Source organism: Triticum dicoccoides, chromosome 4A (genome assembly GCF_002162155.2).
Source record: "Triticum dicoccoides isolate Atlit2015 ecotype Zavitan chromosome 4A, WEW_v2.0, whole genome shotgun sequence".
Classification (NCBI taxonomy): Eukaryota; Viridiplantae; Streptophyta; class Magnoliopsida; order Poales; family Poaceae; genus Triticum; species Triticum dicoccoides.
The window spans coordinates 640,236,307-640,308,395 of record NC_041386.1 but is presented as its reverse complement, the minus strand read 5'-3'; the positions used below and the strand labels follow the sequence as shown (position 1 = coordinate 640,308,395).

General features: G+C 47.3%; 1 protein-coding gene across 1 annotated transcript; it reads left to right on the top strand.

Annotated features, from left to right (window-relative positions):
- The first annotated feature begins 32,580 nt into the window (after positions 1–32,580).
- Positions 32,581–35,385, top strand: LOC119289513 (protein N-terminal and lysine N-methyltransferase efm7-like). The gene is made up of 7 exons (XM_037568818.1): positions 32,581–32,699; positions 32,807–32,889; positions 33,795–33,928; positions 34,412–34,554; positions 34,668–34,739; positions 34,822–34,926; positions 35,017–35,385. Exons 1-7 carry the CDS (start codon positions 32,621–32,623, stop codon positions 35,169–35,171), a joined length of 771 nt encoding a protein of 256 aa, XP_037424715.1. The 5' UTR covers positions 32,581–32,620; the 3' UTR covers positions 35,172–35,385.
- The last annotated feature ends 36,704 nt before the right edge of the window (positions 35,386–72,089 follow it).

Here is a 72,089-nt window from a genome sequence, read left to right as displayed (position 1 = left end):
GGAAGCTGAGAGAAACAAGCGGGAGACCAACCGTTTGTTGGAGCGTATTGAACAGAATACAGCACACCATCAGAGGACTAACGTGGTGTCACTCAGTGATTTCATCAAATTACATCCACCCACGTTCCACCACTCCGTCGAGCCTCTCGACGCTGATGACTGGCTTTGCAGTATTGCTCACAAACTGCGTTCCGCGCTGGTAGCGGAGGCTGACAAGGTCACCTTTGCTGCATATCATCTTGAAGGCCCCGCCAGTCTATGGTGGGAGAATTTTGGAGCTATGCGCCCAGCGGGCCATGTCACTACTTGGGCTGAATTCAGCAAGGCTTTCCGTGAACATCACATTCCGGAGGGTCTCATGGACCGTAAACGTGAAGAATTTTGCAGTTTCACCCAAGGCCGACTTTCTGTGGATGTTTACAGCAGGGAGTTTGGTAATCTCGCACGATATGCAACTAAGGAAGTGTCTACCGATGCCAAGAAGCAAGCAAGGTTCCGTAAGGGCCTTAGTCTTGAGCTTCGCCGCGACCTCCGTCTGCATGAGTGCACATCTTTTCAGAAACTTGTCAACAAAGCCATCAGTGCTGAAACTGGTCAGACTGACTATGACGCAACACGCAAGCATGGCCGTGACATGGGTTCCTCATCCGGTGCTGGTCCTCAGAAGCGCCGTGTGTGGGTGCCCAACACCGCCCTGCCACCCAGGTTCACACCGAGGCCATCTTTCCAGGCGCCTCGCCCTGTTCAACAGTCTGCACCGGCCAAGCCCTATGGGGGTCCAACTAACAATGCTCCTCCACGTACCAGTTCCGTGACTTGTTTCAAGTGTGGGGAATCTGGTCACTATATGCGTGAGTGTCCCCAGGCCAACCCCAATCAATCTGCTAAAGCTGTTGGCCGTGGCAAGCCGACATGAAAAATATTCCACGCCAAGCCGGTCACCGCTTCACGTGGCCATGTCAACTGTATCTCTGCCGAAGAAGCTCAAGAGGATCCCAACGTCGTTCTCGGTACGCTTCTTGTTAATTGCCATCCGGCATCTGTTCTTTTCGATACAGGAGCCTCTCATTCTTTTATATCTGAAAACTATGCTCGCTTGCATAACGTCGCATTCGGTGACATGCCAACCTCTATGGTAATTCAAACTCCGGGATCCAAGTGGCAAACTTCTAGAGTAAGCCATGGGAATGAAATCCAAGTCGACAGACTTGTTTTCCTCGCGTCTTTGATAGCCCTTAAATCTTCAGATATTAATATCATTCTGGGTATGGACTGGATGTCAGCTCATCAAGCCAAAATTGATTGCTTCTCTAGGACTGTTCAACTCACCCATCCTTCGGGGAAGATAGTCAATGTCTTGACCCGAATAGCCAAGCGACAATTATATTCTCTTAACGCCAGCCCTTTGCCAGACCTTGAGGACGTGCCGGTAGTCCGTGACTTCCCGGATGTCTTTCCAGAGGAATTGCCAGGTGTTCCACCTGACAGGGATGTTGAGTTCGTAATAGACCTCATTCCAGGAACTGTTCCGATTGCTAGAAGACCTTATAAGATGGCACCCCTAGAACTAGCCGAGCTTAAGAAACAACTCGATGAGTCCTTGAAAAAGGGTTTCATCCGACCTAGTTCATCCCCGTGGGCTTGCCCCGTTCTCTTCGTCAAGAAGAAGGATGGTACGGACCGGATGGTTGTAGATTACCGACCTGTCAATTTGGTCACAATCAAGAACAAATATCCGCTTCCCAGGATCAACGACCTGTACGATCAGCTCGCTGGATCCTCAGTCTTCTCCAAGATGGATTTGAGGTTGGGCTACCATCAAATCAAAATCAGAAATGGGGACATTCCTAAAACGACCTTTGTTACTCGTTATGGCCAATACGAGTACACCGTCATGTCCTTCAGATTAACCAACGCTCCAGCCACCTTTTCTCGGTTAATGAACTCAATCTTCATGGAGTATTTGGATAAATTCGTCGTGGTTTACCTCGATGATATACTCATCTACTCCAAGAACGAGGAAAAACATGCCGAACATCTAAGGCTAGTGTTGAAGAAACTTCGAGAGCATCGCCTTTATGCCAAATTTTCTAAATGTGAATTCTGGTTGTCAGAAGTGACCTATCTGGGTCATGTAATATCTGGTAAAGGTATTGCTGTTAACCCTGAGCGAGTTCAAGCCGTCCTTAATTGGACTCCACCTGAATCGGTCAAGCAAGTTCGGAGTTTTCTGGGCTTAGCGAGCTATTGTCGTCGCTTTGTCGAGAACTTCTCCAAAGTTGCCAAACCTCTAACCGAACTCCTCAAGAAAGATAAGAAGTTCGAGTGGACTCCACAATGTGAGCACAGCTTTCAGGAACTGAAAAGACGCCTGACTTCTGCTCCCGTACTGGTACCGCCAGACTTCTCCAAGGACTTTGTTATCTACTGCGACGCCTCGCGACAAGGACTAGGTTGCATTCTCATGCAAGATCGACACGTAATTGCCTACGCTTCACGACAATTGCACCCACATGAGGAGAATTATCCTACCCATGATCTAGAGCTTGCAGCCGTAGTCTATGCACTTAAGACCTGGCGACATTACCTCCTCGGTAATCGTTGCGAAATATTCACTGATCACCAAAGTCTGAAGTACATCTTCACCCAACCGGATTTGAATCTCAGGCAAAGACGTTGGGTCGAGTTGATCACAGATTTCGACTTAGGAATAACCTACACCCCAGGGAAAGCCAACGTCATGGCTGATGCGCTAAGTCGTAAATCCTATTGTAACAATCTGATGTTACAACAAAATCAACCGCTTCTCCATGAGGAATTTCGGAAGCTTAACCTTCACATTGTTCCTCAAGGATTTCTTTCCACCTTGGTGGCGAAACCTACTCTTACGGATCAAATCATTGCTGCCTAGAAGCGAGATAAGGGAATAGCTAAGATCAAGGAGAACATTGCTAGCGGAGGTGCTAGTTGTTTCTCCACAAATGATCATGGTGTTGTGTACTTTGAGAACCGTCTAGTGGTTCCCAAGAACCAGCATCTACGGCAGTTGATCCTTAAGGAGGCTCATGAATCTCCTCTCACCATTCATCCCGGTAGTACTAAGATGTATCAGGACCTACGCCAGAGGTTCTGGTGGACTAGGATGAAGAGAGAAATTGCTCAGTATATTGCTAATTGCGACGTCTGTCGTCGTGTAAAAGCAGAGCATCAACGGCCTGCTGGCACCCTTCAACCCCTAGCTATTCCTGAATGGAAATGGGATAAAATTGGTATGGATTTCATTACCGGTTTTCCCAGGACCAAGAGAGGGAATAATGCTATTTTCGTCGTGGTCGATCGTCTTTCCAAAGTAGCCCATTTCCTACCTGTTCGAGAGAGTATAACCGCTAGTTAGCTGGCAGACTTATACATCTCCCGAATAGTGTCCCTCCATGGTGTTCCTTTGGAAATTAACTCGGATCGAGGAAGTCTTTTCACCTCTCGATTTTGGGAAAGTTTTCAAAATGCTATGGGAACCCGTCTCTCCTTTAGCACCGCCTTCCACCCTCAGTCGAGTGGTCAAGTGGAACGCGTCAACCAGATTCTAGAAGACATGCTTCGAGCCTCTGTTATCTCATTCGGAATGGACTGGGAGAAGTGCCTTCCATTTGCCGAATTCGCTTACAATAACAGCTATCAATCTAGCTTGGGTAAAGCCCCTTTTGAAGTTCTCTATGGACGACGGTGTCGAACACCCCTTAACTGGTCAGAGACCGGGGAAAGACAATTCTTTGGCCCGGATATGATTCAGGAAGCAGAAGAACAAGTTCGCATCGTTCGTGAAAAGTTGAAAACAGCCCAATCTCGTCAAAAGAGTCAATATGACCGAAAACATAAGGCTATGACTTTCGAGGTTGACGAGAAGGCTTATCTTCGGGTCACCCCTCTGAAGGGAACCCATCGTTTCGGTATCAAAGGCAAATTGGCTCCTCGTTACATTGGACCTTTTCGCATTCTCGCCAAACGAGGGGAAGTTGCCTACCAGTTGGAACTACCTCCGCATCTCTCCAGAGTCCACGATGTCTTCCACGTTTCTCAACTCAGGCGTTGCTTCTCGGATCCTATCCGTGGAGTGGACCACGAAACGCTTGATCTCCAAGATAATCTTACATATCGAGAGTACCCCATTCGTATCCTCGATCAGGCCGAGCGTATCACCCGACGTCAGAACATCAAGTTCCTCAAAGTACAATGGTCGCACCATTCTGAGGATGAAGCAACCTGGGAAAGGGAGGATCGTCTTCGACTTGAGTATCCCGCCTTCTTCCCGGAGGAACCCAAATCTCGGGACGAGATTCTTTTGAGTGGGGGTGAGTTGTCACACCCTAGCTAGTCATGCATTAGAGTGTTGCATCATGTTTACTCTTTCATCAGAAACTTGAAATGGGGATCTGTGAAACCCTCAGAATCATTTTGAAAATGATCCAAATAAAAATTTCTCCAAAAGGGTCCAAGAAAATGCTCATGTGGCTCTCTGAAAATATTGGACAGAGATAAAAATCAAACCAATATTTTTAAGAGCTCATAGGTATTTATTTTGGGCTTTTGGAATTAATGCATAAATATTTGCATTGGAAATATATTAATTATATATATTAATATATGTCCAAATATTATGCCATTTATAAAGGAGCTCTGGAATAATATATCTAGCTCCTGCAAAAATTGGCATAAGGTTATAAAATGATCTAATATTTTATTTAAATCAAAACAAATGTCAGAAATTAGAAAACAGAAATAAATAAAGGAGGGAAACCTTACCTGGGCTCCTCCCTGTCCGGCCCAGCCAGCTGGCCGGCCCAGCCAGCAGGCGGCCCAGCCCGTCTCCCTCCTCTGTCGTCTTCGTCCTCGACAGAGGGAGGGGAGTGTGCCCGGCGCGCGCGCGCGCCACCGTGCCACGCCACCTCCCTCCCTGCCTGCCTGCCCTCCCCTCCTCGCTCGATGCCCCGGACGACGCCACGCCTCCCCCCCTGCTCTCTCTCACTCTCCCCCGGCTCTCCCCTCCTCTCCCTCGCTCCCTCTCTCACACGGCCGAACACCACCATCGCCGCCGTTCGCCATAGCAGCCGTCTCCGGCCACCCCTCGCTCCCCCGACTAGCTCAGCGGCTCCGCCTCGACCTCCTCTTCCTCCCCACCGCTCCACGGGTCTCCAGAAGCCCTGCATCGCCGCCACGTCGCTGTTCCCCTCCTCGGGCTCCGACCACCGTCGCCGTCGATTCGCCGTCTCCAGCGCGTCCCCGAGCCCGCTTCGACGCCCACTGCAACCGCGGTGAGCTACGCCACCGTTTCCCCCTCTTCTCCCCCTCGTTCCCTCACCGCAGCCTCCTCCCCACCACGGCCGAACCTCCGCCGTCGCCGAGCTCGCCGTCGACGCAGCTCCGGTGACCATTTGGTCACCCCGGCGAGTCCAACGAGTTCGTAAGGCTCCATAGAGCATCCCTAGCGCCTCGCTTCGCTCGCCTTCGAGCTCCAACCCCGTTTTCGTGCACGACCGAACCCCGGCGGCCGCAGCCGAGCTCGCCGCCGTCGACTCCGGCCACCTCAGGCTCGGCCACCACCACCGTTCGACGCACGGGAGCAAGGGCTCTCCAACGAGCCCAAGCAGCCTCGCCCGTGCCCTGTAGCGCGATCCCGCATCACGCCGCCGTCTCGGACCTCGCCGGCGTCATGTCGCCGGTGGGGTTTGACTTGTCCGACCTGGGGTTTGACCCCCCAGGGTCACTGACGCGTGGGCCCCGTCGGCCAGGTGGACATCATTAGCGCTAACCACTGTTAGTTAACCCCCTGACACTGACCAGTGGGCCCCAGCGCCACTAACCCCTAATTAGGATTAAACTAACCCTGTTTAACCCCCCTGTCACTGACGTGTGGGCCCCACACGTCAGGTTTGACCTCAGCCAGCCGCAGTTGACCACTGACGTCATGCTGACGTCATGCTGGCGCAATATTTATATTTCTGGATTTAAATTAAATCAGGAAATTCCAGAATATTATTTAAACTTCAAAAATTCATAACTTTTATTCTGTAACTCCAAATTGGACAAATTATATATGAAAAATGATCAGAAAAATCCAATCTATCCATCTGTACTATTTTCATGCATGATCAAACAAGTTAAATTGATGTTTTAAGCAGAACAAGGAAAAGCACTTTAAAAGGCCATGTTTGAGTTTGAAATTTGAATCTTTGATTCAAATTTGTTCAAACCCTTCTGGTTTTAGTTGCATTAGCCCAACACACTCATATTGCCATGTTTCATGCATGCATCATTTTGTTGCACATTGTTTGGTGATGGTTGTGTATCGATGTCCTTGCGACAGGTTCTGCCTCCGAGGAGTACCGTGATTACCCTAACGAAGAACCGTATCAGTGCATCGAACCATCAGGCAAGCAACCAACCATTTGATCATATCGATACAATCCCATGTTCTCGCTCCTGCTCTCTTTACTGCATTAAGACAACGCGTTTCAAACTGCTGTGTGCTATGGTAGTTGAACCCATTTCCTCTGCATGACCTGTCATTGCCACAGTAACTAGATGAAACCCACTAGCATGTGTAGGAGTTGATTGAGCCATATGTATGTGTTGTTCCTACCTTGCTATGCCTGCTATGCTTAGAGTTGTGTCAGGTCTGGTTCATCTGGGTGATGGCTAGAGTGAAATGATTATGTCGGAAATGAGAGTGGTGTGGTGAACACGATTTGGTAAAGGTACCGATGAGAGGCCATGTAGGAGTACATGGTGGGTTGTTTCATTGAAGCCGACCTTAAGCACTGAGATCTGTATGTGTGATTTAAGATACAGCTACTACCATGCATTGGGCCCTGAAATATGACCCCGCTCGACTTCTTATTCACCCTAGCTCTCTGTCCAGGAGTTGCAAGTAGTTTCTGGTGTTTGTAGCCTACTGGAGGCCGTGGACAGCGCTGACCGTAGGGGTGGGCTGTGATGCGGTAGGTACGTGGCACGGTGTACCGAATACCCGTTAGGTATCTCGGGAACCCTGTTCACATCGTTCGGGGCCGTATGGGAAACCTCGGCCGGACTCCCTGCAGATGGAACCTGAATAGGCGATAAACCTGGACTAGAGGCTTAACTGTTTAGGTAGGTCGTGGTCTACACCCACGTCGGCTTTCGCTTGAAGTCTGCCGAGCACATGTCGTGTGCAGACGCTAAGTGGTGGAAACATGTATGAAGAAGTACACCCCTGCAGGGTTATCATGATCTATTCGAATAGCCGCGTCCGCGGTAAAGGACTACTTGGTTGCCTATACAGTTCATAGACAAGTAAATGGAAACTGCTAAAAGCCTCAAGATAAGTGTGAGTGCCGAGGATGGCTCTTCCGTAGGAAGACGGAGGTGGATCCTCGGTAGTGTATTGAAGTGGTGAGTAGTGGACTCGTGTGCGCAAAACCATTTCAAGTTGGAGTATCGTAGGATAGTCTAGCCAAGAGTCAAAGCTGGCTTGCTGTAATAACTCCACCAACCCTTCTTGATAATATGCATGTATATAGGATCTGATGTAAGTCTTGCTGAGTACCTTTGTACTCATGTTGCTATAATCTACATTTTACAGAAGACGCTGCAACCCCTTCTGATGGGTTCTATGTAGAGGTTGACATCAACGAGTAGGCTAAAGACCCAGGTGGTGACCCTGAGCTTGTGAAGGACCTTGTAGTATAGCTAGGCTTCCCAAGCCTCTTTTATTTTACTAGTTGTCTGTACTCAGACAAGATACTTCCGCTGCTGGTTTGTATGACTGTATGACTTGTATGTTGGGTCGTGAGACCCGTACCTTGGTGTATGTTATGTATGGCTCCCTGAGCCTTAAATAAAGTACTTATGTCGTAGAGTCATGTTGTGATGCTTCGTTGTATTTGCACATATCAAGCATATTGTGTGCATGATTGAAATGCTTGGTATGTGTGGGATCTGACTATCTAGTTGTTTATCTTTAGTAGCCTCTCTTACCGGGAAATGTCTCCTAGTGTTACCGCTGAGCCATGGTAGCTTGCTACTGCTCTGGAACACTTAGGCTGGCCGGCATGTGTCCTTCTTCGTTCCTGTGTCTGTCCCTTCGGGGAAATGTCACGCTTTGAGTACCGGAGTCCTGTTAGCCCGCTACAGCCCGGTTTACCGGAGTCCTGCTAGCCCAGTGCTACAGCCCGGACCCACTTGCTGATGACCGACACGTTCGAAGCTGGGTCATGGATGCCTGTCCCTGTAAGTCTGTGCCACTTTGGGTTTACGACTAGTCATGTCAGCCCGGGCTCCTTATCATATGGATGCTAGCGACACTATCATATACGTGAGCCAAAAGGCGCAAACGGTCCCGGGCAAAGGTAAGGCGACACCCGTGAGGATACCGTGCGTGAGGCCGCAAAGTGATATGAGGTGTTACCGGCTAGATCGATGTGACATCGAGTCGGGGTCCTGACATCATGCCGGTCGTCCCCCTAAGATTGTGAAAAATGAGGATTTTGATTCTTGGGTTTACTGCTTTAAACGTCATTTAAATCATGTGAACACTAACCTTTGGAGAATTATTGAAGAAGGTTTCTATCCACATGATCCAAGCAACTTCACTCCTCGAGAAGCCGCGGATAATCAATTCAATGAGAATGCTCTCTTCATCATTCAAGATGCAATTCCACCCGAAGACCTACCTCATCTTTGTCCCTTCGCCTTGGCCAAAGATGCATGGCATTGTGTCGTGTCTCTCTACCGGGGAAGCACAAGCATTCAATGCTCTAACTATGAAGTGGTACAAGATGAGGCCGATGAGTTTGCAATGAAGGAAGATGAAGAACCTCGTGAGCTTTATCGGAGAGTAACCAAACTCGCGGTCTCACTACGGGATCACGGGAGCAAGGACACGGATGACAATTGGATCAAGCGCAAATTCCTCAAGGCAATGATGCCCTACCACAAGGCCATGTCCTCCGTCATTCGTCAAAGACCGGACTTCCACACTTTGACCTCAAGCGAAGTGTTGGATGAGTTTGTGGCCATGAACATTTTGGACAAGACCGCCGACAATGCGGTGCTCCGTTCTCAACAGGCAAAGAAGCCTAACCTTGCATTGAAGGCCAAGATCACCGTGGAAGAAGAAGAAGAGGAAGAAGAGGAGAGCAACCCCGAAGATACGAAGTATGCATATCATGAACACATGGCACTTGCTTCAAGGCAATTTTGGAGCAAGAAAAACTCGAGGCCCAACTTTAGCAAAAACAACTCGAGTGGCACAAGGGGCAAGCAACGTGTAAGGACTTGCTACAATTGCGGCAACGTGAGTCATTTCGTTGCGGAATGCCCGTATGAGAAGAGGGAAGACAATGGTGGCAAACTCATTCGAAAGGACAAGGCCAAGTCGTTCCCCAACAAGAACAACTTCACCAAGAAGACTCCTCCCAAGGCTTTGGTTGTGCAAGAAGAGTACAATGAGGATGATGACGATGATGAAGATGATGAGTCGGTTGCCATGGCCTCCGTTGCCATTGCAACAACGTCATGGGTGTCTCTCTTTGACTCACCCAACGAGAGCATCACCGCCAAGTGCCTTATGGCTAAAGCCACCAACAAGGTAACCTCCAACATCAAAACTACCATCATTAATCATCCTTCCCCAACGGATAGCATTAATGAACTTGAGAGAGCTAATGTGGAGGCTAACGAGTTTGAGGCCTTTATGGGCAAACTCAAGGGAAAATCCAAGAAGCACTTTGTTGCTCTCTTGGAACAACTTGGTGAGGCCAATGACATGATCGAGGCTCACGAAGACACCATCTCTAAGATGGAAGGGCATAGTCATGACTATGCCGATGAGATTTCGGATCTTTCCAATGATCTTGAGGAAGAGCGTGGTCTTCGTTTGGCTCTTGAGGAGTCACACAACGTTGATCATGCTAAGTTAAAGAAAGATTATGATCATGTCCTCATTGTTTCTTGTGTGCTAAATTCCGAGAAGGCCAAACTCGGGGTTGATCTTGCTAGACTCAAAGAGGAGTTTGATATACTTGACAAGGCCCACAAGGCCTTGAAGGGTATTCATGCTAGTCTCAAGGAGTCTCATGATCAACTCCAAGTGAAGCTAACTAAGGAGAAAGCAACTTTTCCTCATATGGTTTTAATTGATAATGCAAATGCTACTAACCCGTGTTGTAAGCATATACATCTTGTTGAGGAAAATGCTAAGTTGAAGGAGAAACTTGAGAGAGGTCTTGCGACTTGCATACAAGGCAAGAAGAACCTCAACGATCTCTTGATCAACCAAAAGGGAAGTGTGGTCAAGGAAGGGGTTGGGTACGTGCCCGACTCCAAGAACAAGAAGAAGAATGACAAGACCAAACGACCTCCTCCCCTCATGCAAACCTTTGTGAGGGAGGGAGAGAGTGCCCCCGAGGAGAAGAATAAGAACAATGTCAAGAAGGGCAATGTCACCCCTCCCAACAAAGCTGGGGATTTTAATCCTTCTTATGTGTTATGCCGTGCTAGTGATGGGCATGTTTATGCCAAATTTGTTGGTTCTCTTCATGAGTATATTGAATGGTCTATTTGGGTTCCTAAGACCCTTGTTACTAACATTAAAGGACCCATTACTAAATGGGTACCTAAAACTAAGCATTGATCTCTTGTAGGTGTTTGCTTCCGGTGGTGGATCATGGTTGCTCGATAGCAGAGCTACAAATCATATGACCGGAAGCAAGGACTTGGTGGTGGACGTGCACAAGGTTCCATCTATGCCCACCAATGTCGAGTGGGGTGACGCCTCATATTCTAAGGTATTGGGACTTGGCAAGGTGGTCATCTCTCATGATCTCACGATCGAGAAGGTCATGCTTGTTGAGTCCCTTGCATACAATTTACTTTCCGTTCGTCAACTTGCAATCATGGGCTTTGCCACTTTCTTTGATATTGATACCGTGGCCCTCTTGTGGAGCAAGACTCTTAAAGTAGCCTTTGTTGGGCATGTCGAGAACGGTCTATATGTGATTAACTTTTCGGAGCGACCCACTAAGACCGCGACATGCCTAATGTCTAAAGTTGATGTGGGATGGCTTTGGCATCACCGTTTAGCCCATGTCAATATGAGATCTTTGCAAAGTCTCCTCAAGGGGGACCATGTCCGTGGACTAACGAATGTTAGTTTTGCTAAAGATCGTGCTTGCAGTGCCTGTATCGAAGGAAAGCTACATGAGAAGGCTCACCCTCCCACGACTATCATTTATTCAAAGAGGCCTTTGGAGCTCCTTCACATGGATCTCTTTGGGCCTCCATCCTTCGATAGTCTCGGAGGTAGGAAGTATTGCTTGGTGATTGTGGATGACTACTCAAGGTACACGTGGGTGTATTTCTTCAAGAGGAAGAGCGAGACCCAACAAACTGTCATTGACTTTGCAAATGAAGCACAACGTCAACACAATGCAAAGATCTTGACAATAAGAAGTGACAATGGCACCGAGTTCAAAAACTACACCTTGGATGAGTTTCTTAGTGATGAGGGAATCAAACATCAATATTCCGCACCCTACACCCCTCAACAAAACGGTGTTGCGGAGAGGAAGAACCGAACATTAATGGATGCGGCAAGGACCATGATGGCGGAGTTCAAGTCTCCGTACAACTTTTGGGCCGAAGCCATCAACACCGCGTGTCATGCATCCAATTGGCTCTACCTCCGCAAGGGCTTGAACAAGACTCCATATGAGATACTCACCGGTAACAAGCCCAACCTCAAGTACTTCCGGGTATTTGGGTGTAAGTGTTTCATTCTCAAGAAAGGTGTTCGGTTGTCTAAATTTGAGGCTAGAGCTTATGAGGGCATATTTGTTGGTTATGCTACTAACTCTCATGCTTACCGTGTCCTCAATAAATCCACGGGACTTATTGAAGAGACGTGTAACATGGAGTTTGATGAGAATAACGGCTCCCAAGTGGAGCAAAGTGGCACTTGTGATGTAGGTGATGAAATTCCTCCTCAAGCCATAAGAAGAATGGGTGTTGGTTTTATCCTACCCATTGAGGAACCCCTTGTGGCCGAAGGAGAAGGACAATGCTCCACTCAAGTGGATCCATCATCAACCCAAGGCCCACACGCTTCCGAAGAACAAAGTGAAGGCCCTCAACCCCATGAACAAGACCAAGGGCAAGATCATACTCAAGACGGTGTTGACACACCAAGTGATGCCCAAGGTCAAGTTCTCTCCCCCGAGCAAGTTCAAGATCAAGGACAAGTTCATGACGGCGCTCAAGATGATCAAGTAACTGCTCCTCAACTCACCACCGAGGATGAATTAGAGCGTCGTGCCGCCAAGATTGCATCCAAGCTCTCCATCAAGGATCATCTCATGACAAATGTGCTTGGAAGCTTAAGAAAGGGGGTAAGAACTCGTAGACAATTAGCAAATTATTGTGAGCATCACGCGTTTGTCTCTTGTGTGGAACCCCACAAGGTCTATGAGGCGCTAGAAGATCCGTATTGGCTCAATGCCATGAACGAAGAACTCAACAACTTCGAGCGCAACAAAGTGTGGAGATTGGTGCCAAGGCCAACGGGGAACCACAATGTCATTGTAACCAAGTGGATATTCAAGAACAAGCAAGATGCCCATGGGATTATCATTCGCAACAAGGCTCGTTTGGTAGCACAAGGCTACTCCCAAGTCGAGGGTATCGACTACGGTGAAACCTTTGCTCCCATTGCTCGTCTTGAATCCATTCGTATGTTGATTGCATATGCTTCTCATCATAACTTTAAGTTACAACAAATGGATGTGAAGAGTGCTTTTCTTAATGGTCCCATTAATGAATTGGTTTACGTCAAGCAACCCCCCAGGTTCGAGGATCCCTACTTTCCCGATCTTGTGTATCAACTCGATAAGGCACTCTATGGCCTTAAACAAGCCCCACGTGCATGGTATGACCACCTTACCAAGTTGTTACAAGACCGTGGTTTTGAAGTTGGGCTAATCGACCCCACTCTTTTTACTAAGAAGGTCAAAGGGGAGTTGTTTGTGTGCCAATTATATGTTGATGATATTATCTTTGGTTCTCCTAACAAAGCTTTCAATGAGGAATTTGCCACTCTCATGACCTCAAAGTTCGAGATGTCCTCCATGGGGGAGTTGAAGTTCTTTTTAGGGTTCGAAGTGAAGCAAAGAAGAGAAGGAACCTTCATCAATCAATCCAAATACACTCAAGACATGCTCAAGAGATTCAAGCTAAGTGATGTCAAGCCGGCTTCCACTCCAATGCCCACCAAGTGCCAACTTGACTTAGATCCCAATGGTAAAGTGGTGGATCAAAAGGTATATCATTCCATGATTGGTTCCTTGCTTTACCTTTGTGCATCTAGACCGAACATCATGTTGAGTGTGGGAATTTGTGCACGGTTTCAAGGCGCACCTAAGGAAAGTCACTATGTGGCGGTCAAATGAATCTTTCGACATTTGGCTCATACCCCAAACTTTGGCTTATGGTACCCAAGAGGATCAAACTTCAAGCTTGTATGGTACTCGGATTCCTATTGGGCGGGAGACAAAGTGGATAGGAAGTCCACTTCCGGAGGGTGCCAATTCCTTGGCTGCTCTTTGGTAAGTTGGTCTTCCAAAAAGCAAAGTTGTGTGTCTCTCTCATCCACTGAGGCGGAGTATGTTGCCGCCGGAAGTTGTTGTGCTCAGCTCCTATGGATGAGGCAAACTTTAAAGGATTACGGTGTCACTTGTGACAAAGTGCCTCTTTGGTGTGACAATGAAAGTGCCATCAAGATCTCTCTCAACCCGGTGCAACACTTCAAGACGAAGCATATTGAGATCTGGTATCACTTCATCCGGGATCACATTAGGCGAGGAGAGATCGAGCTCAACTATGTCAACACTCATGACAACCTTGCAGATATTTTCACGAAGCCCTTGGATGAAATAAGATTTCACGAGTTAAGGCATGAGCTAAATATCATTGATTCAAGCAATGTGGCTTGAACCCTTGCACACCCTACCTCGCTCAACTTGTTGTCTAGTTTACGTGTAGGCATGGACATAGGGGGAGTGATGTTCTCTCAATGAACTCTCCCTCCCCCCATTATGCATAAATTGATCTAGTCCTTCACATTAGCCATGTTTGATGGTTCTTGTGCTTCAAAGACAAGTTTTGGTCATGGACCCAAGGATAATTCTTCGCGGTGCCATACCAATTGACTCAAACATAGGTGGCCTCAGCCACCGTCCTCTCTTCGGGAGGTTGTAGTTAGCCTTGTTGCTCTCGTGTTGTTTTCTCTTGTTCCATTTTTGCTCTTTGTGTTAGGTTCTCCCCTTCTTCCTCCCTTCGGATTGCACTCATTTGATCTTGGTTTGGGCATAGGTGGTCGGGCGGTACAACCGGTATCTCGAGCGCTGGTACCGGGTTATGCCATCCCAATGGGTCTCCGTTCGGTGCTTGGGCGGTTCCACCGCTCAAACCCATGGTTACCCACGTCCGGTACTACCGATTGATGCTGTGCGGTACTACCGCTACCTCCCAGGCACCGGAAGTACTGCCTCCAACCACCGGTCTGTACCAGACAAGCGGTACAACTGCTCCCCTAAGCGGTTCTACCGGGGCGTGTCTACGGGCCTATATATACTTGATGAGGCTGAAGGGTTGTCCTTTTTCCCTTCGTCCTCATTCCTCTTTGCCCTAGCCGCCGGCCATCTCTACCCCTGCCCCGGAATGCGTCTCGCGCTTCGGATCCTTGGCTCTCCGTGGATTCTCTCCGTGGAGGCCTCACGATCTCTTCCAATGGATGGTGGTAATGCCTCGGGTTCTTTGCTTCTAGATCTTTCTAGGGTTCTTCCTACTCTAGGGCTTTACTTAACGTTCCGCGTTTAGTGTTCGATCTCTGGTTTAGAAGAGATCTTTGTTAGCCTCCCGTCTTGTTTGCAGCACTTAGAATTCGGAATATTACTTGTGTGATTCGTATGCCTCGGTTAGATCTATCTTCCCTGGTAGTGCCACTATCAGCGGTTCTACCGCCCCTACAGGCGGTACAACCGCTGGAGCGGTACTACCGCCCCTACGGGCGGTACAACCGCTGGAGCGGTACTACCGGCGGAAGATCCGGTACAACCGGAGTATATCAACCACAAAGCACTGTTCTATCTTCTCTGTTGCTGCAACTTGTTCCTTTTCTGCTAGTGGGTGCAATCCTCTCATCCTCATTGGGTTTTTGTGTGTTCTTTTCGTGTGTGTGTTCAGGTGGCTCTAGTTCTCGCTCTGCTCCTTGCAAGACCAAGAAGAGGGCACGAAGGACCTTGCGCCCGGTTGTGTCTGATGATGAAGAAGAAGTTGTGATTCCCACCAAGCCCACTCGCCGTGAAAAGTCTGCAGCTACTAAGCAACGTGTGGTTATGTCGTTGCATCGTTGGAAAGCCAAGGATTGGGAAGCCTTCCGTTCAAAGAATCTGTATGAGGTTCCCATTGCTCCCCATTGGACCACTGTTCAGTTCCGGAATGAGATGCAAGTGCGGATTGTTCATGAACTCTTTGAGCACAACAAGAACAGATATGCCAAGCAGTGGACAATTGATTTTGACCATTGGAGAAACAACATGGAGTATTTTGGTGAGGCACTGGCTCTCTGCGAGGAGTTTGATCTTGTCAAGATCATGTCAGTCAACTGCGACTTTGATGTTCAACTTATCCATCAGTTCTATGCCACAGTTCATTTTGGGGAAGATGATGCGCGCACTCTCACCTTCATGTGTCGCGATGAATTGTTTCATGTTCCCTGGAGGGCTTTTTGCAATGCTATTGGGTACGAGGATACCAGTCTGGAAGGAAGGGGTGGCATTCGTCCTCATGATTTTCCTGAGTCCATGCCTAAGGAGAAGCTTGCCCCTCTGTACATTCGGGGCCGTGGGATTATTGGAGAATTCAAGGATTTGGAGAAGGTCTATGACAGCATGTACCGAGTGTTCCGCAATGTGCTCTTGCCCAAGGTGGGCAATCAAGATGAGATTCATGGCTATCTGGTTGATTTGATGGTTGCTATGAAGACCATGGTGGGGACAGGGGCAACGTTTGATGTGTCAGATTGGCTGTGGCATGAGATGGACAACATGGTCATCTATCGTAAAGTCCCAATCTATGCTCCATTTGTCATGTGCTTTCTGAACTCTATGTGGGCTGTTCGTCGTCCTGGAGAGCTCCTCACTTCTCCAGACAACCTCACTGTTCATGAGGTCAAGCTCCTTAAGAAGAAGAAGCATGCCGAGCCTCGCTTCCCTGCAAATGCTCCTGAGGATGTCTATGCTACTTCTGACGATGAGGACTTTTGAGCTGGAGCCAGGGGCCAAGCCTTCGTGGGTGGCCAAGCTTACTGCCAAGGTGAAGAAGACCTTTTGTCTCCAGGCTGACATCCAGAAGAAGATGTATGAGGCACATGTCAATGAGAAGCTTGCACGGCGTCGCCAAATTGCAATGATGAAGCACCTCAACATGCAGGTTCAGAGTGGCTCTGAGAAGAGCATCACCCCAGAGGAGCGTTGTATTTCTACCCATAGCACCTGGACTGATGATGAAGCCCCTCCCCAGCCATCCTCCTCGTTTGCAGCAGCTGACAATGCCATGGAAGAATCTGATCACGACGACGGTGATGACTCTGATGATGAGGATCCAGATGCGACCGATGAGTCAGAGGAGGACGCCTGAGCTTTGGGACGCTAGTTTTGCTCTTTTCTTTTTTGGTGTCTTGATGCCAAAGGGGGAGAGGGTTCTATAGGTCTCGGGGATTTGCTTGGGTTTTTCTCCTTTTCTCGTGTTTAGTGTTGGTCTCTATTCGTGGACTTGTTTTGTTCCTTGCTGTGTGTGAGACTTCTGTTCTCCGTTTACCTTTCCGTTCGTAGGTCTTTATCATTAGTATTGCCTCTCAGTATTATATTGTCTCTCCTTTTGTGCTTAGAGTGGTGAGTCTATAAAATCTAGGGGGAGTCTAGTCCTGAAAGTGTGCCCATGCTTTCTAACAGCTAGTTCTTGTTGGGGCACACATTCAGGGGGAGTTCCGTCTAGATTTCATTGACTTATCTCTTGCAAATCGTGTTGTTGTCATCATCCACCAAAAAGGGGGAGATTGAAAGGGCATTTCCCTTCTTTATGTTTTGGATGATGATGACAACCCTTTGTGGTCTAACCGTGTGCTATATATTTCAGGTTCTCGATGCTTAGGCTTACATCGGATTGCTATTGCCTCTCGAAGGAAAAGATCGAAGACGTGTCCTCTACACTTTCATTTTCTTTGGTCGTAGAGTACCCGTACTATCAAGAGGGAATCCTCATTAGGAAGCTCTGGGGGAATCAGGTCACGTACACTTTCATCACCCTCTTTTTGCCTTCCTCAGGTGTGTGTGAGAGAGAGAGCTTTCCTTCCCTCTTCCCCTTTCTTTCCTGCTCACTGTTTCTGCCCAGCGGTTGTACCGCTCTCTGGACCGGTTGTACCGCTGGGTCTTGTCGCTCACCAGTTTTGCTCGAGCGGTTGTTCCGCTGCTATTGGAAATATGCCCTAGAGGCAATAATAAAATGATTATTATATTTCCTTATTCATGATAATTGTCTATTATTCATGCTTTAATTGTATTATCCGGAAATCGTAATACATGTGTGAATACATAGACCACAATATGTCCCTAGTGAGCCTCTAGTTGACTAGCTCGTTAATCAACAGATAGTCATGGTTTCCTGGCTATGGACATGGGGATGTCATTGATAACGGGATCACATCATTAGGAGAATGATGTGATGGACAAGACCCAATCCTAAACATAGCACAAGATCGTATAGTTCATTTGCTAGAGTTTTTCCAATGTCAAGTATCTTTTCCTTAGACCATGAGATCGTGTAACTCCCGGATACCGTAGGAGTGCTCTGGGTGTACCAAACGTCACAACGTAACTGGGTGACTATAAAGGTATACTACGGGTATCTCCGAAAGTGTCTGTTGGGTTGACACGGATCAAGACTGGGATTTGTCACTCCGTATGACGGAGAGGTATCTCTGGGCCCACTCGGTAATGCATCATCATAATGAGCTCAAAGTGACCAAGTGTCTGGTCACATGATCATGCATTACGGTACGAGTAAAGTGACTTGCCGGTAATGAGATTGAACGAGGTATTGGGATACCGACGATCGAATCTCGGGCAAGTAACGTACCGATTGACAAAGGGAATTGTATACGGGGTTGCTTGAATCCTAGACATCGTGGTTCATCCGATGAGATCATCGAGGAGCATGTGGGAGCCAACATGGGTATCCAGATCCCGCTGTTGGTTATTGATCGGAGAGCCGTCTCGGTCATGTCTACATGTCTCCCGAACCCGTAGGGTCTACACACTTAAGGTTCGGTGACGCTAGGGTTGTAGAGATATGAATATGTAGTAACCCGAAAGTTGTTCGGAGTCCCGGATGAGATCCTGGACGTCACGAGGAGTTCCAGAATGGTCCGGAGGTGAAGAATTATATATAGGAAGTGCAGTTTCGGCCATCGGGAGAGTTTCGGGGGTCACCGGTATTGTACCGGGACCACCGGAAGGGTCCCGGGGGTCCACCGGGTGGGGCCACCCATCCCGGAGGGCCCCATGGGCCAAAGTGGGGAGGGGAACCAGCCCATAGTAGGCTGGTGCCCCCCCTTGGCCCACCCCATGCGCCTAGGGTTGGGAACCCTAGGGTGGGGGGGCGCCCCACCTGGCATGGGGGGCACTCCACCCCTTGGCCGCCACCCCCCCTAGGAGTTCCCATCTCCTAGGGCCGGCGCACCCCCTAGGGGGCCTATATAAAGGGGGGGGAGGGAGGGGCAGCCGCACCCTTGAGTCTTGGCGCCTCCCTCTCCCCTGCTACACCTCTCCCTCTCGCAGTATAACGGCGAAGCCCTGCTGCGGTGACGCCCTGCATCCACCACCATGCCGTCGTGCTGCTGGATCTTCATCAACCTCTCCTCCCCCCCTTGCTGGATCAAGAAGGAGGAGACGTCACGCTGACCGTACGTGTGTTGAACACGGAGGTGCCGTCCGTTCGGCGCTAGGATCTCCGGTGATTTGGATCACGCCGAGTACGACTTCCTCATCCCCGTTCTTTGAACGCTTCCGCGCGTGATCTACAAAGGTATGTAGATGCAATCCGATCGCTCGTTGCTAGATGAACTCCTAGATGGATCTTGGTGAAACCGTAGGAAATTTTTTGTTTTCTGCAACGTTCCCTAACAGTGGCATCATGAGCTAGGTCTATGCGTAGTTCTCCTTGCACGAGTAGAACACAATTTGTTGTGGGCTTAGATGTTGTCAACTTTCTTGCCGCTACTAGTCTTATCTTGCTTCAGCGGTATTGTGGGATGGAGCGGCCCAGACCGACCTTACACGTACGCCTACGTGAGACTGGTTCCACCGACTGACATGCACTAGTTGCATAAGGTGGCTAGCGGGTGTCTGTCTCTCCCACTTTAGTTGGAGCGCATTCGATTAAAAGGGTCCTTATGAAGGGTAAATAGAAGTTGACAAATCACTTTGTGGCTATTACGTAGGTAAGAAAACGTTCTTGCTAGAACCCTTTTGCAGCCACGTAAAACTTGCAACAACAATTAGAGGACGTCTAACTTGTTTTTGCAGCAAGTGCTTTGTGATGTGATATGGCCAAAGTTGTGATGAATGATGAATGATATATATGTGATGTATGATATCATGTTCTTGTAATAGGAATCACGACTTGCATGTCGATGAGTATGACAACCGGCAGGAGCCATAGGAGTTGTCTTTATTTTTTGTATGACCTGCGTGTCATTAAGAAACGCCATGTAAATTACTTTACTTTATTGCTAAACGTGTTAGCCATAGTAGTAGAAGTAATAGTTGGCGAGCAACTTCATGGAGACACGATGATGGAGATCATGATGATGGAGATCATGGTGTCATGCCGGTGACAAGATGATCATGGAGCCCCAAGATGGAGATCAAAGGAGCTATGTGATATTGGCCATATCATGTCACTATTATTATTTGATTGCATGTGATGTTTATCATGTTTTTGCATCTTGTTTACTTAGAACGACGGTAGTAAATAAGATGATCCCTCATAATAATTTCAAGAAAGTGTTCCCCCTAACTGTGCACCGTTGCGACAGTTCGTTTTTTCGAAGCACCACGTGATGATCGGGTGTGATAGATTCCAACGTTCACATACAACGGGTGTAAGACAGATTTACACATGCAAACACTTAGGTTGACTTGACGAGCCTAGCATGTACAGACATGGCCTCGGAACACAGAAGACCGAAAGGTCGAGCATGAGTCGTATAGAAGATACGATCAACATGAAGATGTTCACCGATGTTGACTAGTCCGTCTCACGTGATGATCGGGCACGGCCTAGTTAACTCAGATCATGTTATACTTAGATGACTGGAGGGATCTCTGTCTAAGTGGGAGTTCATTATATAATTTGATTAGATGAACTTAATTATCATGAACTTAGTCTAAAATCTTTACAATATGTCTTGTAGATCAAATGGCCAATGTTGTCCTCAACTTCAACGCGTTCCTAGAGAAAACCAAGATGAAAGACGATGGCAGCAACTATACGGACTGGGTCCGGAACCTGAGGATCATCCTCATAGCTGCCAAGAAAGATTATGTCCTACTAGCACCACTAGGTGACGCACCCGTCCCACAGAACCAAGACGTTATGAACGCTTGGCAGACACGTGCTGATGATTACTCCCTCGTTCAGTGCGGAATGCTTTACAGCTTAGAATCGGGGCTCCAAAAGCGTTTTGAGCGACACGGAGCATATGAGATGTTCGAAGAGCTGAAAATGGTTTTCCAAGCTCATGCCCGGGTCGAGAGATATGAAGTCTCCGACAAGTTCTTCAGCTGTAAGATGGAGGAAAATAGTTCTGTCAGTGAGCACATACTCACTATATATGGATTACATAACCGTTAACTCAGCTGGGAGTTAATCTCCCGGATGACGCGGTCATTGACAGAATCCTTCAGTCGCTTCCACCGAGCTACAAGAGCTTTGTGATGAACTTCAATATGCAGGGGATGGAAAAGACCATTCCTGAAGTATTTGCAATGCTGAAATCAGCAGAGGTAGAAGTCAAAAAGGACCATCAAGTGTTGATGGTGAATAAAACCACTAAGTTCAAGAAAGGCAAGGGTAAGAAGAACTTCAAGAAGGACGGCAAGGGAGTTGCCGCGCCCGGTAAGCAAGCTGCCGGGAAGAAGCCAAAGAATGGACCCAAGCCTGAGACTGAGTGTTTTTATTGCAAGGGAAGTGGTCACTGGAAGCGGAACTGCCCAAATACTTAGCGGGCAAGAAGGCCGGCAAAACGAAAGGTATATGTGATATACATGTAATTGATGTGTACCTTACCAGTACTCGTAGTAGCTCCTAGGTATTTGATACTGGTGCAGTTGCTCACATTTGTAACTCAAAGCAGGAGCTGCGGAATAAACGGAGACTGGCGAAGGACGAGGTGACGATGCGCGTCGGGAATGGTTCCAAGGTCGATGTGATCGCCGTCGGCACGCTGCCTCTACATTTACCTACGGGATTAGTTTTGAACCTCAATAATTGTTATTTAGTGCCAGCTTTGAGCATGAACATTGTATCAGGATCTCGTTTAATATGACATGGCTACTCGTTTAAATCCGAGAATAATGGTTGTTCTATTTATATGAGAGATATGTTTTATGGTCATGCTCCTATGGTGAATGGTTTATTCATAATGAATCTCGAGCGTAATGCTACACATATTCATAGTGTGAATACCAAAAGATGTAAGGTTGATAATGATAGTCCCACATACTTGTGGCACTATCGCCTTGGTCACATAGGTGTCAAACGCATGAAGAAGCTCCATGCAGATGGACTTTTAGAGTCTCTTGATTACGAATCATTTGACACGTGCAAACCATGCCTCATGGGTAAGATGACCAAGACTCCGTTCTCAGGAACAATGGAGCGAGCAACCAACCTATTGGAAATCATACATACTGATGTGTGCGGTCCAATGAGTGTTGAGGCTCGTGGTGGCTATCGTTATGTTCTCATCCTCACTGATGACTTGAGTAGATATGGGTATATCTACTTAATGAAACACAAATCTGAAACCTTTGAAAAGTTCAAGGAATTTCAGAGTGAGGTTGAGAATCAACGTGACAGAAAAATCAAGTTTTTGCGATCAGATCGTGGAGGAGAATACTTGAGTCACGAATTTGGCACACACTTAAGAAAATGTGGAAGAGTTTCACAACTCACGCCGCCTGGAACACCTCAGCGTAATGGTGTGTCCGAACGTCGTAATCGCACTCTATTGGATATGGTGCGATCTATGATGTCTCTTACCGATTTACCGCTGTCATTTTGGGGCTATTCTTTAGAGACCGCCGCATTCACTTTAAATAGGGCTCCGTCAAAATCCGTTGAGACGACACCGTATGAATTATGGTTTGGGAAGAAGCCTAAGCTGTCGTTTCTAAAAGTTTGGGGATGCGATGCTTATGTCAAGAAACTTCAACCTGAAAAGCTCGAACCCAAGTCGGAAAAATGCGTCTTCATAGGATACCCTAAAGAAACTATTAGGTATACCTTCTACCTCAGATCCGAAGGCAAGATCTTTGTTGCCAAGAATGGATCCTTTCTAGAGAAGGAGTTTCTCTCGAAAGAAGTAAGTGGGAGGAAAGTAGAACTTGATGAAGTATTACCTCTTGAACCAGAAAGTGGCGCAACTCAGGAAAATGTTCCTGTGGTGCCTGCACCAATTAGAGAGGAAGTTAATGATGATGATCAAGATACTTCTGATCAAGCTCCTACTGAACTTCGAAGGTCCACAAGGACACGTTCCGCACCAGAGTGGTACGGCAACCCTGTCTTGGAAATCATGTTGTTAGACAACGGTAAACCTTCGAACTATGAAGAAGCGATGGCGGGCCCGGATTCCAACCAATGGCTGGAAGCCATGAAATCCGAGATAGGATCCATGTATGAAAATGAAGTATGGACTTTGACTGACTTGCCCGATGATCGGCGAGCCATAGAAAATAAATGGATCCTTAAGAAGAAGACAGACGCGGATGGTAATGTGACCATCTATAAAGCTAGGCTTGTCGCTAAGGTTTATCGACAAGTTCAAGGGGTTGACTACGATGAGACATTCTCTCCCGTAGCAAAGCTAAAGTCCGTCCGAATCATGTTAGCAATTGCCGCATACTATGATTATGAGATATGGCAAATGGACGTCAAAACGGCATTCCTTAACGGTTATCTTAAGGAAGAACTGTATATGATGCAGCCGGAAGGTTTTGTCGATCCTAAGAATGCTAACAAGGTGTGCAAGCTCCAACGCTCGATTTATGGGCTGGTGCAAGCATCTCGGAGTTGGAACAATCGCTTTGATGAGATGATCAAAGCGTTTGGGTTTATGCAGACTTATGAGAAGCCTGCGTTTACAAGAAAGTGAGTGGGAGCTCTGTGGCATTTCTCATATTATATGTAGATGATATACTTTTGATGGGAAATGATATAGAGCTTTTGGACAGCATTAAGGCCTACTTGAATAAGAGTTTTTCAATGAAGGACCTTGGAGAAGCTGCTTATATATTAGGCATCAAGATCTATAGAGATAGATCAAGACACCTCATAGGTCTTTCACAAAGCACATACCTTGATAAAATATTGAAGAAGTTCAATATGGATCAGTCTAAGAAGGGGTTCTTGCCTGTGTTGCAAGGTGTGAAATTGAGCTCAACTCAATGTCCAACCACGGCGGAAGATATAGAAGAGATGAGTGTCATCCCCTATGCCTCAGCCATAGGTTCTATTATGTACGCCATGCTGTGTACCAGACCTGATGTAAACCTTGCCGTAAGTTTGGTAGGTAGGTACCAAAGTAATCCCGGCATGGAACACTGGACAGCGGTCAAGAATATCCTGAAGTACCTGAAAAGGACTAAGGAAATGTTTCTCGTTTATGGAGGTGACGGAGAGCTCGTCGTAAAGGGTTACGTCGACGCTAGCTTCGACACAGATCTGGATGACCCTAAGTCACAAACCGGATACGTGTATATTTTGAATGGTGGGGCAGTAAGCTGGTGCAGTTGCAAGCAAAGCATTGTGGCGGGATCTACATGTGAAGCGGAGTACATGGCAGCCTCGGAGGCAGCACACGAAGCAGTCTGGGTGAAGGAGTTCATTACCGACCTAGGAGTCATACCCAATGCGTCGGGCCCGATGACTCTCGTCTATGACAACCCTGGAGCTATTGCCCTTGTCAAGGAGCCCAGGTTTCACAGGAAGACCAGGCATATCAAGCGTCGCTTCAATTCCATTCGTGAAAGTGTTCAAAATGGATACATAGAGATTTGTAAAGTACATACGGACCTAAATGTAGCAGATCCGTTGACTAAACCTCTCCCTAGAGCAAAACATGATCAACACCAGAATTCCATGGGTGTTCGATTCATCACAATGTAACTAGATGATTGACTCTAGTCCAAGTGGGAGACTGTTGGAAATATGCCCTAGAGGCAATAATAAAATGATTATTATATTTCCTTGTTCATGATAATTGTCTATTATTCATGCTTTAATTGTATTATCCGGAAATCGTAATACATGTGTGAATACATAGACCACAATATGTCCCTAGTGAGCCTCTAGTTGACTAGCTCATTAATCAACAGATAGTCATGGTTTCCTGGCTATGGACATGGGGATGTCATTGATAACGGGATCACATCATTAGGAGAATGATGTGATGGACAAGACCCAATCCTAAACATAGCACAAGATCGTATAGTTCGTTTGCTAGAGTTTTTCCAATGGCAAGTATCTTTTCCTTAGACCATGAGATCGTGTAACTCCCGGATACCGTAGGAGTGCTCTGGGTGTACCAAACGTCACAACGTAACTGGGTGACTATAAATGTATACTACGGGTATCTCCAAAAGTGTCTGTTGGGTTGACACGGATCAAGACTGGGATTTGTCACTCCGTATGACGGAGAGGTATCTCTGGGCCCACTCGGTAATGCATCATCATAATGAGCTCAAAGTGACCAAGTGTCTGGTCACGGGATCATGCATTACGGTACGAGTAAAGTGACTTGCCGGTAACGAGATTGAACAAGGTATTGGAATACCGACGATCGAATCTCGGGCAAGTAACGTACCGATTAACAAAGGGAATTGTATACGGGGTTGCTTGAATCCTCGACATCGTGGTTCATCCGATGAGATCATCGAGGAGCATGTGGGAGCCAACATGGGTATCCAGATCCCGCTGTTGGTTATTGATCGGAGAGCCGTCTCGGTCATGTCTACATGTCTCCCGAACCCGTAGGGTCTACACACTTAAGGTTCGGTGACGCTAGGGTTGTAGAGATATGAATATGCAGTAACATGAAAGTTGTTCGGAGTCCCGGATGAGATCCTGGACGTCACAAGGAGTTCCGGAATGGTCCGGAGGTGAAGAATTATATATAGGAAGTGCAGTTTCGGCCATCGGGAGAGTTTCGGGGGTCACCGGTATTGTACCGGGACCACCGGAAGGGTCCCGGGGGTCCACCGGGTGGGGCCACCCATCCCGGAGGGCCCCATGGGCCAAAGTGGGGAGGGGAACCAGCCCATAGTGGGCTGGTGCACCCCCCTTGGCCCATCCCATGCGCCTAGGGTTGGGAACCCTAGGGTGGGGGGGGGGGCGCCCCACCTGGCTTGGGGGACACTCCACCCTTTGGCCGCCGCCCCCCTAGGAGTTCCCATCTCCTAGGGCCGGCGCACCCCCTAGGGGGCCTATATAAAGGGGGAGAGGGAGGGGCAACCGCACCCTTGAGTCTTGGCGCCTCCCTCTCCCCTGCTACACCTCTCCCTCTCGCAGTATAACGGCGAAGCCCTGCTGCGGTGACGCCCTGCATCCACCACCACGCCGTCGTGCTGCTGGATCTTCATCAACCTCTCCTCCCCCCTTGCTGGATCAAGAAGGAGGATACGTCATGCTGACCGTACGTGTGTTGAACACGGAGGTGCCGTCCGTTCGGCGCTAGGATCTCCGGTGATTTGGATCACGTCGAGTACGACTTCCTCATCCCCGTTCTTTGAACGCTTCCGCGCGTGATCTACAAAGGTATGTAGATGCAATCCGATCGCTCGTTGCTAGATGAACTCCTAGATGGATCTTGGTGAAACCGTAGGAAATTTTTTGTTTTCTGCAACGTTCCCCAACAGCTGCCTCCGGGCGGTGGTACCGCCACCATGCTCTGCAAAAGCTGGGGCGGTGGTTCCGTCCATGCACCGCTCAAGTACCGCTCGCGCTTCTGTGTTGATGCGGTTCTTGGGCGGTAGTGGCCCGGTTGGTCCGGTCGTTCCACGATGACCGGTACCACCGGTGGTCCGAGCGGTTCTTCCGCTCAGGACTTAGCCGCCCAAGAGCTCAAGGCCATGCGGTTGTTCCGGCCAGGAACCGCCCAAGTACCGGTCAAGCTCCTGTTTTGATGCGGTGGTTGTGCGGTGGCCAGGCGGTTAGTCTAGTTATTTTTCTTAGCCGGTACTACCGCCCCCTGGTCCGGTTGTACCGCTTGGTAGGGTTCTGCAGATACACCGTGAGTCCCGGTTGTACTGGGACGAGGACCGGTTGTACCGCTGCAGTGCAAAAATCGCAGTAACGGTTGGAAATCGAGGGTGACTATATAAGGGAGCTTCTCGCACCTACCACTCTCACCTTTGACCTCTCTCACTCCACCATTAATGCTCTTCAAGCTCTCTTGCCCGATCTCTCTCTCTAGCCACTCAAACTTGTTGATTTGCTAGGGATTGAAGGAGGAGACTTAGATCTACAGTTCCACCAAAGGATATTTGCTTCCTCCATACTTTCTTGTGTGGATTTTGTTACTCTTGGGTGTTTGAGCACCCTAGACGGTTGAGGTCACCTCGGAGCCATATTCCATTGTGGTGAAGCTTCGTGGTTTTGTTGGGAGCCTCCAATTAAGTTGTGGAGAGAGCCCCAACCTTGTTTGTAAAGGTTCGGTCGCCGCCTTCAAGGGCACCAATAGTGGAATCACGGCATCTCGCATTGTGTGAGGGCGTGAGGAGAATACGGTGGCCCTAGTGGCTTCTTGGGGAGCATTGTGCCTCCACACCGCTCCAACGGAGACGTACTTCCTCTCAAAGGGAAGGAACTTCGGCAACACATCCTCGTCTCCACCGTCTCCACTCTTGGTTATCTTGTGCCTTTATTTGAGCAAGCTTATTTGTTTCATATCTCTTGCTTGCTTGTGTTCCTATCCTTGTTGCATCATATAGGTTGCTCACCTAGTTGCATATCTAGACAATCTACTTTGATGCAAAGTTTAAATTGTTAAAGAAAAGCAAAAATTGTTAGTTGCCTATTCACCCCCCCCCTTAGTCAACCATATCGATCCTTTCAAACTCCCCATTTGCAATCTTACTTATCAGTGGTGACCGGTTGACAACATTGATGTCATTCAAAGATCCAGGCATTCCAAAGAATGCATGCCAAATCCAAGTCTCTTGATCAGCCACCGCTTCAAGGATTATAGTGGAACCCTTTTTTTGGCCGTGGAATTGCCCATGCCATGCCTTTGGACAATTCTTCCAAGTCCAATGCATGCAATCTATTGAGCCAAGCATGCCAGGAAAGCCGCGAGCTTTGTTCATCGCTAAAAGCCTTGCGACGTCTTCAGCGTTGGGAGATCTCAAATACTCCTCGCCAAACACTTGCACAATTCCGACTGCGAAGCGCTTGACACACATGATGGTTTGGCTCTCACCCATAGCCAAGTGATCATCAACTAGATCAGCCGGTATACTGTATGCCAACATACGCAAAGCGGCTGTCACCTTCTAAAAGGTGCTATGCCCGAGCTCTCCGGCGGCATTCCTCCTTTGCTGAAAAAAGCGATCATGGCTCACTAGTTTCTCTGCAATGCGCCTGAACAACTCGGTGCTCATCCTAAACCGGCGACGAAAATACGACTCGGGGTATGTGGGATTCTCCGCAAAATAATGCCTGATCAACCTGTTGTGGGCATCGATCCTATCCCTCCAAAAATTTTGCCGACCCATAACCGAACCACCATGCTTCGGTTTTTTATTTATATGCATAGCTAGGATCATTGCAAGATCCTCCTCCTCTTCCATATCAAATTCTTCTTCGGAAGAATCATACGACGAACTCATCTACAATGTTGAATACTATGCTATAAATAAAAAACTACAATCAACATGCACGGAATTTATGGCTTTTGAGTAATACATACCTTCTAGGCGTTTTGTCGAACACCTTGCGGGCGCCGAGCGGCAGCGAGCGCGCGGGCGCTGTTCGTCGAAGGACCAGCACGCGCGCGGGGCGGCGGGACTAGAGGGGGGCCGGAGAAAGCACGCGCGGGGCGGGGATAGGCCGGAGAAGCGCCGGAACGGTCGCCGGGTGGCGCAGTCGGCGGCGGCGGCGCGGCTGGATGGGGGGTGGGAGGTGCGAGCGAGCGCGCGGGAGCGGGCGCAGCAAATAAGCGGCGCACGATTGCGTTTCGACCCGCGCGCTGGACTACGTATGCCGCGCGCGCTGTTTTCGCGCGCCCGCTGGAGCAACTATTTCGGTTGCGCGCGCGCTAAAACGGAGGATTTTGCGGCGCGGCGCTAATTTGGCGCGCCTGTTGGAGATGCTCTGAGGGTGATATGGCATGCTTACATGATGGTCAGGTGGGTGTGCCCCCCACTCATTAGTGACTCATCCACTTCCTTGTATTGTACACTATCATGTGCACACCATGGTTGTTGCTCGTCCCAACATAAAAGAATTATTCATTACATGTTACATGTAGCTAGTTGAACTCATTGGTGATGTGACACCTTTGTATTGCTTGACGTTGCGGCTCTAGAAGAAGACCTTGACAAGAAATGTGTGTGAACTGGGAGCGAGGGTTGACAATGCCAACATTGACGTCGCTGTCCATTGAGGAATGATGTTTCAAAGATGAAGCAGGGGAGGTCGAACACGAGGTTGTAGTTGGGGATGACGTGATGAACATGGTGGGCTGGAGGGAGCGAAGCGTGAAAAGAGGGTGTGCAAGCGTCCAGTAGGTTATTGGTTGTGGGCATCTAGGAGGCATGACAACATGAGGATGCGAGAAAGGGCTATGCGCCTCAATGACATGAGATGCTAGGAGAAACACAACCATAGGGGAATGGGTATTGTGGTGGAAGGCGACGCACATGGAGGCAGATGCGGAGCTCCATTATGACGATGGTAGGATACAAGTACATAGCATGCACCATATTGCCAACATATCACTGAACCAAACTTGCAACACATCTTCAAAACGATCTGGTTTATACTCAAAAAGTTTCAATAGACAGGCTTACCAAATACACTAGAAAGCACCATTAAGTTATTAGCTAGACAATGCGGTTTAGATCTCTCTCTCTCTCTCTCTCTCTCTCTCTCTCTCTCTCTCCACACACACACACACACACACACACATTCTACTTTCTTATTCAACCATTCACTATACCACTTAGAAAACAATTTGGAAAATGTCTACTTTCTTTAATGAAACACAGTTCGTTACATTTAAAAAAAATCATGAATTTAAAAAAAGTTCATCGATTTTGAAAAAAACTTCATCAATCTTTGAAAAGTTCATTGAATTTGAAAGAAATTCATCGGATTTGAATAAGTTCACCAATTTTGAAGACAAGTTCATCGAATTTGAAAAAAGTTCACCAATTTTGAAAAAAGTTCATTCAATTTGAAAAAGTTCATTGATTTTGACAAAAAAGTTCATTGGATTTGAAAAAAGTTCACCGATTTTTGAGAAAAGTTCATCAAATTTGAAAAAAGTTCATCGAATTTGAAAAAAGTTCATTCAATTTGAAAAAGTTTAGCGGATCTGAAAAAGTTCATTGTATTTGTTTAAAAAAGTGCATCGGGTTGGAAGAAAAGTTCACGAACTGGAAAACCGCGCATTTGAGGGAAAAATAAAAGAAAAAGGAAAAGAAGTAGAAAAAAGAATAAAACAAAACTGGAGAACAAATAAATAGAGGAACGAAGAAATAATGCACAAGTGGGTTAGTGGTTTGGTGGTTTGTCGCGTGTCCTTTGGATCGTTCGGGTCGCGAGTTTGATACCCAAGCGGGCAACATTTTTTGGAATTTATCGGTACACCAACAATGCAGGTCGCTAACAATTAATGGGCCGAGCCCAGCTAACGCGCTGCAGGCGCCGGTTTGCAGAAACAGTTGTAACCGGCGCCTGCAGCGCCAAATAGGAAATGCCGCTGGGAGCGGCTGAAGGGTAGTGCACGTGATATTTTTTTTGCAGAAACACCCTCAGTTGTTTTTAAGTTCGTACAAGTCAGTGTATGGTTTAAACAAATTGGGCTGCAAGAAATGGGTCGGTGTGGGATCGAACATGCGCATGCCACGCTAGCCCTCCTAACCAACCCACTTTATCTGCTTGTGTTAAATACAGGCTACTAATTTGCTCAAAAAAATACAGGCTACTAATGTGTATATTCTTTCGAATAAAAGTGCACATTCTGAACTATATTCTCTTTTCTCTAGATTTTAAAATTTAATTTTTTTTGGGTTCAAACAAAATTTCCGCTGATTTTTTCGAAAGAAATTACGTACATTCATTCTGCACTAGATTTTCTTTTATCAAGATTATTTAGTATAAAATTATTTGAATTCACACAAAAATTTAGTAGATTTTTTCAAAAAAATTATGTACATTCGTTCTGACCTATATTTTCTTTTATCTAGATTTTCGAATTGGAAATTTTGAATTAAAAGAAAAAAATGTTTATTTGTCCAAAAAAATACGTACATTTATTGTGCACTATATTTCCTTTTATCTAGATTTTGAAATTTGAAATTATTCAAATTCAAACAAAAATTTAGTTGATTTGCCCAAAAAAAACTTATGTAGATTCATTCTGACCTATATTTTATTTATCCAGATTTTCAAACTTAGAATTATTTGAATTAAAAAATCCATTGATTTGTCAAAAAGAAATTTATGTACATTTATTATGCACTATTTTTTATTTTATGTAGATGATTCAACTTTGAACAAAATTTAGTTGATTTGTCCGAAAAATGTATGTACATTCATTCTGCACTATATTTCCTCTTATCCATATTTCGAACAAAAAATCTTTGCATGCACATGGTTATGTTTAGTTATTACAAAAAATCTAGTTGATTTCTCCAAAAAGTTTACTTAGAATATAAGTTATTTTGTTACATAGAAAAAAAGAAAGAAGTATACATAAGACAAATTGTGTTTATCTCTTTACATCTATATAATTGTGGCCGAATGGTTGGGGCTCGCACACACTGCGAGCTTATGCGATCGTAGGTTCGAACCGGGGCTTTCCCTTTTTCACACCTTTTTCCGATTTTGATTTGTACTTTAATTTGTATGCTTCATCTTATATAAAAGAATTGTGCTCGTTAAATCATTGTGTGCGAAACCCAGCAGGTAGTGAGTTCAAATCCTAGGCACCGCACCTGCATTTTTTTCATTTTATTATTTAAGGATTTTCATTGTTAAAAAGATAAAATGCAAGGTGGCTTTCTAAAAAAAGTGTGTGCGGATTATACACATATAGTGGCACCCCGCTACGTTGGCATGCCATGCGTGCACGGGTAGTGTAGAAAGCACCGTATACGAACGGGGGACAAGTTAGATGACCGAAAATACATATTTTGCAAGTTTATGTACCAAATTAATCGTCACACGCAAGTTCTATGACTCCATGTGTATTTACCTCGGGCAGCAACACGTGTCTTCCCCAACATCGCAACAGCCTCACATTACTACCACCAACTCACAAGAAACACCGACTGAGGCTCGTAGGTTGCAGCAACTCGGGACTTGCAACACACCTCCATCGCTTGCCATCACTCACCCTTGTAGTAGGTATGCAAAAGCCAACGACAATAGCCCGACACTCGTCATCGGGTCACCGATGATGGTCGCAACATCGTCCCAACTGGTCGCAACATCTCCGGTAGATTGGCCGCCCCATAAAGAATCTAACTATGTGAGCTACACCGAATGTAGCTCACTTGTAGGGTATTTTTCTCTTTTTGCAGCACATGGTTATGTTTATTTTTAGAGCTACCACATGGTTATGTTTCTGTATACTGTTTTTTTTAGATTTTTCTGAACCCTGATAAGTGTCACGCGTTAGATACGAGCACATGGCAACTTTGAACGTTTTTTATGTCAATGTTAATTATGCGAGGAGACAACTTTGTGCTTCAGTTTATTTTTTAACAAAATTTGCCATGTGTCACTGGAATTTGCTATGCTTGCGTGATTGAAATTGTCATCGAAAAACGTCAGGGCCGGAGTGACACGCACATGTAACACCTATCATTATTTATATATATATACTCGCAATCCAGCCCAGCGCGAACCATCGAAAGCCCATGCAAACATGCGGTGTTATCCAGCCCAGCCCAGCCCAGCCTTCATCCGACCAAAGCAGGACCGGCCGACCGAAGTGAGCTGCCCAAACACAGAGTCCACCATGGAGACGGCCTTCTTCTCCGCCGCCTCCCTCTTCCACGCCGACGACGACAGCGACGACGACGGCGGCGGCACACGAGGTAAATTAAACCCAGCCCCCGTTCGCGTTCCCGTCCATTCCGCCGCCCACCTTGTGCTCCTAGCTGACGAACCCCTTTCCTGCTCCCCCCCTTTCCGGCGATTGAAGACGAGGCGCAGGTGGGCGCCGAGGGGGAGAGCCAGCAGCCGGCGCTGGAGTACGAGGAGAGGATCCACAAGTTCCCCGGAGTGGTAAAATTACCGACATAACTCTGAATCCTAGTTAATTTCGCTACTGTCCTAATCACTCTGCGAACAAGCAGATCGGCCAGAAACCTTATGTTTGCTGTCCAGTGTCCATCGTGGAGCTCGAAACCCTGGAAGCACGCTGAACCTCATGAATAGACCTGAATTTGTTTTAGGTAGATGCTTCACCATTATGCTTTGGGAGAGTGCACGCGAGTCTACCATCTGAAACTGTAGCTGACCAATCTAATTTGGCATGACCAGTTGTAGCGTCTCGGTGATAAAAGGGTTAGCAATATCGAGGGATTTTGTTTATTCTTCTTCTAAAGATGATTGTCAACCTTTGCATTTTCCGCAGGTTGCAATTCGTGTAGCGCAAAGTAGTATATTTATTGCTCCATATGTTTGTACATAATAATGGATCTGAATGTCTGAATGTCACATTATGTCACTATAAATGTCGTTTTGGACTTTGATATGGTCTTCCAGTGTACAGTTTGACATCATTTTTCTTGAAAATATGCTTCGTCGAATAAAACAGGCACATATAAGCAGAGTACATTTCATTAGGCTTGTTTTATCGGTTTGGTGTTATAGATGCTTGAAAATTTGTCTATACTAATGGCCTTAGGAATCCAGTCTCCAAACTATGTATTGTGAGAGGGGGTATTAGTCTACCTTGTTTTATAATGTACAAAAACATTTCGCATGAGCATCAGTGATTGTGTTAATGATGCATAAATATTTGTTGTTGATTGGAAGCAAACTATGCTTGTCCAACCAAAGATTGTAGAATTTTGTAATTCTTGCAAGCAAAGTTATCTAAGTGAAGTCAGAAGCTCAGACCAAACGATGCCTCTCATATTACTAATTGATCATTTGCTCACTTTTATGATATTTTTTATGTGTAGGACTTGAGCATCAGAGAATTCTCATCTCATCAGCTAAATGCCAATTTGCTATGGCCTGGGACATTTTTCTTTGCTGACTGGCTGGTTAAGAATCCATCAATTCTGGATGGTCAACGGATCCTGGAACTAGGAAGGTATGAAAGCTATGTTTCACTCTATAAAAATGTACCCTTTTCCTTTATTTAGAATAAATGAAGTTTATGTAGTGCTTGCTATATGTATAATCGATGACCAAAAGGCTATTTTGCTATGCTTATATTGTTTGACTCTGAAGAGTAATTACTAAATTGATATATTGGAAATTATATCTCAACTTGTTTTTGTGGGTGTGTGGCTCCTACTGGGTTTCATCACTGGTCTATCTCAACTTGTTTGGAAGTAAAGGCTTTCCCATTGTATGGTCTGAAATTGTTTGCTGTTCTTATATCACAATGCTGAGACTTAGCAGTATGAAGCAAGCTGTCTATTGGTCTATCTACTTCTGGTCAAGAATAATGTGCTTTACCATTTAAGACATGAATGATTATATCTGTAGTTCATTGTTCAAGTGTGTATACCATCTCTTCTGAAGACTCATTGTTTTTATTTACTATAATAAATGATTTAGTGTGTCTTAGTGGAACAGGAGCTTTAGCCATTTTCCTGCAAAAAACATTTGGAGTGGATATCACGACTTCTGATTATGATGACAAGGATATTGAAGAAAACATAGCTCACAACTGCAGAGTCAATAAGTTGGATGTGTTACCTCATATCCGACGTAAGAAAAACCATGTACTTATACAATGTATAGTAAATGTATACACTTTAGGTGCATGGGATATGCACCACCCAGACGGGAGAACTAACTATTTGATATTTTTCATAATCCAGACACGTGGGGAGATCCATTTCCGATTCTCCAACCTGCTTGGAACATTGTCATCGCCAGTGACATTCTATTATGTAAATCCACATCTTATTTTCTGCCAATCATATCTCACTGCGGTTGCAATTCTCTGATATGTTATACCATGTGGCTTTGTAGATGTGAAACAGTACCCGAACCTGATAATGACGCTGTCCTTTCTTCTGGAAGAATCCGATCTTAACAGCCAAAAAGGTGTATGCACAAACATCACGACCAAAGCAGGTACTTCTCGAATATTCCATTCTGTAACCGTAATACAAGAACAATGCAAGAATGTGCGCTGAGTGAGTGCTCCCATGATCCCACTGGCAGGAACACAAGTGGCTGCCAGGTGCCCCATGTTCCTGATGAGCTGGCGTAGAAGGATTGGGAAAGACCAGTCGATTTTCTTCGATGGATGCGAGAAGGCAGGCCTGGAAGTGCAGCACCTGGGTGATCTCGTGTACCTCATCAACAAGAAACGCTGAACGTTAAGGAGCTCTAGGGCATGCTGCTGCAAACTGTGAGAGCCGAATCGGGCTCCATCTTCAGTTATCTAGGAGGACAAGAAACAAAATCGTATTAACTTGGAGCATGTTTTGTAGTATGGTCTTTTGTTTTCCCTGAACACAATTTTCGTGGAGAATGTACTGCACTACCGTAAGATTATTAGAATGCAAAAGATTACTTTTGTTGAGAGTGTTTTGTTTTTGTGCTACTGCTCTGGTTTTGCTGTTGAGGTGAAGTTTTTCTGAAACCTGCATCACATCCTCCTGAACATTTGCAACTGGGCTCACCGGCTCAGCCACGTGGGAAGCGGAACGGTCCACGCGGGCTGGCTTTGGGCTGGGCCGGGCCAGCGTGACACGGTGGAAGGAAGGAAGGCGGGCCTGCTGCACTACACGGCTACACCCAGCCGCGCATGCAGGCCACTGACGGACGCGGCCTCTCTCACTACACGGCTACACCCACCCGCGCATGCAGGCCACTGACGGACGCGGCCTCTCTCACCTCTGCCTGTCTCCTCCCCCCTCCCCTCCCCTCCCATGTCTGGGGATGGCCCGCGGCGCGGCTCCCCCGCAGGTTGGGTGGGAGTTGGGCCATGGGTAGCTGGACTTCGCATCCTTTCCCTTGCCAAAAATGTCACACCCCATCCCTCGCGGCTTCGCGAGCTGTTGCGGCCGCGGCGGCCATCGTCATCTCGACCGCGGTCGGGGTCGTCGTCACGGTCCCTCCTGTGGCGATCGACAGGGCGGGAGATGCGCTCGCGGGGATCACGCGCATGTTGCTCGCCGTCGATGACGCCCTTCTGGAAGGTGAACCCCTTGGACACGATCTTGCGACCTTGCGTGGGATCTTCATGGATGGACAGGTGAATGATCACCCGCTGCTCCAAGCCACGATGCCCGACGATAGGCTGACGCCCCGCACGCGCCGGCAGGGTCACCCAGTTCACACGCGGCACGTTTGCCGGCGACGCCGTCCAGGCCCACACCCCCAACACCTCAGTATCCGTCTTGAGCTTGGAGGCGGTCTCGATGTAGTCGATGGAGCAGCCCGGCCCGATGGCCTGCGCGATGGCGTAGTCGTCCCACGCCTGCAGCGGGAGCCCGTACAGGCAGAGATGGACGTGGTGGACGAGGTCCACGTTCTCGGAGTGAGCCTCAAGCCTCCAAGGATGCATCTGCAGCCTGGTGTTGGGGAACGTAGTAATTTCAAAAATTTCCTACGCACACGCAAGATCATGGTGATGCATAGCAACGAGAGGGGAGAGTGTGATCTACGTACCCTTGTAGACTGACAGCGGAAGCGTTAGCACAACATGGTTGATGTAGTCGTACGTCTTCACGGCCCGACCGATCAAGCACCGAAACTACGGCACCTCCGAGTTTTAGCACACGTTCAGCTCGATGACGAACCCCGGACTCCGATCCAGCAAAGTGTCGGGGTAGAGTTCCGTCAACACGACGGCGTGGTGACGATCTTGATGTACTACCGTCGCAGGGCTTCGCCTAAGCACCGCTACAATATTATCGAGGATTATGGTGGAAGAGGGCACCGCACACGGCTAAGAATATGATCACGTGGATCAACTTGTGTGTCTAGGGTGCCCCTGCCCCCGTATATAAAGGAGCAAGGGGAGGAGGCCGGCCGGCCCCTATTGACACGCCAGGAGTCCTCCTCCTAGTAGGAGTAGGACTCCTACTAGGAGGGGGAAGGAAGTGGGGAGGGAGAAGGAAAGGGGGGCGCCGCCCCCCTTCTCCTAGTCCAATTCGGACCAGGGGGAAGGAGGCGCGCGGCCCACCCTAGCTGCCCCTCTCTCTCTCCACTAAGGCCCATATGGCCCATTACTTCTCCCGGTAGGGTTCCGGTAACCCTCCGGCTCTCCGGTTTTCTCCGAAATCACCCGGAACACTTCCGGTGTCCGAATATAGCCGTCTAATATATCAATCTTTATTTCTCGACCATTTCGAGACTCCTCCTTATGTCCATGATCATATCCGGGACTCCGAACTAACTTTGGTACATCAAAATTCATAAACTCATAATATAACTGTCATCGAAACCTTAAGCGTGCGGACCCTACGGGTTCGAGAACAATGTAGACATGACCGAGACATGTCTCCGGTCAATAACCAATAGCGGAACCTGGATGCTCATATTGGCTCCTACATATTCTACGAAGATCTTTATCGGTCAGACCGCATAACAACATACGTTGTTCCCTTTGTCATCGGTATTTTACTTGCCCGAGATTCGATCGTCGGTATCTCAATACCTAGTTCAATCTCGATGCCGGCAAGTCTCTTTACTCGTTTCGTAATACATCATCTCACAACTAACTCATTAGTTGAAATGCTTGCAAGGCTTACGTGATGTGCATTACCGAGAGGGCCCAGAGATACCTCTCCGACAATCAGAGTGACAAATCCTAATCTCGAAATACGCCAACCCAACATGTACCTTTGGAGACACCTGTAGAGCTCCTTTATAATCACCCAGTTACGTTGTGACGTTTGGTAGCACACAAAGTGTTCCTCCGGCAAACGGGAGTTGCATAATCTCATAGTCATAGGAACATGTATAAGTCATGAAGAAAGCAATAGCAACATACTAAACGATCGGGTGCTAGGCTAATGGAATGGGTCATGTCAATCACATCATTCTCCTAATAATGTGATCCCGTTAATCAAATGACAACACATGTCTATGGTTAGGAAACACAACCATCTTTGATTAATGAGCTATTCAAGTAGAGGCATACTAGTGACGTTTGGTTTGTCTATGTATTCACACAAGTATTATGTTTCCGGATAATACAATTCTAGCATGAATAATAAACATTTATCATGATATAAGGAAATAAAATAATAACATTATTATTGCCTCTAGGGCATATTTCCTTCAGTCTCCCACTTGCACTAGAGTCAATGATCTAGATTACATAGTAATGATTCTAACACCCATGGAGCTTTGGTGATGATCATTGTTTGCTCGTGGAAGAGGCTTAGTCAACGGGTCTGCTACATTCAGATCCGTATGTATCTTGCAAATCTCTATGTCTCCCACCTGGACTAGGTCCCGGATGGAATTGAAGCATCTCTTGATGTGCTTGGTTCCCTTGTGAAATCTGGATTCCTTTGCCAAGGCAATTGCACCAGTATTGTCACAAAAGATTTTCATTGGACCCGATGCACTAGGTATGACTCCTAGATCGGATATGAACTCCTTCATCCAGACTCCTTCGTTTGCTGCTTCCGAAGCAGCTATGTACTCCGCTTCACATGTAGATCCCGCCACAACACTTTGTTTAGAACTGCACCAACTGACAGCTCCACCGTTTAATGTAAACACGTATCCGGTTTGCGATTTAGAATCATCCGGATCAGTGTCAAAGCTTGCATCAACGTAACCATTTACGATGAGCTCTTTGTCACCTCCATATATGAGAAACATGTCCTTAGTCCTTTTCAGGTATTTCAGGATGTTCTTGACCGTTGTCCAGTGATCCACTCCTGGATTACTTTGGTACCTGCCTGCTAGACTTATAGCAAGACACACATCAGGTCTGGTACACAGCATTGCATACATGATAGAGCCTATGGCTGAAGCATAGGGAACATCTTTCATTTTCTCTCTATCTTCTGCATTGGTCGGGCATTGAATCTTACTCAATTTCACACCTTGTAACACAGGCAAGAATCCTTTCTTTGCTTGATCCATTTTGAACTTTTTCAAAACTTTGTCAAGGTATGTGCTTTGTGAAAGTCCAATTAAGCGTCTTGATCTGTCTCTATAGATCTTAATGCCCAATATGTAAGTAGCTTCACCGAGGTCTTTCATTGAAAAACTCTTATTCAAGTATCCCTTTATGCTATCCAGAAATTCTATATCATTTCCGATTAGTAATATGTCATCTACATATAATATCAGAAATGCTACAGAGCTCCCACTCACTTTCTTGTAAATACAAGCTTCTCCAAAAGTCTGTACAAAACCAAATGCTTTGATCACACTATCAAAGCGTTTATTCCAACTCCGAGAGGCTTGCACCAGTCCATAAATGGATCGCTGGAGCTTGCATACTTTGTTAGCTCCCTTTGGATCGACAAAACCTTCCGGTTGCATCATATACAACTCTTCTTGCAGAAATCCATTCAGGAATGCAGTTTTGACATCCATCTGCCAAATTTCATAATCATAAAATGCGGCAATTGCTAACATGATTCGGACAGACTTAAGCATCGCTACGGGTGAGAAGGTCTCATGGTAGTCAATCCCTTGAACTTGTCGAAAACCTTTTGCGACAAGTCGAGCTTTGTAGACAGTAACATTACCGTCAGCGTTAGTCTTCTTCTTAAAGATCCATTTATTCTCAATTGCTTGCCGATCATTGGGCAAGTCAACCAAAGTCCATACTTTGTTCTCATACATGGATCCCATCTCAGATTTCATGGCTTCAAGCCATTTTGCGGAATCTGGGCTCACCATCGCTTCTCCATAGTTCGTAGGTTCATCATGATCTAGTAGCATGACTTCCAGAACAGGATTACCATACCACTCTGGTGCGGATCTTACTCTGGTTGATCTACGAGGTTCAGTAGTATCTTGTTCTGAAGCTTCATGATCATCATCATTAGCTTCCTCACTAATTGGTGTAGGTGTCACAGAAACTGGTTTCTGTGATGTACTACTTTCCAATAATGGAGCAGGTACAGTTACCTCATCAAGTTCTACTTTCCTCCCACTCACTTCTTTCGAGAGAAACTCCTTCTCTAGAAAGTTTCCGAATTTAGCAACAAAAGTTTTGCCTTCGGATCTGTGATAGAAGGTGTATCCAATAGTTTCCTTTGGATATCCTATGGAGACACATTTCTCCGATTTGGGTTCGAGCTTATCAGGTTGAAGCTTTTTCACATAAGCATCGCAACCCCAAACTTTCAGAAACGACAACTTTGGTTTCTTGCCAAACCATAGTTCATAAGGCGCCGTCTCAACGGATTTTGATGGTGCCCTATTTAACGTGAATGCGGCCGTCTCTAGAGCATAACCCCAAAACGATAGCGGTAAATCAGTAAGAGACATCATAGATCGCACCATATCTAGTAAAGTACGATTACGACGTTCGGACACACCATTACACTGTGGTGTTCCGGGTGGCGTGAGTTGCGAAACTATTCCGCATTGTTTCAAATGTACACCAAACTCGTAACTCAAATATTCTCCTCCACGATCAGATCGCAGGAATTTGATTTTCTTGTTACGATGATTTTCAACTTCACTCTGAAATTCTTTGAACTTTTCAAATGTTTCAGACTTATGTTTCATTAAGTAGATATACCCATATCTGCTTAAGTCATCTGTGAAGGTGAGAAAATAACGCTATCCGCCACGAGCCTCAACATTCATTGGACTACATACATCTGTATGTATGATTTCCAACAAATCTGTTGCTCTCTCCATAGTACCGGAGAACGGTGTTTTTGTCATCTTACCCATAAGGCATGGTTCGCAAGTACCAAGTGATTCATAATCAAGTGGTTCCAAAAGCCCATCAGTATGGAGTTTCTTCATGCGCTTTACACCGATATGACCCAAACGGCAATGCCACAAATAAGTTGCACTATCATTATCAACTCTGCATCTTTTGGTTTCAACATTATGAATATGTGTGTCACTACTATCGAGATTTAATAAGAATAGACCACTCTTTAAGGGTGGATGACCATAAAAGATATTACTCATATAAATAGAACAACCATTATTCTCTGATTTAAATGAATAACCTCTCGCATCAAACAAGATCCATGTTGGAAATATGCCCTAGAGGCAATAATAAAAGCATTATTATTATATTTCCTTGTTCATGATAATTGTCTTTATTCATGCTATAATTGTGTTATCCGGAAATCATAATGCATGTGTGAATAATAGACACCAACATGTCCCTAGTAAGCCTCTAGTTGACTAGCTCGTTGATCAACAGATAGTCATGGTTTCCTGACTATGAACATTGGATGTCATTGATAACGAGATCACATCATTAGGAGAATGATGTGATGGACAAGACCCAATCCTAAACATAGCACAAGATCGTATAGTTCGTTTGCTAGAGTTTTTCAATGTCAAGTATCTTTTCCTTAGACCATGAGATCGTGTAACTCCCGGATACCGTAGGAGTGCTTTGGGTATACCAAACGTCACAACGTAACTGGGTGACTATAAAGGTATACTACGGGTATCTCCGAAAGTATCTGTTGGGTTGACACAGATCAAGACTGGGATTTGTCACTCTGTATGACGGAGAGGTATCACTGGGCCCACTCGGTAATGCATCATCATAATGAGCTCAAAGTGACCAAGTGTTTGATCACGGGATCATGCATTACGGTACGAGTAAAGTGACTTGCCGGTAACGAGATTGAACGAGGTATTGGGATACCGACGATCGGATCTCGGGCAAGTAACATACCGATTGACAAAGGGAATTGTATACGGGGTTGTTTGAATCCTCGACATCGTGGTTCATCCGATGAGATCATCGAGGAGCATGTGGGAGCCAACATGGGTATCCAGATCCCGCTGTTGGTTATTGACCAGAGAGCGATCTCGGTCATGTCTGCATGTCTCCCGAACTCGTAGGGTCTACACACTTAAGGTTCGGTGACGCTAGGGTTGTAGGGATATGTATATGTAGTAACCCGGATGTTGTTCGGAGTCCAGGATGAGATCCCGGATGTCACGAGGAGTTCCAGAATGGTCCGGAGGTAAAGATTTATATATGGGAAGTCCTATTTCGGCCATCGGGACAAGTTTCGGGGTCATCGGTATTGTACCGGGACCACCGGAAGGGTCCCGGGGGTCCACCGGGTGGGGACACCTGTCCCGGGGGGGCCACATGGGCTGTAGGGGGTGCGCCTTGGCCTACATGGGCCAAGGGCACCAGCCCCAAGAGGCCCATGCGCCTAGGGTTTCAAGGAGGAAGAGTCCTAGGAGGGGAAGGCACCTCCTAGGTGCCTTGGGGAGGAGGGATTCCTCCCCCTTGGCCGCACCCCCCTAGGAGATTAGATCTCCTAGGGCCGGCGCCCCCCCCTTGGCCCTCCTATATATAGTGGGGAGATGTAGGACTTCTTACCTATGCCTTTGGTGCCTCCCTCTCGCTCTCCAACTCCTCCTCCTCCTCCATAGTGCTTGGCGAAGCCCTGCCGGAGTACTGCAGCTTCATCTACACCACGCCGTCGTGCTGCTGCTGGTGCCATCTCCCTCAACCTCTCCTCCCCCTTGCTGGATCAAGAAGGAGGAGACGTGGCTGTTCCGTACGTGTGTTGAACGCGGAGGTGCCGTCCGTTCGGTGCTAGGATCTCCGGTGATTTGGATCACGTCGTGTACGACTACCTCATCCCCGTTCTTTGAATGCTTCCGCTCGCGATCTACAAGGTACTTAGATGCATCTAATCACTCGTTGCTTGATGAACTCATAGATGGATCTTGGTGAAACCGTAGGGAAATTTTTGTTTTCTGCAACGTTCCCCAACAGTGGCATCATGAGCTAGGTCTATGCGTAGTTCTTCTTGCGCGAATAGAACACAATTTGTTGTGGGCGTAGATGTTGTCAACTTTCTTGCCGCTACTAGTCTTATCTTGCTTCAACGGTATTGTGGGATGAAGCGGCCCGGACCAACCTTACACGTACGCTTACGTGAGACCGGTTCCACCAACTAACATGCACAAGTTGCATAAGGTGGCTGGCGGGTGTCTGTCTCTCCTACTTTAGTTGGAGCGGATTCGATGAAAAGGGTCCTTATGAAGGGTAAATAGAAGTTGACAAATCACGTTGTGGCTTTCACGTAGGTAAGAAAACGTTCTTGCTAGAACCCTACTTCAGCCACGTAAAACTTGCAACAACAATTAGAGGACGTCTAACTTGTTTTTTGCAGCAAGTGCTTTGTGATATGATATGGCCAAAGTTGTGATGAATGATGAATGATCTATATGTGATGTATGAGATGTTCATGCTATTGTACAAGGAATCACAACTTGCATGTCGATGAGTATGATGGTGTCATGTCGGTGACAAGATGATCATGGAGCCCCAAGATGGAGATCAAAGGAGCTATGTGATATTGGCCATATCATGTCACTATTATTAATTGATTGCATGTGATGTTTATCATGTTTTGCATCTTGTTTACTTAGAACGACGGTAGTAAATAAGATGATCCCTCATAATAATTTCAAGAAGTGTTTCCCCTAACTGTGCACCGTTACGACAGTTCGTTCGTTTCTAAGCATCACGTGATGATCGGGTGTGATAGATTCCAACGTTCACATACAACGGGTGTAAGACAGATTTACACATGCAAACACTTAGGTTGACTTGACGAGCCTAGCATGTGCATAGACATGGCCTCGGAACACAGAAGACCGAAAGGTCGAGCATGAGTCGTATAGAAGATACGATCAACATGAAGATGTTCACCGAAGTTGACTAGTCCGTCTCACGTGATGATCGGACACGGCCTAGCTAACTCGGATCATGTTATGCTTAGATGACTAGAAGAGGGATGTCTATCTAAGTGGGAGTTCATTATAATTTGATTAGATGAACTTAATTATCATGAACTTAGTCTAAAATCTTTACAATATGTCTTGTAGATCAAATGGCCAACGTAGTCCTCAACTTCAACGCGTTCCTAGAGAAAACCAAGCTGAAAGACGATGGCAGCAACTACACGGACTGGGTCCGGAACCTGAGGATCATCCTCATAGCTGCCAAGAAAGATTATGTCCTACAAGCACCGCTAGGTGATGCACCTGTTCTCCCTGCAGAACAAGACGTTATGAACGCTTGGCAGGCACGTACCGATGACTACTCCCTCATTCAGTGCGGCATGCTTTACAGCTTAGAGCCGGGGCTCCAAAAGCGTTTTGAGAGACATGGAGCATATGAGATGTTCGAAGAGCTGAAAATGGTTTTTCAAGCTCATGCCCGGGTCTAGAGATATGAAGTCTCCGACAAATTCTTCAGCTGTAAGATGGAGGAAAATAGTTCTGTCAGTGAGCACATACTCACTATGTCTGGGTTACATAACCGCTTGACTCAGCTGGGAGTTAAACTCCCAGATGACGCGGTCATTGACAGGATCCTCCAGTCGCTTCCACCGAGCTACAAGAGCTTTGTGATGAACTTCAATATGCAGGGGATGGAAAAGACCATTCCTGAAGTATTTGCTATGCTAAAATCAGCAGAGGTAGAAGTCAAGAAGGAACATCAAGTGTTGATGGTCAATAAAACCACTAAGTTCAAAAAGGGCAAGGGTAAAAAGAACTTCAAGAAGGACGGCAAGGGAGTTGCCGCGCCCGGCAAGCAAGCTGCCGGGAAGAAGCCAAAGAATGGACCCAAGCCCGAGACTGAGTGCTTTTATTGCAAGGAAAGTGGTCACTGGAAGCGGAACTGCCCCAAATACTTAGCGGACAAGAAGGCCGACAAAACAAAAGGTATATGTGATATACATGTAATTGATGTGTACCTTACCAGTACTCGTAGTAGCTCCTGGGTATTTGATACTGGTGCAGTTGCTCACATTTGTAACTCAAAGCAGGAGCTACGGAATAAGCGGAGACTGGCAAAGGACGAGGTGACGATGCGCGTCGGGAATGGTTCCAAGGTCAATGTGATCGCCGTCGGCACGCTACCTCTACATTTACCTACGGGATTAGTTTTAAACCTCAATAATTGTTATTTAGTGCCAGCTTTGAGCATGAACATTGTATCGGGATCTCGTTTAATTCGAGATGGCTACTCATTTAAATCCGAGAATAATGGTTGTTCTATTTATATGAGAGATATGTTTTATGGTCATGCTCCGATGGTAAATGGTTTATTCTTCCTCGAACGTAATACTACACATGTTCATAGTGTGAAAACCAAAAGATGTAAGGTTGATGACGATAGTCCCACATACTTGTGGCACTGCCGCCTTGGTCACATAGGTGTCAAACGCATGAAGAAGCTCCATGCAGATGTACTTTTAGAGTCTCTTGATTATGAATCATTTGACACGTGCGAACCATGCCTCATGGGTAAAATGACCAAGACTCCGTTCTCAGGAACAATGGAGCGAGCAACCAACTTATTGGAAATCATACATACTGATGTGTGCGGTCCAATGAGTGTTGAGGCTCGTGGTGGCTATCGTTATGTTCTCACCCTCACCGATGACTTAAGTAGATATGGGTATGTCTACTTAATGAAACACAAGTCTGAAACCTTTGAAAAGTTCAAGGAATTTCAGAGTGAGGTTGAGAATCAACGTGACAGGAAAATCAAGTTCCTACGATCAGATCGTGGAGGAGAATACTTGAGTCATGAGTTTGGCACACACTTAAGAAAATGTGGAATAGTTTCACAACTCACGCCGCCTGGAACACCTCAGCGTAATGGTGTGTCTGAACGTCGTAATCGCACTCTATTAGATATGGTGCGATCTATGATGTCTCTTGCCGATTTACCGCTATCTTTTTGGGGCTATGCTTTAGAGACTGCTGCATTCACTTTAAATAGGGCTCCATCGAAATCCTTTGAGACGACACCGTTCGAACTATGGTTTGGGAAGAAACCTAAGCTGTTGTTTCTAAAAGTTTGGGGATGCGATGCTTATGTCAGGAAACTTCAACCTGAAAAGCTCGAACCCAAGTCGGAAAAATGCGTCTTCATAGGATACCCTAAAGAAACTATTGGGTATACCTTCTACCTCAGATCCGAAGGCAAGATCTTTGTTGCCAAGAATGGGTCCTTTCTGGAGAAGGAGTTTCTCTCGAAAGAAGTAAGTGGGAGGAAAGTAGAACTTGATGAAGTATTACCTCTTGAACCGGAAAATGGCGCAACTCAAGAAAATGTTTCTGAGGTGCCTGCACCGACTAGAGAGGAAGTTAATGATGACGATCAAGATACTTCTGATCAAGCTCCTACTGAAATTCGAAGGTCCACAAGGACACGTTCCGCACCAGAGTGGTACGGCAACCCTGTCTTAGAAATCATGTTGTTAGACAACGATGAACCTTTGAACTATGAAGAAGCGATGGCGGGCCCGGATTCCGACAAATGGCTAGAAGCCATGAAATCCGAGATAGGATCCATGTATGAAAACGAAGTATGGACTTTGACTGACTTGCCCGTTGAGCGGCGAGCCATAGAAAATAAATGGATCTTTAAGAAGAAGACAGACGCGGATGGTAATGTGACCATCTATAAAGCTCGGCTTTTCACTAAGGGTTATCGACAAGTTCAAGGGGTTGACTACGATGAGACTTTCTCACCGGTAGCGAAGCTAAAGTCTGTCCGAATCATGTTAGCAATTGCCGCATTCTATGATTATGAAATATGGGAAATGGACGTCAAAACGGCATTCCTTAATGGTTTCCTTAAGGAAGAATTGTATATGATGCAACCGGAAGGTTTTGTCGATCCTAAGAATGCCGACAAGGTGTGCAAGCTCCAACGCTCGATTTATGGGCTGGTGCAAGCATCTCGGAGTTGGAACATTCGCTTTGATGAAATGATCAAAGCATTTGGGTTTACGCAGACTTATGGAGAAGCCTGTGTTTACAAGAAAGTGAGTGGGAGCTCTGTAGCATTTCTCATATTATATTTAGATGACATACTTTTGATGGGAAATGATATAGAACTCTTGGACAGCATTAATGCCTACTTGAATAAAAGTTTTTCAATGAAGGACCTTGGAGAAGCTGCTTATATATTAGGCATCAAGATCTACAGAGATAGATCAAGACGCCTCATAGGTCTTTCACAAAGCACATACCTTGATAAGATATTGAAGAAATTCAATATGGATCATTCTAAGAAGGGGTTCTTGCCTGTGTTACAAGGTGTGAAATTGAGCTCAGCTCAATGTCCGACCACGGCAGAAGATATAGAAGAGATGAGTGTCATCCCCTATGCCTCAGCCATAGGTTCTATTATGTATGCCATGCCGTGTACCAGACCTGATGTAAACCTTGCCGTAAGTTTGGTAGGAAGGTACCAAAGTAATCCCGACAAGGAACACTGGACAGCGGTCAAGAATATCCTGAAGTACCTGAAAAGGACTAAGGAAATGTTTCTCGTTTATGGAGGTGACGAAGAGCTCGTCATAAAGGGTTACATCGACGCTAGCTTCGACACAGATCTGGATGACTCAAAGTCACAAACCGGATACGTGTATATTTTGAATGGTGGGGCAGTAAGCTGGTGCAGTTGCAAGCAGAGCGTCGTGGCGGGATCTACATGTGAAGCGGAGTACATGGCAGCCTCGGAGGCAGCGCATGAAGCAATTTGGGTGAAGGAGTTCATCCCCGACCTAGGAGTCATACCCAATGCGTCGGGGCCGATCAAGCTCTTCTGTGACAACACTGGAGCTATTGCTCTTGCCAAGGAGCCCAGGTTTCACAAGAAGACAAGGCACATCAAGCGTCGCTTCAACTCCATTCGTGAAAATGTTCAAGATGGAGACATAGAGATTTGTAAAGTACATACGGACCTGAATGTAGCAGATCCGTTGACTAAACCTCTCCCTAGAGCAAAACATGATCAACACCAACATTCCATGGGTGTTCGATTCATCACAATGTAACTATATTATTGACTCTAGTGCAAGTGGGAGACTGTTGGAAATATGCCCTAGAGGCAATAATAAAAGCATTATTATTATATTTCCTTGTTCATGATAATTGTCTTTATTCATGCTATAATTGTGTTATCCGGAAATCGTAATACATGTGTGAATAATAGACGCCAACATGTCCCTAGTAAGCCTCTAGTTGACTAGCTCGTTGATCAACAGATAGTCATGGTTTCCTGACTATGGACATTGGATGTCATTGATAACGAGATCACATCATTAGGAGAATGATGTGATGGACAAGACCCAATCCTAAACATAGCACAAGATCGTATAGTTCATTTGCTAGAGTTTTTCAATGTCAAGTATCTTTTCCTTAGACCATGAGATCGTGTAACTCCCAGATACCGTAGGAGTGCTTTGGGTATACCAAACGTCACAATGTAACTGGGTGACTATAAAGGTATACTACGGGTATCTCCGAAAGTATCTGTTGGGTTGACACGGATCAAGACTGGGATTTGTCACTCCGTATGACGGAGAGGTATCACTGGGCCCACTCGGTAATGCATCATCATAATGAGCTCAAAGTGACCAAGTGTTTGATCACGGGATCATGCATTACGGTACGAGTAAAGTGACTTGCCAGTAACGAGATTGAACGAGGTATTGGGATACCGACGATCGGATCTCGGGCAAGTAACATACCGATTGACAAAGGGAATTGTATACGGGGTTGTTTGAATCCTCGACATCGTGGTTCATCCGATGAGATCATCGAGGAGCATGTGGGAGCCAACATGGGTATCCAGATCCCGCTGTTGGTTATTGACCAGAGAGCGATCTCGGTCATGTCTGCATGTCTCCCGAACCCGTAGGGTCTACACACTTAAGGTTCGGTGACGCTAGGGTTGTAGAGATATGTATATGCAGTAACCTGAATGTTGTTTGGAGTCTCGGATGAGATCCCGGACGTCACGAGGAGTTCCGGAATGGTCCAGATGTAAAGATTTATATATGGGAAGTCCTATTTCGGCCATCGGGACAAGTTTCGGGGTCATCGGTATTGTACCGGGACCACCGGAAGGGTCCCGGGGGTCCACCGGGTGGGGCCACCTGTCCCGGGGGGCCACATGGGCTGTAGGGGGTGCGCCTTGGCCTACATGGCCAAGGGCACCAGCCCCAAGAGGCCCATGCGCCTAGGGTTTCAAGGAGGAAGAGTCCTAGGAGGGGAAGGCACCTCCTAGGTGCCTTGGGGAGGAGGGATTCCTCCCCCTTGGCCGCACCCCCCTAGGAGATTAGATCTCCTAGGGCCGGCGCCCCCCCTTGGCCCTCCTATATATAGTGGGGAGATGGAGGACTTCTTACCTATGCCTTTGGTGCCTCCCTCTCCCTCTCCAACTCCTCCTCCTCCTCCATAGTGCTTGGCGAAGCCCTGCCGGAGTACTGCAGCTTCATCAACACCACGCCGTCGTGCTGCTGCTGGTGCCATCTCCCTCAACCTCTCCTCCCCCTTGCTGGATCAAGAAGGAGGAGACGTGGCTGTTCCGTACGTGTGTTGAACGCGGAGGTGCCGTCCGTTCGGTGCTAGGATCTCCGGTGATTTGGATCATGTCGTGTACGACTACCTCATCCCCGTTCTTTGAACGCTTCCGCTCGCGATCTACAAGGTACTTAGATGCATCTAATCACTCATTGCTTGATGAACTCATAGATGGATCTTGGTGAAACCGTAGGAAATTTTTTGTTTTCTGCAACGTTCCCCAATAATCCAGATATATTGTTCATGCTTAACGCTGGCACCAAATAACAATTATTTAGGTCTAATACTAATCCCGAAGGTAGATGTAGAGGTAGCGTGCCGACTGCGATCACATCAACTTTGGAACCATTTCCCACGCGCATCGTCACCTCGTCCTTAGCCAATCTTCGCTTAATCTGTAGTCCCTGTTTCGAGTTGCAAATGTTAGCAACAGAACCAATATCAAATACCTAGGTGCTACTGCGAGCATTAGCAAGGTACACATCAATAACATGTATATCACATATACCTTTGTTCACCTTGCCATCCTTCTTATCCGCCAAATACTTGGGGCAGTTCCGCTTCCAGTGACCAGTCTGCTTGCAGTAGAAGCACTCAGTTTCAGGCTTAGGTCCAGGTTTGTTTTTTTTCTTGAGTAGCAACTTGCTTGCTGTTCTTTTTGAAGTTCCCCTTCTTCTTCCCTTTGCCCTTTTTCTTGAAACTAGTGGTCTTATTGACCATCAACACTTGATGCTCCTTCTTGATTTCTACCTCCGCAGCTTTCAGCATTGCGAAGAGCTCGGGAATAGTCTTATTCATCCCTTGCATATTATAGTTCATCACGAAGCTCTTGTAGCTTGGTGGCAGTGACTGGAGAATTCTGTCAATGACGCAATCATCTGGAAGATTAACTCCCAATTGAATCAAGTGATTATTATACCCGGACATTTTGAGTATATGCTCACTGACAGAACTGTTCTCCTCCATCTTGCAGCTATAGAACTTATTGGAGACTTCATATCTCTCAATCCGGGCATTTGCTTGAAATATTAACTTCAACTCCTGGAACATCTCATATGCTCCATGATGTTCAAAACGTCGTTGAAGTCCCGATTCTAAGCCGTAAAGCATGGCACACTGAACTATCGAGTAGTCATCAGCTTTGCTCCGCCAGACGTTCATAACATCTGGTGTGCTCCAGCAGCAGGCCTGGCACCCAGCGGTGCTTCCAGGATGTAATTCTTTTGTGCAGCAATGAGGATAATCCTCAAGTTACGGACCCAGTCCATGTAATTGCTACCATCATCTTTCAACTTTGCTTTCTCAAGGAACGCATTAAAATTCAACGGAACAACAACACGGGCCATCTATCTACAACAAAACATAAACAAGCAAGATACTATCAGGTACTAAGTTCATGATAAATTAGGTTCAATTAATCATATTACTAAAGAACTCCCACTTAGATAGACATCCCTCTAATCCTCTAAGTGATTGCGTGATCCAAATCAACTAAACCATGTCCGATCATCACGTGAGATGGAGTAGTTTCATTGGTGAACATCGCTATGTTGATCATATCTACTATATGATTCACGCTCGACCTTTCGGTCTCCGTGTTCCGAGGCCATATCTGTATATGCTTGGCTCGTCAAGTATAACCTAAGTATTCTGCGTGTGCAACTGTTTTGCACCCGTTGTATTTGAACGTAGAGCCTATCACACCCGATCATCACGTGGTGTCTCAGCACGAAGAACTTTCGCAATGGTGCATACTCAGGGAGAACACTTCTTGATAATTAGTGAGAGATCATCTTAAAATGCTACCGTCAATCAAAGCAAGATAAGATGCATAAATGATAAACATCACATGCAATCAATATAAGTGATATGATATGGCCATCATCATCTTGTGCTTCTGATCTCCATCTTCGAAGCACCGTCATGATCACCATCGTCACCGGCGCGACACCTTGATCACCATTGTAGCATCGTTGTCGTCTCGCCAATCTTATGCTTCCACGACTATCGCTACCGCTTAGTGATAAAGTAAAGCATTACAACGCAATTGCATTGCATACAATAAAGCGACAACCATATGGCTCCTCCCAGTTGCCGATAACTTGGTTACAAAACATGATCATCTCATACAATAAAATTTAGCATCATGTCTTGACCATATCACATCACAACATGCCCTGCAAAAACAAGTTAGACGTCCTCTACTTTGTTGTTGCAAGTTTTACGTGGCTGCTACGGGCTTAAGCAAGAACCAATCTTACCTACGCATCAAAACCACAACGATAGTTTATCAAGTTGGTGCTGTTTTAACCTTCGCAAGGACCGGGCATAGCCACACTCGGTTCAACTAAAGTTGGAGAAACTGTCACCCGCTAGCCACCTTTGTGCAAAGCACGTCGGGAGAACTGGTCTCGCGTAAGCGTACGCGTAATGTCGGTCCGGGCCGCTTCGTCCAACAATACCGCCGAACCAAAGTATGACATGCTGGTAAGCAGTATGACTTATATCGCCCAGAACTCACTTGTGTTCTACTCGTGCATATAGCATCAACACATAAAACCTAGGCTCTGATACCACTGTTGGGAACGTAGTAATTTCAAAATTTTCCTACGCACACGCAAGATCATGGTGATGCATAGCAACGAGAGGGGAGAGTGTGATCTACGTACCCTTGTAGACTGATAGCGGAAGCGTTAGCACAACGCGGTTGATGTAGTCGTACGTCTTCACGGCCCGACCGATCAAGCACCGAAACTATGGCACCTCCGAGTTTTAGCACACGTGCAGCTCGATGATGATCCTCGGACTCCGATCCAGCAAAGTGTCGGGGTAGAGTTCCGTCAGCACGACGGCGTGGTGACGATCTTGATGTACTACCATCGCAGGGCTTCGCCTAAGCACCGCTACAATATTATCGAGGATTATGGTGGAAGGGGGCACCGCACACGGCTAAGAATATGATCACGTGGATCAACTTGTGTGTCTAGGGTGCCCCTGCCCCCGTATATAAAGGAGCAAGGGGAGGAGGCCGGCCGGCCCCTATTGGCGCGCCAGGAGGAGTCCTCCTCCTAGTAGGAGTAGGACTCCTACTAGGAGGGGGAAGGAAGTGGGGAGGGAGAAGGAAAGGGGGGCGCCGCCCCCCTTCTCCTAGTCCAATTCGGACCAGGGGGAAGGAGGCGCGTGGCCCACCCTAGCTGCCCCTCTCTCTCTCCACTAAGGCCCATATGGCCCATTACTTCTTCCGGTAGGGTTCCGGTAACCCTCCGGCTCTCCGGTTTTCTCCGAAATCACCCGGAACACTTCCGGTGTCCGAATATAGCCGTCTAATATATCAATCTTTATGTCTCGAACATTTCGAGACTCCTCGTTATGTCCGTGATCACATCCGGGACTCCGAACTAACTTTGGTACATCAAAACTCATAAACTCATAATATAACTGTCATCGAAACCTTAAGCGTGCGGACCCTACGGGTTCGAGAACAATGTAGACATGACCGAGACACGTCTCCGGTCAATAACCAATAGCGGAACCTGGATGCTCATATTGGCTCCTACATATTCTACGAAGATCTTTATCGGTCAGACCGCATAACAACATACGTTGTTCCCTTTGTCATCGGTATTTTACTTGCCCGAGATTCGATCGTCGGTATCTCAATACCTAGTTCAATCTCGATACCGGCAAGTCTCTTTACTCGTTTCGTAATACATCATCTCGCAACTAACTCATTACTTGAAATGCTTGCAAGGCTTATGTGATGTGCATTACCGAGAGGGCCCAGAGATACCTCTCCGACAATTGGAGTGACAAATCCTAATCTCGAAATACGCCAACCCAACATGTACCTTTGGAGACACCTATAGAGCTCCTTTATAATCACCCAGTTACGTTGTGACGTTTGGTAGCACACAAAGTGTTCCTCCGGCAAACGGGAGTTGCATAATCTCATAGTCATAGGAACATGTATAAGTCATGAAGAAAGCAATAGCAACATACTAAACGATCGGGTGCTAGGCTAATGGAATGGGTCATGTCAATCACATCATTCTCCTAATAATGTGATCCCGTTAATCAAATGACAACACATGTGTATGGTTAGGAAACATAACCATCTTTGATTAATGAGCTAGTCAAGTAGAGGCATACTAGTGACGTTTGGTTTGTCTATGTATTCACACAAGTATTATGTTTCCGGATAATACAATTCTAGCATGAATAATAAACATTTACCATGATATAAGGAAATAAAATAATAACATTATTATTGCCTCTAGGGCATATTTCCTTCACCTGGTGTCTCGGAACTTCAGGTCGCGGCGCCCGGTAGCGTTCGCGCAGTGGTGTTGGTGGAAGAACCGCACCAGGAAGGCCTCTGGGAAGTGCTTAACGACGCACACGTCGTCCGGTAACATGCCCATCTCCTGAACAATGGCGTTGGCGATGTCTTGCGTGGAGGCCCTGAGGTCGCGGTCGAGCCGAGCCACGATGGCGTTCGAGCCGAGGAGCGCCGCCTCCTGGTGCATGGCCGGCGTGGCGTGGATCACCGTGAACACCTCGACCGGCCTCTGCGAGTGGTCGCCGGACCAAGCCATGGCGCGGGGGAGGGCTTGGGGACGAGGCGGGGCCAGCATAGGCGCTGCACGCACAGGGAAGGGGCGACTGGGGCGCACGACAGAGGCGCCCGGGCAAAGGTGCGGAGCAGGCTTGTTGAAGCAGTTCTTTGCTTTGTGGCCGGGTTGGAAGCAGCGGCGACAGGTGATTGGGTTGCGGCACTCGGCTTGTTGATGGCGAGGGAAGAGGCAGCGGAATCAGAGCCCTTTAATCTAGTCCGGGACGGGTTGGCGCAGCTTCAATGGAGTAGCAGGAAAAGCCGGCCGGCGCGGCCGACGGGACGCGACGGTGACCCAGCCGTCCATCGCCTCGAGCCCCGCGGTTGCCTCCCGTGATGAATGCGCATCCAGGGCGTGTGTGTCGTTGCCGCGGACTCGGTCAGCCCAGCTGACAGAGTTAATGCGCCTCTCCTGCCCAGCCGCGTCGGCATTGAAGGCGAGCGCGTGGCCAGAAGCAGCCTGGCGAGACGCGGCGAGGAGCAGCTCGGGGGGAGTCTCAGGCACACAAGAGACGTCCCGCAGATCGCGCACCGCCCTGCCCGGCGGTGGGGGAGGTGGCGTGGCCAAAGCCCGATCCAGATCCAGATCCGTCATCCGCGGGACGCCTCGCGTGGCAACCGCCGTGAAGAGTGGCGGGACGGCCGTCGGGACAGTGGTGGCCATCGCCGTTCTGCTGAGCCGGGCACGGATATGGGTCGTGCCGCGGCGCTTCAAGGCTCTGGCTCTGCAAGTGGTGACGCAGCCCATGTGCTGGAGCTGGTGCCTGTGCAGGCCACTCCCCTGGCTGCTTCGGGACGAGGCCGAAGCCATGTGCGCCAGCCCTCGCCGCGCGCGGCACGACGCCGCTCCCAGGAAGCTCTCACGCCACCTGCCTCCCCACCTCTGTTGCCTACAACTGTGCTCCCACCATCTCCACGCTCCAGGAGAAGTGACGAGCGCCTCTCACCGCTCTTGCAGGCTCGCCTTACCGCGCTGTTGCGCCTGCTCTGCTCTCCGTCCATGCTCCAAGCTCCGTTGCTCTCACCTGCGAGGCCACCAGGTTTTGAGGCCTCCCCAACGCCTCCTCTGATCTCAAGTGGTCCTCTGCGGCGCATGCCTTCGCCGGTGCGGCTGCGCAGGGGGGCTGTTGCTGTTGAAGGGGCGGTAGGACTGCAGTGCCTCGCGCCACTCTTCGAAGACCGCCAGGAGGCCATCATGTCCCCCTGCTCCAACACCGGCTCGGGCACCGTCAACTCGCCGGAAGACCATGGCTGGGCTCGTCATCTCCAAGGCTGGTGGAGGCTTCTCCATCACCAAGTCATGTGCTTCTGGACGTCCTAAGGCTATTGCGGCTGGGCGCCCCAAGGTGACTCCGGCGGCCAGAGCGGCTGAACTGCTGGTGTGCCGCACTCTATGCATCGTCAAGGATGGGCAGGATGTCACTGTTGCCGCCCTGGACGCTTTTGCTAAGCGTTTCAAGGAGCACCTGCCACCAGATGTAATCATAGCCATGCGAGGATTGTTCAAGCTCGACTACAATAGCGCTACGGGCATGGAGGAGGCCCTCATTGCGCATGGAGGTGATGGTGCACTCGACCTGGAGTCGAACGACGACGACATCGTGGCTCAGCTGGCTAATGCTTGAGCGCTTGCTGTTGCTGTCTACCTGGGCCCATAGTTTCTTAATGTTAGCACAAGACTATGCCACGTTGTGTGTTTGGCCCGTGTATGGGGTGCTCAATGTGTTTCTAGCACGAGTTGTGTTGGCCTGTGGCCATGTATCTGTAGTGGATTATGTTCATGTGACCTTTAGAATGCAAAATGTTGTTGTGTCCGTTTGCACTGCTTCTTGGAAGATAGTCCTCAAGGTGCTCTCTGTTTTACATGATAGAGCAACCAATTAACTTCCTCAGTTGGAACATAAGGGGTCTTAACTGCCTGGACCGATGATCTATGGTGAATGCAACGATTGCCTCCTCGTCATGCCATATCGTGTGCCTACAAGAGACTAAGCTCGGCAAAGTCGACCAATTCACAGCAGCTTTCTTGGGCGGGCACAGATTGCGTAGCTTCGCGCAAAGACCTGCTTAGGGCACTAGGGGTGGCATATTGATGCTTTGGGATGATCTCCTTGTGGATGTTTCTTGCATCAGCTTCACGATATATTGCCTCTCCGCCATGGTTCGGGTGCGAGGGACTGACGTGCTTTTCAAAATCACGACCGTCTATGGCCCCACGGACCACTCTTGCAAATATGCTTTCTTTGCCGAGTTGCTGGCTGAGAAGCCACCGTTAGGGACGGCCTGGCTTGCCACCGGTGATTTTAACCAAATCTATCGGACGTGCGATAAAAATAAGAAAAATGTCAACCGAAGCAGGATAAACCGTTTTAGGGCAACACTCCAGAGCTGTGAGCTCAGGGAAATCCACCTCCAGAACCGGCGTTTCACTTGGAGCAATGAGAGGACGAACCCAACCTTGTGCAAGATAGACTCCTTTTTTTACAACGCCGATTGGGACACAACCTTCAACACCCATGTACTTAATGCACTTTCATCCTCCCTCTCCGATCATTGTCCGCTTCTACTTGCCGATGAGAAGGGGCCAAGAAGACCTCGGGTCTTTAAGTTTAAAAACTTTTGGGCATCCATGCCCGGGTTTGACGAGGTGGTCCAGAAGGCGTGGAACGAGAGGACTGACCACACCGAGCCATACCAAGTGCTTTACCACAAACTCAAAAAGACTGCACTCCGACTCTCCGAATGGAGTAGGGGCCTTTTCTTGAAGGCAAAAATTCAACACCAGGCCGCGCTTTTGGTGATCCTTCGCCTTGACATCGCTCAAGAGAATAGACTCCTCTCCGCCGACGAACTTGAGCTCCGGGCTAGGCTCAAGAGAAGGGTTATTGCCTTGGCCGTGCTCGAAAGATCACGTAAGAAGCAATGTGCAAGAATTTCCAATCTTAAAGATGGTGATGCAAATACCAAATTCTTTCACCGCCGAGTTAATGCAAGGAGGAGGAAAAATCATATTCATAGGATCAAGAATGCGCATGGGTGGGTCACCGAGCACGGCGCCAAAGAAAAGCTAATCCATGAGCAGTTCTCCAAGGTCATGAAGAGAGGCCCCCGTAGTCGCAAAGATTTCAATTGGGAGGAGCTTAATTTGGAACCACTTGACTTGCATGGCCTTGGCGCTCCAATGGCCAAGTGTGAGGTTCTTGAAGCGATCAATGACATGCCTAGCGACAAGGCGCCGGGGCCGGATGGCTTCACGGGCCTCTTCTTCAAGAAATGGGCATTATCAAAACCGACCTCATGAGGGTCATTTCGCATTTCGACTCCCTGCAAACGTCAAATCTCCAGTGGCTCAACTCCGCAAATGTGGTCCTCTTGCCTAAAAAGGATGGGGCGGAGGGAATCACCGACTATAGACCCATTAGCCTCATCCATGCGATCGCGAAGATTATTGCAAAAGTGTTCTCCTTAAGACTTGGCCCCCATATGAAAAATCTCGTCTCCAACGCCCAAAGCGCCTTCATCAAAACAAGAAGCATCCATGCAAATTTTCTGTATGTTCGCAACCTTGCTCGACGCCTCCATGCGAGGAAGACCCCCTCCCTCCTTTTCAAGCTTGATATTCGGAAGGCCTTCGACTCTGTTAAGTGGGAATATTTGCTTGATCTCCTCCAAAGGCGAGGATTTCCGAGCAAATTCAGGGATTGGATCGCAGCCCTCCTTAGCACCTCTTCCTCGAGGATCGTCCTTGCCGGCAACCCCATCAAGCACGGACAGGGCCTTCGGCAGGGAGACCCCGTATCCCCGCTCCTATTCGTCATCGCCATCGATCCGCTACAAAAAATCTTAGATGTGGCAACTCGGAGGGGTCTCCTCCATAGAATAAGGGGGCGGGGAGCCATGTTGAGGACCTCCCTCTATGCGGATGACGCGGCCGTCTTGTTGGCTCCGATCAAAAAGGATGTTGACAACCCGGCAAGCATTTTGAAGGGGTTCGGGGAGGTCACAAGCCTTTGAACCAATTTCCAGAAGAGCTCGGTGGTGCCCATTCGTTGCAACCACCTAGATTTGGGTCGCCTAACTCAAAGTTTGCCGGCTGCACGGACATCTTTCCCACTGTGATACTTGGGGCTCCCCCTCTCCGTTTGGAAGCTAAAGTTGGTGGATCTCCAATTTCTTGTGGACAAAGTTGCAAGCAAGTTATCAACGTATGATGGCCAAAACATCACCACCATTGGACGTACGACCCTTGTCAAGTCCGTGATCACTTCCCAAGTGGTCTACCCCGCCACCCCGTTGGTCATCCCACCAACCATCCTTCACAGCGTCAACAAGATCGAGAGAGCTTTCCTTTGGTCCGGTTCGGACAAGACAACGAGGGCCAAATGCAAGGTGAATTGGGAGTATGTTTGCCGACCACTTGAGTACGGAGGTCTCGGGGTACTCAACACTGACAAGTTTACGAGGGCTCTCCGTTTGCGATGGCCGTGGTACGAATGGAAGGAGCCCACCAAGATGTGGGTGGGAATGGGAAACCCATGTAATGAGGAGGACCTCAACTTTTTCTATGCTTCCACCACCATCACCGTTGGTAATGGTGCGAGGACTCCCTTTTGGGACTCTCCTTGGCTCCTTGGGTGAAAGCCTAAAGACATTGCCCCGCTCATCTATGAAGCTTCCAAGAGAAAGAATCGGAAGGTGAGGGAGGCCATGGATTCTCAAGATAAACCCCCCTACCAATGTCTCTGTTGAGCACATCACACAATTCTTTGCTCTATGGTTGATAGTAAATGAGGTCCAGCTTGACGAGCTCAACGAAGATGATATCGTTTGGAAACACACGACCTGTGGGCAATACTCGGCGGCCTCCGCGTATAGGGCACAGTTCCTAGGGATGGTCCTTTCTCCCTTGGACAAAATGGTTTGGAAGGTTTGCCCCCCCCCCAAAGTCAAATTTTTTTGTTTGGTTGGCCCTTCAAGACAGAGTGTGGACGACAGATAAATTGGCGAAGCGCGGGTGGCCAAATTGCGATCTCTGCCCTCTTTGCAGGATGGTGCAAGAATGCGGACGTCACCTCTTCTACAAGTGCCGCTACACCCGTCGTCTTTGGTCTTTGGTCATTGAGAAATTCCTCATGCATGGGCTTGACACTTCCACTTGGCCCCAGTTCGACTCGGTGGACGAGTGGTGGGCAAGCACCTGCGCCGATGGTACGCCGAACCGCCAAGCCAAGGCCTCCCTCACTATGCTCGTCTCATGGACGATTTGGAACGAGCGTAATGCAAGAGTGTTTAAGCATAAGAGTGCTCCACCGCCAATCTTGCTCTCCTCCATCTCTGCTGAGGCCAACCTTTGGGTCACCGCCGATGCAAAGAAGTTAGGATCTTTTATTTCACGCGAATAATCCGCATGCGGTGTTTGTTGTGTGTCATGTAACAAACTCTTTTCTATCTCTACTCCTAAGGGAGCAGTTGGTAGTCTCGCTTCCAGATTTTTTTAGTCCCTCTCTCACGGTTTATTTTGGTACCTCCTCCCACCTCTGACGAAGCCACCACAAACCGAAAAAACCTTCTCCTGAGGCCTGAACCCGCACCTATTCACATGCAACCCTCAATAGACGTGCGAAGGTTAACCTGCGACAAAAAAAGCCTACGACGGTTAACCAGCGGCAGAAAAACCGTGCGGCCGCAGTAGGAGCGATGAGTCCTGTTATCGAACGAGGTCTCCTTTCGTGGCTGTCCCCTTCTCACACCCTAGCCCACGCACGCACCAAAAAAACCAGCACGCACAAAACGCCTCTCCTCTCGATCCCCTGGTGCGATCTTCCTGGCACCGTTGCCGCGGATCCATCGCGGAACCCCTCGGACGCCTCGATCTTCTTGGATCCGCCGCCGCCGTCACCGCGGAACCCCTCGGACGCCTCCGCCTTCATGGGTCCATTGCTGTCATCGCGGATCCACCTCTTCCTCCTCCGTTGCCGCCCCTTTGCCCCACCTACCGGCATCGAGCTCATCTAGCGCGCCTGCCTGGTCGAGGCCCCCGATTCGTGGGTCGCCGCCGCCGCCGGGGCAGGGCGTGTCAACGGCCGCGGCACAGGCCGCAAGGAATTCGGGATTGGCGTCCCTCGCTGCCGCCGACGTACGTCCAGGACCGACGCCCTCGCACTCCCAAAGGCGTGGCGTCGTCCTGTTCCCCTGCCGCGGTGCCGCCTCTGCCGTGCCCGCAGCCGCCACAACGACGCCCCCGCACGTCTCCCACTACCTCGCGCACAGCCCGAGGGTGGCGTGGGAGGCGCTCTCCACCGCCGCGGCGCCCGAGGGCCACGTCGACGACGTGCTCCTCTCCCTCACCAGGAACCCCAGCCCCTCCCCCTCATCCGCCGAGACCGTTTCCAAGAACGCGCACAGCTTCTTCCACTAGTCCGCTGCCTCATCGCCATCGCCCCACTCGCTCCGCTCCTACTGCCTCCTGGTGCACCTCCTCGACCGCTTGGCCCTCGTTAGCCACGCCTCCGTCCTCCTCCAAGCCACCATCACTAGGCACTCCTCCTCGCTGGCTTCGCATTTCCTGGACGCCTTCTTCGCGACCTACGAGGATAGCGGCACCGCCGCAATGGCCCGCGGCCTCCACCTCCTGGTGCACGCCTACGCATAGCTCCGCCTCCCGGAGGAGGCTCTCGAGGCCTGCCGGTACCTGGTGATCCACCGCATGCTCCCTTCACTCTCCGCCTTGAACGCCCTGCTGCACGCGGCGCAGCGCAGCGGAACTGGGAGGTGTTCGAGCTAATGACGATGAAGCGGGTGTACGCCAGCCAGGCCACCATTGAGTTTGTCATCGGCGTGCTGAGCCGGAAGGGCACGCTTGCCAGGATGCTGGGCATGGTGGAGGAAGAAGGTCGTCTTCATAGAAGAGCGCGCGCAACATCCCCTACCACCTCCTACTCGTGCCCTATTGGTAAGGAGCACACCCTGCACTTTACAGTTAAGTCTGGCCAGTATGACCGCATCCTCGTTGGTATTAACTCACAATTCTGGCATTTCCTAATGTGTATTTGGTGTTTTCTAAATTTCCAGTTGTCTAAGTATGCAACTGACTAAAGTTAAATTCTATAGAGCTTCCACTCTATCTTATTCTAGGCATGCTTTGCAGGGTAGTGAGTGTAGGCAGCTGGTTGTTTGGTTCACAAAGGATTGTGACTACTAAGGAAAAACATTGGTCTCTTTGTTGTAGTATGTCCAGCTTTAGCTGGTCTTGGAGCAGGTTTAATAGCTCTAAGTCACTCCAGCAACAAAGAGATGTTTGAGGCTGCATCTCCTGGACATGATTATTCTTCACTATTACCTCCCACCGGTAGGAGTGAGGCAGATGGGAGATGGCCTGATAGAGATGATGTTGAACTAGCAATTCTAGAAGATGACCTCGTTGGCGTGGTAAGTACCTTGTCTCTGTTTGTTAGTTACTGAATGATCGGTTGCTTGATTAAGATTGATTGTCATGTTCGATTAGTTATGACCTTTGTTGTAGGAGTTCAAGACCACGAAGAACCTGGCCAATTGCTACTTATCCTTGCTCAAGAGCATTGTGCTGCGATAGGCATTGCCTCAAGTGGAGCAAAGCGAAAGGTGCATCAACTACGTGGCTGCACCGCACATGGAGGCTGGAGAAGAAGTGACCAGTGCTCCCCAAGATCATGTTGCTTGCCTTTTTCGTCCGTCTCTCTTGAACAACAAGCATATTTCCTGCCATGAGTTCTAAAACAAAGGTTGCATCTTATAGCCCGGTGTTGTTGAGCCTGCCCGCCTACTAATTCAATTTGATAAATCAACCTGAGGAATCGGTCATTGGGTGTTAATGAAGTTGTTAATTTCATTCTTTTAGTGTGTGTCAAGAATAAATCTTTTAATTAAGTCACTGTCTATGCGTATAATTTGATATATTTTTAAGACAGCGAACCGCTCCTGTCAAGCGGTTATGTGTAAAATTCGTTCTTCATGATTCTAACTTTCTAAGTGATATTCACAAAAGAATTCTTGACTATGAACATTTAAGGATACTAACTGGTATTCACACAGTGCACTTCAGGATGCAAGGTCAAAAAATTGCAATCTTTATTTGTTCGTCTTGTACTCTTTAGTAAGTATCATTGTTTGTTATCATCTTGTTTAAATTTTCTTTGTGCTATCATCTTGGTTAATAATTCTTTGTGCTATCAGCTTTGGTTAATCCACCCAGTTTTGCATTTACTCCTTAAAAAGATTCCACTCTCATTTATGACTATGCTTGCACTTTTGAAATCTTATTGTAGCTGAAATCATTTTGATAGAAGAAGTGATCTCGGATCTGCCAACTAATATGATCATTTATTCTTTGCATAGGGGTATAAATTCAGTTGGATGAACGATTTTTCAGAAAATATCGTGTAAATGTTCTGAGGTCTCCTTACGTAATGCTTCATTAATTCTGAAGTAGGATGAGGTCTCCTTATTCAGTTGGATACATGTGTACAATTTTTATATGATTCAATCCTTTGTTTTGGCATGTGGCCCTATTATATATGCTAATCCACCGTTATGTGCCATACATCGAAGTTCTTATGTTAGCGAGGAATTCTGTAATTCAAATGCATGGTCATAAAGGTATCTTATTCCTTCATCATGACATTTCATTATTTTGGTGTGCAAATAAATTAACATAGATATATCATATATCACATGTAATGGATAGCTTATTTTAACCTTGTTGTTTTATATTGAGGTTAATTCTCCAAAAGCTTTTATAAAACTCTTTCTTCGTACAATCAGCTTCTCTAGATAATTATGCAGAACTGCAGTCTGCATATCTTGAACGCCCGGCATTGCGTGCGCCTTCAAGCTCATTGTCTCCAACTGTTTCAGCAAATTTTATGACACGTTGATGGAGTGAGGAAGAGATAGCACACGTGGAAGGAAACGTATTATCACAATGCCACATTGGCCAAGTGAAGTGGTTCATGGTGTTGTAGAAGGAAAGATGGTTCCATGAAAGAAGCAAGAAGAACCAATGTTGAGGGAGCTTCATATGAGCAGGGCCCAACTTCATATGAAGGGATCTTGAATGCTTGTATGATAAAGAGCATTGCTTTATCTTGAATGCTTTTTCTGAATGTCGTGCTTCAATTCATTCTATGGACAGACTGTAACTAGGAGGTGATTATATTGACATGGTGTCATATTCCGGTGACAAAATTGATAACCTCGTACAATGATCGTGTGAATAGTAGAGGGCTTGAAGAAAAGTAGACAAAGTACTCAATGCTAGGAAATTATTGTTGTTCTTGCTTCTCATTTGATCAGTATACATCATATCCAAAGAATTGATAATTTTTTTTACAGCTTGTTGTTTTATTCTTCTTTTTTCAGCAATTAGTTAGCTGAATTTGTCTTATTGCATTTGATTACTACTGCTGGGCTGCTGACAGCTATTGTTCAGAAGCCTGACTGCCGAGACTAGACTAGCTTTCATGATGCACTTCTGTTGTCTTTATCCCAATTTAAGATGTTGCTATGGTGCTACACAATTGTACATAGACTATTGCAATGGGTGTTCCAGTAGCCTGATTGTTCATTATTGAATAGTAATTGCTGTCATTTTGTTTTTTTATACATCTAATTTTTCCAATGGGATATGTTCATTGCAGGGTGATATGGAGGAATGAAAAGAGACATAAGCAGCACTTGGTTAAAACTTCGGGGATGAAATTTGTTTGGCAAATGAGGAAATTTTGGTAAAGGTAAGTTGCTTCTTTCACTCGCTTACCCTGCTGTTTTTGTCTGGATTACTTCTCTAACATTTAAAAAATGGCCACTGTCAAGTTTTAGCTATCCTATTGAGTAAATCTCAATTGGTGTTTCCATATGCATGGCTGGATAAACATTATCATAATAGGTTCATTTCCAGATGTGAGAGAGCCAAGTTTCTTGCAGTATTGTAAAATGAAAGCTTCAAAAGTATTTGTCACATGTGATATTATTTTCATTGCTTGAAAAATACTTACTAAGCGATCCAGTCCATTTGTTCAAAATAGGTGAAACTATATGCTCTAGGTAATAATTTACCGAGCAGAGCATTCAAGTAATCCCTTTTCAGGCATGGATAGGTGTGTTACAACTGAAGGGTTTCTTGTGCTAATACTTGGAGATCTGGATGCACATGAACAATTAGCACATGTTAGCTGCCACAACTTGCGCCACATGTTACCCTCATGCACGACAAACATTGGTGCATTGATCTCAAAGGTATGCTTGTAATTAACAGCTACTTTAATGGTAACAAATTCTAGAGCTAGCTTATCCTTAATTTTTCTTAGATAGGGAAACTCTTCGTGTGCGGTGTGAGAGGGTGTGTGAGAGATTTGGGGGAATCTAGATCAAACGATCCACAATGAACCAAAAAAATGGCCAGAATTAGCCATTCTTAGTCTTCCAGTGTATAAATTGCAGCAATAGTCCATGTATCTAATTGGTGTCAAGTTATGCAAAGTTCTTAAGATTAATCCCTTCGGAAAGCTCAAACAGAAAATGAGACTTTTCATAATAGAATGCTTATTTAAATCTTTGGGGTCTATGCATCTATTTGTACATATTGATAAAATGGAAAAATATGAACAAAAACCTAAGTTTGTATCGCATCAATCCAATAGAGCCTAATTTTTTTAGTGTAGTCCTTTTTGTGATAGCATAGAAGCAACATATACATGTATAAACCTAAAACTTCTATTGTACGAGTAGGGAGTAGATCAATCACGACATCTTTTCTTCATTGGCCTAATGGAGAGGAAGCGCAGGTGTGCTGGCAGCAGCAACAAATGAGTAGGGTGGATGGGACAGGCAGGGAGAACCTAAGAATCAATGGCGTCAATCCTCCGGTGGACGCCGCAGTCGGAGAAGGTGGCGACACTTCGGTTAGCAGTAAGTCGTGTCGCCGTAGTGGTCGCCCTTAGCTTGATGGTGTGCACTCATTGGAACTAGGAATCCTCCTGGGATGGCCTCCTCATTAAGACCGAGGATGCCACAACGCAACTATGCTTGGCGCAGGTCGGCTAGGACCGATGACTAGGGCGCCATCCCCCCTCCAAGTTGGATCCGGATGCCGAGTATGCCATACTGGTGGGCATGCGGGCTCAATGCTGAGGCGACAAACACGAGAGGTTTGTGGGGAGTGGAGGAGGCAGACGACGCTGGGAGAGGGGGAGGGAGGAGTGGGCATCTCTGTGGCAGGGACAAGATGTGCCGGGGGGATATGGTGGCGGTGACTCTATGGCGGGGAAATAAGATGTGACCCACACCCGATGGATGGTGAACTGTGCGGGGAGAGCAGAAGACGGATGTCTGCGCAAGAAGTTAGTGGGAGGAGGGGCTGTTTTTTCATATATTTTTTGTAAATAAAATAAATAAAGTAGCAGTTGTTTATGTGGTGAGATAAATGTCACATAACCTCTCAAAGTCATTTTTAGAGAATAAACCAACAAATTATGTATAGGTGAGCCTACAATTTATAGCTCCTAGAAATTAGGATGCGACTCACTATCTATAAAACAAGAACATTATGCCATAATGAATATGTAATGTATACATGCATATTTTTATTTTATATTTTATTTTAATATATGTTTATATGGTTCACTTTTGTTGATCGGTGATAAAAGCTGATGAATACTCCCTCCGGTCCTTTATTGTCTGCGTTCTGGGAAAATCAGTTTTTCCCGCAATGCTCTGCGCATTGGCTTTTTCTGGCTTCTGTTTCCAGCTATGCCCCTGCTTTCCAGTCGATCGCATGCATGCACAGAGTAATTGTTTGCATGCACAGAGTAACTGACCAGCGTCTCTTCGGTAGCAATTCAGGGGCAAAATAGTCCAAATTTTTATGAGTGCTCCTCTCCTTGGTATTCGGGCTAGAGCTAAAACGCAAACAATAAAGGACCGGAGGGAGTACGTATGATACTTTGAAAATATCACTATATTTTAAAAATATATACTCAATTGCATGGATTTGTCTAGCTATTTTGTTTTTGTTTTATGCTCCCGTCGAATGGTTAAGGTGAGTATTCTTTTTCGTTGTACATTCATACACCTTCCATGTGAAATATTTATGCTGACTATATATATTGCTTGTGCAGGGATTATGAGTTGAGGAAGAAAATTTTATTATACTTTCTCAAGTATCATGTGAATGAAGTTAAAAACATTTCTGATATTGTACGAGGCGCGTCAAGTATATCTTAGTTTATATTGCCTGTGCAAGGTTTATAAGGGATTATATGTTGGATCATCGCTCTCTCATATACATCATCAACTTATTAACTTACATTGCAAGTGAATTGGATTTCAATTATTTTCTGATATTCTGAAACTTAACATACATTAGGTTTATAAATAATACCAGCCAAAAATATAAAATGCCCGTGGCAACGCACGGGCAGTCTACTAATCTTAATTAATGGATGAGGCAAAGCTTTTGCCTCCGTTTCAAAAAAAAATGTCACAACAAGAGAAAATAAAAAGCTAAAGAGGGGTGAGATTGAAGTTTATTTGGTAACTGACACATGGCACCAGAGGCACAGGTTCAAAGTATTTTTCTGAGGCACAGGTTCAAAGTATTTTTTCTGAGAGGCACAACCAATGAACAGGCTAGCAATGAAGCAGGTCTATATGCTTTCTGCAACATTTCACCAGAGAGTACTTACAAAGTACGGTATATAACACTATTCAGAATCACCTTTGTCTGAAGGTGGAGCATCCAACATTGCTACCATCCACCTCGTGGGTTCCCAGCTTCATCTTTGCTGATTTAGCTGAATTCTTCACCGATTCTTCACGCATGCAGTCTTGGGAACATCGCCCAAAGGACCAGTCACCTCTCGAGCTTCGTATAGCGCCACACCCATGCTTGTAGACTCCGGAGAAACTTCTCTGTTTGGTGGAATCCTGACAATGAAGGATCAGTCTATCATTGCAAAGGTTATAAATTACCGTGATCAATGATAGAACAGCACAACTACAATTACTGTCAACCAGTCGTGAAGGACGCCCGGGCGCGGGCTGGTGCGGGTTCGTGGCGGATCTGGTCGGCGTCTCGTGGCATTTCTCTCCCAGATCCGGTCGGTGGGGGCTGGGGGAACGAGGTGGGGTCGGCTGGTGGCTTCGCTCGGAGCTTCTCGTTGGCTGCGGGCGGAAGGTGGGGCGCCGGGGCGGCGGCCTCGGTCCGAGATCCAGACGCGGCCTGGACATAGACGGCGTGCACGGATGGCGTGAGAGCTCGCGGCGACTCCGGGTGCACGCGTGGAGCGAGGACCGGCGGCCGGCGCGGCGGCGGCTGGCGCGCGTCGGGCGCGGCGACTGGCTGGGTGTGGCGGGCGTGACGTCCCCGGCGTGCGAGGTGTGCTGCGGGTGGAGGGCATGCTCCTGCTCAGCTGCTTCGCTCGAGCGGCTCGATCTGGATCTGGCGCGTTGGTGCTCCGTTCTGATTGCTGCTCCTTGCGATGCAGCAGTGGTTGCTGCGGTGGTGGTGGTCGCGGCGGTGCTGCGGTGGTGGTTGGCGGCTACGGCCAGGGGGCGGTGCGTGTCTGGTCGCGGTGGATCGTGGGATCCCGTGGCCAGAGTGAGATCGGCCTCGGCAGGGGTGGTGACTGGTTGGCGGCAGTCGGTGGTGGCGTGCGTGAAAGTGCGTTATATCGACTAGAGGGGGGGGGGGTGAATAGGCGATTTTTATGAAAGTCTTCAAAACGTGGAAGTTATGAAGACAAACAGCAGAGATATGCCTATTACTATGCAACGGAAGTTAGATTACACTAGACAAGCCATGGTCAAGTATTCAATAGAGTGAAAGCACAATGATAAGTAGCTGCGGTGTAATAAGGGATCAGGTAGGAAGAAGTTATGAAGCCAAACAAATCATACAGTTACGTTGTGAAGACAAAGGATATAGCAGGCATGTAATGGCTTCACAATGAGTAACAGTAAGTAAAAGGAAGTGAAGATGAAACCAGTGACTCGTTGAAGACAATGATGTGTTGGACCAGTTCCAGTTGCTGTGACAACTGTACGTCTGGTTGGAGCGGCTAGGTATTTAAACCTTAGGACACACAGTCCCGGACACCCAGTCCTGAACACGCAGCTCAGGACACCAAATCCTCACCGTATTCTCCTTGAGCTAAGGTCACATAGTCCTCGCCCAATCACTCTGGTAAGTCTTCAAGGTAGACTCCCAAACCTTCACAGACTTCGTTCACTGGCAATCCACAATGTCTCTTGGATGCTCTGAACGCGACGCCTAACCGTCTGGAGGATGCACAGTCCTCAAGTGTAATAAGTCTTCAGATCACACAGACAAGAAGACTTAACTGATGCCCAATTTACTCTGGCTCTGGGTGGTTAGGGCTTTCTCCTCGCTAGGAATTTTCTCTCAAAGGCTTCGAGGTGGGTTGCTCTCAAACGACAAAAGCCATGCACTAAAATCTGAGCAGCCAACCACTTATGGTTGTAGGGGGTGGGCTATTTATAGCCACTTGGCAACCCGACCTGATTTGTCCGAAATGACCCTGGGTCACTAAGGAACTGACACGTGTTCCAACGGTCAGATTTCAAACTCACGCGACAACTTTACTTGGGCTACAAGCAAAGCTGACTTGTCCGGCTCTGGACAAGATTCGCTCTCATTGTCTTCACTCGAAGACATAGGTTTTTGGTTTAGGCATCACTTCAGTCATTCTGACTGGTTCTCCTGGACCCCACTTAACAGTACGGTGGTTCCTATGACTCCACACAACAGAAAAAGAACTACGAAAGATCTAAGTCTTCGAGCTCCATAGGCTTCATACCGTGTCTTCTTTTGTCATAGTCTTCAATGTGAATATCTTCATATACCACCTTTGACTTCAATGTCTTCATACATTTTAGGGGTCATCTCTGGTAGTAAAACCAAATCAATGAGGGACTTCTACCTGTGTTATCCTGCATTTCTCACAAACACATTAGTCCCTCAACTAGGTTTGTCGTCAATACTCCAAAACCAACTAGGGGTGGCACTAGATGCACTTACAATCTCCCCCTTTTTGGTGATTGATGACAAACTAGTTGAAGTTTTCAACGGGGAATATAGTCTGTGAAATTGTGAAGGATAAGGAATTGTCTTCATAAGTTGCAAGGGCTCCCGTTGAAGATGTGCATATAAGTTAATTTGCTTTTGGAATGCAAATGCACATGGCAGGTTGTACTTGTGGAGATCCACTTCAGCTTATGATGACAATCCACTATGCATGTGAAAGCATATGAAGATAATGACATGCATAATGGAAAATGGACGTCTGCAGAATGAGATAAGTGCGGAATTTATCGTCGCACATGCGGAATTTATCTTCGCAAAACAGGGTGGCAAACAAGTAGCAGACGACCATCTGGTTTAAGTGTTACAACTCATAAGAACCAAATGTAGCAAAAAAAACGAGAGTTGTAAGCACGAAGCAAAATACAAGGCACCCACCCATATGAACCCGCTTGAAGACTATCAATCTCATATGCTTCTCCCCCTTTTGTCAGTAATGACCAAAAAGGTTTGAAGACATAGAGTCGCTACTCGTTCCTATGAGGAGTAGGTGAAGCAGCAGGGTTGTTGATGTTGTTTGGCGGTGCAGAAGAGCTTGGAGGTGCTGAAGCAGGTGGCGGTGAGGTAGCATCGTCTTCTTCATCAATGATTCTGGCAGTGACTGTGGCAGCAGAGGAAGAAAACTGAGAGTCTTCAAGAGATGGACTGCTTCGCATCACAGCCCTTCTAGGAGGTGTGGTGTCAAACTTGAATCGCTCAGTGAAGCCATCCTCTTCAAGTTCAGCTTCAGTACATATCATTGATAGCCCTTTCCATGTACGACGACAGGTTTCATGGGTAACGAAAGCATTCTTGGTGGCAAGATTTCGGATACGATTTACATCCACCAAGAGGCTTTTCATCTGTCTCTTCAACCAGTCATGATGCCTATCCTGCTTTTGATGAAGGGCCACAAGAAGCTCTCGGTCGTTGAGAACACAAGTGCGCTTCTTGGGTCTTGAAGCAGTGGCACTGTCAGTGGCTTCAGTTGAAGCAGGGTGTGGTGCACGTGTAGTGCCAGACAAAGGATACACCATGGAGATGGCTTCAACACCTTCAACGTTTTGAGTGAAGCTGTGGTGTTCTGCATTCTGAAGACTCAAAGGTTGCTTGGCAGGCTCAGGATATATAGCTTCAGCAGAGGTATCCACATCTGGCAAGAAGATCTGATGGTTGCGGGCTGAGGGCTGATATGAGATTGTAGAGTGAAGCTTGATCAGTCTCATTACCCAAGGAGCATAGAACTTCAAACCAAGTAAATCTGAGCCTGATGCAGCAAGTTGGCGTATGAAGAAGTCCTGTGCGTTGAAGCATTTGCCATGAAGGATACAAAATATCAGAGTCTTCATTGCACCCTCGATCTTGGCATTTGGAGAGTGCCCTTTGATAGGCCAGAGAGTCCGCCGGATAATGTGATAGATGGTTCTGGGCAGGTACTCAAAGTCTTCAACGAAGAACTCTGTTGGATAAGGAGCATCATGGGGCAATGGCTTCATCATGGAGAGCATCTGACTCATATTCGGTTCAGGCCTCTGGAATATGCTCTCAAGAGCTTCAGTGTGTAGTGGACAGCCTTCCTTGAAGAATTCGCCAGGAGTGGGCAGGCCGGTGAGCTCAATGATATCAAATGCATTGGCTTCATGATGGACATTGCCGGTCATCCACTCCAGGGCCCAAGTCTTCGGATCTCTGTTGTATCCTTTGATGTGGAGGGTGGCATAGAATTGCAGCAGAAGCTCTTCATTCCAGTGCTCTTCATCAGTTACAAACTGCAGCAGACCCACTTGCTTGAAGCAATCCAACGCTTCCTCTAAACAGGGCAGACCAACAATGGCTTCAACATCAAGGCGCTTGTGCGGGAAGATGCGACCTTGGTTGTATAGGATGCATGAATAGTAGCTGCACTGAGGATAGCTCCAGAACCTATCTGATGAAATCCTTTCCCTTGAATAGGGGTTCTTGGAGCTGTTGAAGAACGTATTATCTGCCTTGAAGCTATTGATGTTAAAGGAGCCAGGTGCTGATGCAGGACCTGGGAACCTCGGTAGCCTTGGGACTGGCTTCTGGACATGAGGCCTGTGCTCAACATGGTAATCAAATTGAGGACCTGCAGTAGACTCAGGAACAGAAGTGTCTGGATCAGTAGCTTCGCTGTCTTCTGAAGCTTTTGGTGGGGAGGGCTTCACATTGGCTTCAGTGTTGGTTGGGGCAGCCTCAATATTTTCAGCCTCCACTCGACTAGCTGGAGGGTCAGACTCAGGCACGTTCTCCTGGAGAAATGCTTCGTGGTGTAGCGGGGGAGTGGGATCTTGAGGTACTTCTTCATTTTCTTCGGCTGATGTAGCCGGAATGTCTTCAGCATAGACTTGAGGCCTTAGACCTTTGCGAAGCCTGCGGAACGCAGATGACGCCTGTGGGGTTGGAGTGGGCTAGGCCTCATTGTCTTCTTCCTCTTGAGGGCGATCCGCCCATGAAGCATCCTGTGCAATTGGCGTCAGTGGACGTCCAATGCTGAGGAGTTCGCTGTGTTCTAATTGAGGAAGGGCTGCATCATCTTGTACATTGTCCTGATGACCAATGTCTTCAGCAGCGATGGGGTCGGCTGCTGGTATGTCTTCAGCTTCAGGAGCCTCTGTGGAAGCAGGCTCATGAACCGTCAGTTGACGTTCTGCGTCAGGGTGAATCATAGAAATAGGTTCAACTGTCAAGGGCTCTGTGGGAGCAGCCCGAGATTTCTTGGTCTTTCTCTTTTTCTTGCTGGGGGCAATAGGAGAGGCTTCAGAGCTTTTCCTCTTCCTGGCTTCAGCCTCAGCAGTTCGAGCCTTCTTGAGCTCTGAAGCGGTTGACCGGCTCTTTGGCTTCGAGCCAGTCGTTGCAGTTGGGAAGACAATTGGAACTGCTTCTTCCCTTGGTGCCTCTGGTTCAGCCATAGCAGGCTTCTTCTTCTTTTTCACAGCCATCCTGGGGTCGATGCCGGGACGCCCAAGTGCCTTGCGCTTCTCGGCCTCATTGTAG

Bases quoted from the DNA above. Each gene is read 5' to 3' on its own strand.
- LOC119289513 (XM_037568818.1), top strand. From the start codon at position 32,621: ATGGAGACGGCCTTCTTCTCCGCCGCCTCCCTCTTCCACGCCGACGAC. The intron at 32,700-32,806 runs GTAAATTAAACC...CGGCGATTGAAG, and splicing joins CGACGGCGGCGGCACACGAG to ACGAGGCGCAGGTGGGCGCC. The intron at 34,555-34,667 runs GTAAGAAAAACC...TTCATAATCCAG, and splicing joins TGTGTTACCTCATATCCGAC to ACACGTGGGGAGATCCATTT.